Source organism: Diplotaxodon limnothrissa, linkage group LG11 (genome assembly GCF_057381915.1).
Source record: "Diplotaxodon limnothrissa isolate DT_005_m linkage group LG11, D_limnothrissa_male_GT1.1, whole genome shotgun sequence".
Taxonomy (NCBI): Eukaryota; Metazoa; Chordata; class Actinopteri; order Cichliformes; family Cichlidae; genus Diplotaxodon; species Diplotaxodon limnothrissa.
Window position 1 is genome coordinate 33,812,323 of NC_140606.1, and position 71,673 is coordinate 33,883,995.

General features: G+C 40.5%; 5 protein-coding genes and 1 pseudogene across 5 annotated transcripts in view; 3 read left to right on the forward strand and 3 right to left on the reverse strand.

Moving 5' to 3' along the window:
* The window catches only part of tbx20 (T-box transcription factor 20), a 10,262-nt gene extending 7,068 nt beyond the window's left edge, over nt 1-3,194 (forward strand). Inside the window, exons 7-8 of the mRNA XM_085365870.1 lie at nt 1,835-1,947; nt 2,850-3,194. Of these exons, the coding sequence (XP_085221996.1) occupies nt 1,835-1,947; nt 2,850-3,178 (442 nt within the window). The 3' untranslated portion in view covers nt 3,179-3,194. The remainder of the gene's footprint in view (nt 1-1,834; nt 1,948-2,849) is intronic.
* A 16,241-nt stretch (nt 3,195-19,435) lies between these two features.
* On the reverse strand, nt 19,436-28,867 carry herpud2 (HERPUD family member 2). The gene is made up of 9 exons (XM_085365871.1): nt 28,795-28,867; nt 27,417-27,787; nt 25,708-25,785; nt 23,838-23,939; nt 23,356-23,519; nt 22,197-22,322; nt 21,691-22,020; nt 21,389-21,494; nt 19,436-20,290 (listed from the first exon to the last, which is right to left on the reverse strand). The coding sequence occupies exons 2-9, from the start codon at nt 27,561-27,563 to the stop codon at nt 20,105-20,107; spliced, it is 1,239 nt and encodes a 412-aa protein (XP_085221997.1). The 5' UTR covers nt 27,564-27,787; nt 28,795-28,867; the 3' UTR covers nt 19,436-20,104.
* A 1,899-nt stretch (nt 28,868-30,766) lies between these two features.
* Nucleotides 30,767-33,594, reverse strand: pkdc (protein kinase-like domain containing). Its single transcript, XM_085365872.1, has 3 exons — nt 33,544-33,594; nt 33,075-33,459; nt 30,767-31,358 (listed from the first exon to the last, which is right to left on the reverse strand). The coding sequence occupies exons 2-3, from the start codon at nt 33,443-33,445 to the stop codon at nt 30,767-30,769; spliced, it is 963 nt and encodes a 320-aa protein (XP_085221998.1). The 5' UTR covers nt 33,446-33,459; nt 33,544-33,594.
* Nucleotides 33,595-44,287: 10,693 nt separating this feature from the next.
* On the forward strand, nt 44,288-49,953 carry LOC146623318 (lymphocyte antigen 75-like). The gene is made up of 5 exons (XM_085364942.1): nt 44,288-44,321; nt 47,868-48,239; nt 49,098-49,442; nt 49,602-49,699; nt 49,858-49,953. The coding sequence occupies exons 1-5, from the start codon at nt 44,288-44,290 to the stop codon at nt 49,951-49,953; spliced, it is 945 nt and encodes a 314-aa protein (XP_085221068.1).
* Nucleotides 49,954-59,458: 9,505 nt separating this feature from the next.
* Nucleotides 59,459-64,002, forward strand: LOC146623319 (lymphocyte antigen 75-like). The gene is made up of 5 exons (XM_085364943.1): nt 59,459-59,630; nt 60,809-61,180; nt 63,141-63,485; nt 63,645-63,742; nt 63,907-64,002. Exons 1-5 carry the CDS (start codon nt 59,459-59,461, stop codon nt 64,000-64,002), a joined length of 1,083 nt encoding a protein of 360 aa, XP_085221069.1.
* Nucleotides 64,003-69,497: 5,495 nt separating this feature from the next.
* On the reverse strand, nt 69,498-70,316 carry LOC146623320 (uncharacterized; annotated as a pseudogene).
* Nucleotides 70,317-71,673: the final 1,357 nt, after the last annotated feature.

Sequence of the window (71,673 nt, forward strand, 5' to 3'; positions counted from 1 at the left end):
TATATATTTCTCCCCAGTTTTGTCTTTTTTCTTTTACTTGGTCTCTGTACTTTTCTTTATTTTCCCTTTTTTGATTCCCCTCAATCCTTTTTCATTGTCCCCTTTTCTTTAAAATTTTCATTTTACTTTTTCTTTTCCAGTTTTTTTTCTAGTCTGTGTATTAGTTGTATCCTTCTTCTTCCTCGTCTCTATTTTTATTTATTAGTTCACATTCTCTTTGCTTACCTTCTTGATCATCCTTCCCTTGTATTTCTTTTTTCTTTCAGTCTTCCCTTTCTGTCCTCCCTCTTTAGCTTCTTTGTTCTTCATTTCTGTCTGTCTTATCTTAAACAAATTTTAAACACTGAAACTCCCAGCTATCATCCTCGTTTCTTTCCCCCATCACTTGTGCCCCCCCCCCCCCCCCCCCCCCCCCCACAGTCCTTTTATCTTGCTTTTCCTTTTGTTATATGTTCTATTTTCATTTCTCTATATTCTGCATGAACAAGAATAGTTTGTCTGTCCTTTATATATATATACATACACACACACACACACACACACACACACACACACACACACACACACACACACACACACACGTAGAGTTATAAATCACCCCTCCAAAGGATTTTTTTTATGAACGCTGCCAAAACACACACTTCTCGTAATTCCCGATTCCGGCACTACGGCCAAAATCAGCTGACAAAATCAGACCATCTGCCCATTTCCTTCAATCAAATATCCCAAACAGAGACTGTCGAAAAACAGCCAGACAAACACTCCTCCCTCCTTCTTCTCCTCTGTCTTTCTCTTTTTTGAGGGCTGTGAATTAGACCAGATCAATTGATCTTAGGGAGCTGCAGAAATCACATTAGTCTGGAGTCGGCCACTGCACTAAAACACACTGTAATTCAATTGGCTGCAATGACTGATTGAAACCGCCTCTTCCCCTCCTTGTTTGCCTCCCGCCTGATGCTGCGTATTGTGGGAGTTCACGGTGGCCCCTCTGCCGGAGGGGCCCGACGCTGATAAAAACACACACATTTGTACTCCTCTGCTGACAGATATTGCACTTTCCTAACCTAATTGGAGGCAAAGGGGCTGCAAGGAGGGGGGCTGCTAATGTGAACGCATGGCTCTCGTGATGCAGACCACTTGCCTGTCCACCCAGCCATGCACACGCACTCGTGAACACTCACTACCCCCGCCCCCCCCGCAACAATTTGTGTCACTGTGTTTGAGAAGTGCTGTCTGACAAGACTCAAATGAGCTAATGCACTTTGTTGGATAGTAAACACACACAGAAGACGCACACACAAACCAAAATCTACATGCACAGTCAACACAAACGTTAAAATACACAAAAGGGAAATTCACACTTAGACATGCTGCCAAAAAAACATCACGTAAAGAGGAAAGATCCTGTTACTGCACAGAAACAAAGAATGGACCAAAAGGCAGATACTAGAAAATTGCACTGGTATTAAAAATAAATCTGTGACCTGTCAGTTTCAGTGTCACTAACCCCTGAACATTATCACATTAGATTATAGGTGAAAAACCCAACTCATTTTAAAAAATTTTTATTCTGCTCTTGATGTTGTATCTGTTTTATGTTGTCAGACATTAATGGATAATTGAAGTTTCTATCAAAACGATTCAACAAAACTATTCTGCAACTATTTTATTAAGCTCCTAATCAAATATTCTAGAAATTATGTTTTACAAAAAAAAGTGACATAGTTTCTTTTTTGTTAAGTCTGCATCTCATCAAATAAAAAATGTCTTTTAAAATATTTAAAATGACAAAAAGAGATTTATTTTGGGGCTCTCTCTTCGGCTTTTGCTGTAGGGAAAGTGTTGAGAATCTGATCCACAAGCACTCATACGCCCGGTCGCCAATCCGAACCTACGCGGGTGACGAGGAGAACCTGAGCGAGGATGGACACGCCTCACACACCAGAGGTAAACACTCATAAATGCAGACACCACAGATCCTGAGAAAGCATTATATTTAGTAGATTTCTTTCATTTCCTTTTTTTCCATCTTCCATATAAAATAGAAACTCATCATTCTCTTCATCATTTTCTGCAGTTACAATTTAAGTTAAGGAAGTTTACCATTTAAAAAAATATAGGTGTACTAATATTTGAGGGATAATTACAGTGCCACTGATAACCGAACATGACCTGGTGAGTGTATGTGGGAAGAAAACACTTTAACAGCTACTAATGAACAAATACTTGGAAAGTATATTAGCAACTAAGAACTACAAAATGCATAATAAAAATAATATAGAGGCTATTTGTCATATACACAATATATGACAAATATGATATTTTGATATAGTATTGAGATGAAGACCAATATCTGAGTTTTCTACTAAATGTAAACCTGTTTGTTTGGGGGGGGGGTGTTTGGAGCTTTATAACGTCATAGAGTCAGGAGAGAGGACTTCATTTTAGCTGATGCAACATCCAAAAATAACTGAAAAGAATAAGACTGCAATGTCTACACAAAGCAGGAATCCAAAAAACAAGCAGCTAAGTAACAAAAAAGGCAGAAAATAAAACTAGAACAAGAAACTCACCTTTAAAACAAAGCAGGAAGTATCACAGTATAAATAACTAATACTGAGACATGAAGACAAACACTTTACATAATGAAAGATGCAGGAGAATAAAGTAGATCAGGGAAACTAGAAAGATGGCAAAACAAACTAATACAGCAGATGTAGTACAAAAATCCCAGAGACCATGACAGGAATTTAAAGTTGGTTTAAATCCAGTTTTATTACATTTATGTGAGCCTTTTTCTGAAATCTATTTGTATCCCAACTGAACTGACATTCATCTGTCTCTTGTAGGCTCAGCGTTCACCGCCTCAGATAACCTCTCCCTGAGTTCCTGGGTCACCACGACTTCAGGTTTCTCAGGTTTTCAACACCCACAGTCCCTATCGGCCATGGGCACCGGCACCGCTTCCCTGCCCCACCCCATCCAGGGCTCCCTGCCCCCTTACAGCCGACTGGGCATGCCGCTGACACCCACCGCTCTGGCTGGAACCATGCAGGGCAGCGGCCCCTCTTTCCCCTCCTTCCACATGCCACGCTACCACCACTACTTCCAGCAGGGCCCCTATGCTGCCATCCAGGGACTCCGCCATTCCTCCACTGTGATGACACCATTTGTATGACTCTATCTTGGGGAGGAGATGGATGAACCTCGCTCTGACACTCACCCGTGTTTCGGAGCATCAAGCTCTTTCCTCACTCCTCATCCAGTTTGTATCTTTCCCTTCGGTCTTTGTAAATAGTTCACCTACAGTAAGTGAGGTGACGGTCATGACATAAAGAGGATGAGGTGTACTGACAGCCAATCAAAAAAGGACTGTGGCGCCATCCTTTGGACCTGCGGAAACACCAGCAGATCCTGTGGTTTCTACGAATGCTTAAAAGACACTGTACAAACACTTGTGACCTCAATACAAACTAAAAAAATCTAATGCAAGGTGATAACAGGAGTATGTTTGATCTTGGCCCTTCTTGAACAGAAAGTGGATCTTTGACTTATTTAAAGAAACAAGTAGAAAACCCTGTCTTCCCTTAAACAGGCACTAATGGTAGCAGGGGCTCGACCGGCTCTAAAGATGGCAGGCAATTCTGTGGTTCTCCAAAATGACTCACAACTCCACCGGATGGACACCGAGGCTCAGTCTGTGAACATTTCAGCATGTCATCAAGCCGGAGCAGCCATCTCAGGTTTCCTCTGTTTTGGAGAAAACCAGCCATATGTACAGTTGAAAGTTAGAACTTAACACTGTTTCTCCCACAGTGTTTCGAAAATAATGTCAAAAAACATGTTAAAATGCATTGTACAAAGGCAAACGTGCTACATTTACTCATAGGAAAATTGTCACTGTGGAGTTAAAAAAATAATAGGACGCATGCTGACCGCAGTAGACATACACACTTTATATGGAAAAATATGAGCCAAAAAAAAAAAATGAAAAGGTGCTTTTTGCTTTGTTTAAAGGACCAGTTAATGGAAGCAGCAAAGTTGCTCAAACCACAGATGTATCGAAAGAGCTGGATACCATGCTACTACTGCTGATTTTTTTTTCTTTCTTGGTGCCCGTTTAAATCTCTATAGACACCTGAAACTCAAGGTTAATATGATTGCTGTTTGTTTAAATAGTGTTTAATCAGTGATCTAGAGGTGATTTGGTAAGGTTCCTAGCAAGAAGATATTTTTGGCATTTTTAGGCAATTTTCCTCATATTTTAGTATTCCTAAAAAAAATGGCACTCAAGTGTCATTCAGAGGAGTCACTTTTAATTATGTGTAACTTCAAGACAAAGTACAGTCTAAATTGTTGAGTTACATAACAGTTCACTTGCACCACAGTTGTCATGAAAGGGGAAATTAGCTACAGAGGCCAAAACCAGTTTTTGTCACAGGCTGTAAACCTGTTTAATTCTCCTGTAAAGTTGGGCATTTTAACCTGGGTCAGCACTGACTCACTTTAGCAACAAGCCTCAAGTGGCCATTTAGGGAACTGCAGTTTTTGGCACTTCAATTTATTCCAGTTCTTATAACACGTCCATGGTAAACACATGCAGACCTTTAATCTAAGATTCATCTTTGAATTTAACACAAGTCCCACCACGGACCAACAGCAAACTTTCTAGACAGAGGTGTAGATAACCCAAAGCTATCATGGCCTCGTAATCACCACGTTTATCTGTGATAGAAGTGTCATAACGTCGAGTTCTTCAGCATTTAATTTTTTAAATACCTGATCAACTTTACTTCAGCATACAGTGTAGCTCAGTAACTTGTCCTTGACATCTGAAACCAACGATCCAACATGCCGCTTGCTCATCTCTGTGGAGTTGAGAAAGTACGCTTGGTTTGACGAAAGTCGTTCGGTTTAAGAATGATTTCACACAGACTGATGAATTTCACTATCTTTGTATAGTGACTGGACTCTAACTAAAATCACTTCAATGACACCTTTTTTATATAGCTGTATATTAATTTGCTTAGGTTAGTGAAAGTGGTTGAGTGGCCCTTATAAATCTACTCTGACTGGCCTCTAATGGGCTGAATTACGACTCATTCACTGTAGTCTGTTTTATATCAAAAGGCACATAAAACAGCGTGAAATGTACAGTAGAAATATAAACCCCGACTCCTCCTTGCTTTCAGCCTTTTGGTGGTCTGTCTTCATTGGGTGTTACAGAGGCTGAATGTGTGTATGTGGTGACAAGACACAGCTGGAAATATTGGCTCTTGGGTCTCATTTAAAGCATGCAGAAATGAGGAAGTTGGCTCACACACTCGGTTACAGTCATTTATTTTAAAAGCTCTGATGACACACAACAAAGTCATTTTAGCCAGTATCTGTGGTCTATAACTGAGTCCTAAAAACTGCAGTTGATGATAAATCATCCAGGCCAATATGCAGACTGACATCAATGTAATCTGAGCCTTTATGCCAGAAAAATCAAATTAGTTTGTACTCAAAAAGTGAAACGATTTACCTTAACAGTTCGATTAGTTTAACCTGTGCTGTGGTACAGACTTTCATTTTAAAGATGAACTCAAAAAATAAAAAGAATAATCCCATCACTACTGATAAAATGTGCGGTATGGATGGAGTTTTTTTGTTTGGTTTATTTTGTGTATTTTGATTAAAGGTGTCCCTTTAACACTTCTCTGCAGTTGCACAGCGATCAGCACAGAGAAAAGATTGAAATTAAGCTGAAAGAGCAACATGAGTTGGTTAAACAAACACTGTAAATGTCCCAGTTTGACTCATACCATATATTAACATCACATGTAGCCTAACGCAGCAGAACATGGGTGTAAGAGTTGGCAGTACTTGATTTTATCTCAGCTGTGTAGTGAGCAAGACGGGGAAATGTACGTGTTGTGGAAATCAAAGTCCTTTTCTGTTGTTTACTGAATGGTGATTTCCATGTTGATGTAAATGTTTAACACCTCTGAATCGCAATTCACCACTGAAAATGATTTGTTTTTGAAATTGTTTTGTTTTTAATGCCATAATCCAAATACACCCAGTGAGATTGTGTTTTGATGATTTTTAAGTGCAATATATTTATTTTATTCTGCTGTATGGAAATAATGTGTAATGTACTATGCCGCATCTAAAAAAAAAACTAAAAAAAAAGTTATTTGTAAACCATGAGAAATATATATATATCACCACCCAGACACTGAGCGCCTTTTATTGATGTTTTTTCATTTACATCTGCTTGATCAAAATCACAGATACTCAGTAATGGAATGAAATATTTATGTTTTGTCTTTTCTTGAAAAAATAGATTATAATCAGGTATTTAGAAAGGTTTGTGTAATGCTGAAATAGAGTAAATATAAAAGCAAAAACAAAAGTTCAGTATAAAAAAACAAAACAAATGAAGCATCATCAGGATTTAAGCTGCTTCAGCACATCCTGCATCACCACCTAGTGGTCAGTCTGCATCCAAGCCTCACTTAATGCTGATGGTATTTTTTTTGCTCTCTGAAACTTTGAAGCTTCATGCACTTTGACAGCTGCACTAATCAAGAACACCACAAGTCCAGATAATACCAAAGAGCTTTGTGGTTTTGGTTATGCAAATGATGAGAATTTTAACATTTTCAAACTAAGGCTGTGAGTTACAACACAGCATTTAACTGCATTCTATTAGTGTTGTGGTTTATCTCTAAATACTGGAAAGGTAATCAATTTCAGTTCAATACAGAACTCTTTACTTTACTGTGACACTGGGCAAACTAATACCAAACTATAAGCCATTAGGTTGATTTTAGGTTTATAAATTGTGTTCATTGTAAAATGAAACCATACCTATGTTACAGTTTGGAGCATGGAGCGGTTCACAGGTGATAGCAGGAACTGATGCCACAGGTTAACCGGAGTGAATCTGAAGCAGCTACATGAAACTCAGCTGCCATTTATTCAAGTCTTTACATCTGTGCTTCTTCAACTGACCTCCACAAAATTGCAGTGGAAGGGAAGTCGATATTTACAATGGGGGCGGGATTTTTTAATTCAGTGGTGTAACATCAGGCCACTGCTGCCCTGCTCCGACTGCAGAGTATAGAAAAAAATGTGTGATGTAAATGATCTAAGCAGGAGCTAAAAAAAAAAAAATCACACTATATCATCTCTTTAAAAAAGAAAAGTGTAATTTATTTCGAATAATTCAGTATGTTTATTTATTTATATATATATATATATTGATTACTAGGAAACAAATGAAAGTGGTCACTGCACTGGTATACATATCTCAGCTATGTTTAAAAACTACCGTATTTCCTGCTTTTCATAAGCATGGCAATGAAACCCTGATAAAAACCAGGACATAGCAGTACATAAAAACTTTATCTGGGTGCAGAGGGTAAGAAAAAACATGGAGCACAATTAAGATGATACAAACTATAATCAGGACCAGTGTTGGTCAAGTTACTTGAAAACAGTTACTAATTACTGATTACTTCTCCAAGAAAGTAATCCAGTTACTTCACTGATTACTTATTTTCAAAAGTAATTAGTTACAGCAATAGACCTTTCAGCCCAATTTCTGCACAATCCATCATATAAAATTGAATCAAATTATTTTCAAAAGTAATTAGTTACTTTATTACTTCTATTTATTATGCATAATACAATTGAATCAAATGCTTTAAAAATTGCTTTATGAGTTTTAATCTTTTAACTTTATGCACATTGCATCAAGCAAAAATTAAATTATATGTTACTGTCTTTGTCTTGAAGAAATGTATTTAACATTTAAACCTATTTTCTGCTTATTCCACCATATAAAATAAAATAATGGTTTGTTTGCATTCACTCTTTCAAATAGATGCAAGTAAAACACAGAAAAAAGTAAATAAAATCAAAGACTCAGCGTCAGTAAGTCCTGTCTCTCCTAAACCTACTGTCACCTGTTTAGCAGGAGTGGGGCCGGTGGAGGTTTGCCCGGTGCTGCAGTGGTCATGTCAGTGGGGCGATCTGGGGGTTTCTCTGTGAAGTTCACATTCCTTTGGCAGCGTGCTAGGTGCTTGCTCAGATTTTAAGTTTAATTTTTCGCTGTAGAAAGAAGTTTTCTTCCCATGCAGGGTGTACAGCGGACGCTAATGTTTTTCTCACTTTTTAAGGAATCAAACTCAAAGGAATGTCAGTACGTCCACGCTTTAGATGCTGGATGGTCGTACTCTCTCCCGCACTCCATATTATCCATTGTTAATCTGCACGTCTGTTGCTGCCACAGACTTTGCACGCTCCTACGTCATTGTCATGAGACACAAACAAAATTACGGTTTTGAAACGCAGTAATGCAGTGTGCTTACGGGAAAGTTACAGTAATCTAATTACTTTTTTGGCAGTAGTAATCCCTTACTTTACTCATTACTGAAAAAAGTAATCGAATTAGCGTTGCTGCCCATCTCTAATTTAGTACGAACTTAAAATCCTTCAGACTGCCTGCAGCAGAGTTTATTCCTACTTGTGATGTTTTACTTCCATGAAATTAGCCTTTTAAATTCATAATAAATACAAACAACAAACATAAAAAGAAAAAGCATCAAAATGTGTGCTTTATGCCATTCTGGAGCTTCTTTCACTGCATTTGGACTTGATTGGACTTTCAACAAGTGTCCAAGGCGACTATGACAGTTAGCCATCATGAACAAAACAAGGAAATTACTACCATTGTTAAATAAATGTCCACGTGTCCTTTTCCTGATAAGACACACTGAAAACTGACATAAGGGTGGAATTTTTGTTTCCATTATTGTTAATAGAAATATTATGCAGGAATTGGGTAACCATGTATTTAAAATATCTTGAGAAAATGATTTAAGGTTTTACCAAAACTGTGACCTAATTAACAGCTGATCTAAAGATAATACGTTGCAACGGATGTTCATACTTATTCTAAACGTTAAAATAAATGATGCAGATACCTGAAGCCAAGAAATTTTAGTTTTTAAATTTGAATTATTATCTATTAAAACATCTAAATGCTTTAAAATATATATATCTTCTTCATCACACTATGTTTAAACACTTCACCACTAGCAACGAAGAAATATCTGATGTAAATATCAGCCAACAAAGCCGATATTGGTACCAACATCAATATCAAATTTCATTTTAAACAGTTAAGAGGAGGTTAAGGTTGCCACAGACAAGAACACAATCATCCACTCAAGAAGTCGTTCAATTAGCTTATTGTAGTGAATCGACTTTTGCAACACCTGTGAGGTGATGTGCTTTGAAGGTCAGTTTAAATCAAAGAATTGCAACTTCATGCATTTATGTTTTTTTAAGGAGACAATCTTTATGGCAGTGCTTGAGGTAAATGCCTGAATGTGTAAAAAAAAGTCATTTCTAGAATACATTAAAATAAACAAGTGAGAAATGAAATAATCTCAAAATCGACATCTTTTAATGCAATCTAGAACATTAAAAAAAAGAAAACAATGTGTGCACTGATGACTCTGTTGCACACTCGCACATAAAAACACAAGCAGAAAAAGTCTTCTATCACCAGACGCATCACCCGCCACCGCAGACGAACTGACAGATCGATGGCTGGACGTTAGTCACTGTTTCACCAGGAAGAAGGCCCTACTTCTGCCTTGATAAGAATCGGTTACATCCTTTGAAAATAAATAAATAAACAAATAAATAACATCCAGCGTGGCTTTGATTGGATTAAAGGGAGAAGGGAAGGGCAAGACAAGCCACCATGAGGTATGGCCCAACAAATTGGAGCTAACAGTCGGGCCAGAGAGTCCATTTTGGGGCATAATTTACACAGTGAGGAGCATGAGCTGAATCTAATGTCATTTCCATCAATTTTGCATTTTGGACCCCTTTTTTGCCTCCCTCGGGCTTTTAGCGGTCATTTGAATCATCTGGCAGAGGACAGTCGGCGAGCATTACAATGTCGGAGACGACATTTAGCGGCAGAGTGAGAGGTGGTTCTTTATGGTGTGGTGACTGGCTGCAGCACAGCAGCGCGTATCCACGGCTGCACCATCTCACAAATGGCTAACAATATGCTAATAGGTTAAGAGTACTGAATTGCTCCAGACAAGACACTTAATGGATGCTTTATCTGCAGGTCAGGAGTCTCATCAGCTGCAATCTCTCCTGCCAAGACGTGCCAAGTCAAATTTAGCGATAAAGTGCTTTTAACAAACAGGCCGCAAAGTGCTTCAGGCAGGACAAAGGACACAAACACACGGGAGAGTTTGTGGTGAAATGTGAAACCTGTTGGCAAACAATGGAAAATTGTTTTAGAGGAAATACACCTTGAAAGCAAAGTTGTCCGAGGACAGACAGATACGACAGGAATTCCTGACAAAGTACAGTCTAATTTCACTTCCTGCCCACAAACGCTTGGATTTCTACTCAAGAGCAGATGATTTTGCCAAAAGGTTTCCCAAATGTAGTCTGACATTGACGCTGCTGCAGTGGTTTCCAGATTTCTTCTGATATATTAGTTTTAGTAATGCCATTACGAGATGAGAAAAGTAAGTACAGTACCTGACTTCTTCCGTATGCTTCGCCACATTTCAGAGGGATTTTATACCATTACATTACCCCGACAGCTATGTTTACATGGGCGATTGTGACTTTGAAGCGTAGCATTGCTTTGAATATGATTTGACTATATAAAGAACAATAAAAAGACCTACTTCTTATAGATAGGTCATTTTATTGTTCTTCACTAGAGGGTAAAAAAGAATATATAAAAAAATGATTTTAGTTATCATTTAGACATCCATTAGTAGAATTATTAACTGTTATGCGCATAAGTCATAATTGCCCCCATTTTAGCTCTGTTTTGGTCTCCACCAGCTTCTTTTCAGTGAAGGAGGTGCTTTCCCTGAAAGCAGATTCAAATTATTTTGGAACACGAACTGAGAAAACGAAAAGCATCAACAGTAAAGAGCAGAGCAGTGATAATTCCCACTTGTTACCAGAGATGGGCAGTAACATGTTATAGTAACACGTTACTGTAATCCAATTACTTTTTTCAGATAACTAGTAAAGTAAGGGATTACTATTGCAAAAAAAATAATTAGATTACTGTTACTTTCCCGTAAGCACGCTGCATTACTGTGTTATTAAACCATGATTTTTCTTGTGAGAGTGTCTCATGACAATGACGTACGAGCGTATAATGTCTATGGCAGCAACAGACGTAACAACCTAGCACGCTGCCAAAGGAATGTGAAATTCACAGAGAAACTCCCAGATCCCCCCACTGACATGACCACTGCAGCACCAGGCAAACCTCCACCGGCCCCACTCCTGCTAAACAGGTGACAGTAGATTTAAGAGAGACAGGACTTACTGACGCTGAGTCTTTGATTTTATTTACTTTTTGCTGTGTTTTACTTGCATCTATTTGAAAGAGTGAATTCAAACAAACCATTATTTTATTTTATATGGTGGAATAAACAGAAAATAGGTTTAAATGTTAAATACATTTCTTCAAGACAAAGACAGTAACATATAATTTAATTTTTGCTTGATGCAATGTGCATAAAGTTAAAAGATTAAAACTCATAAAGCAATTTTTAAAGAGAGACTTTTTCATTTGATTCAATTGTGTTATGCATAATAAATAGAAGTAATAAAGTAGTTAATTACTTTTGAAAATAAGTAATCAGTGAAATAACAGGATTACTTTCTTGGAGAAGTAATCAGTAATTAGTAACTAATTACTATTTTTCAAGTAACTTGACCAGCACTGCTTGTTACTACATGCAACACGGTAATGTCACAAGCAGCCATTTCATCTTTTGCTAATACAGCACCCCCTGTTGTGTAGATTTGGCATTCGTGAAATACGTGGCTCACCAACCCAAACCAAGTTCTGTATCATAAAATGCAGCTCTCAAAATGACAGTCAGCTTATAACTTACTCCCTTTTAACTGTTTTAACCTGACCCAGCACTGGGCAGTGTGATGGCGGTGCACTTTATTTACAGTCTGCTTTACTTACGGTGCTTTTCAGCTCCTCACCGCCAGCTCAGCGTTGCTTGCCTGCAGCTGTTGCTGCTACTCCTTCTCTTCCTCGGGCCCCAGCATGCTACTAAAATAGGAGAGACATGATGGAATTGAAGAAGGTCAGCTGTGACATCCAGCCTCCCCTAGCACTGCCCCTGAACCCCCTGCTCCACCCTTCGTCTGCAGCTCAGCCACAAACAACACCCCACCACACAACTGTTCACATTTACATCAAAATGATACACGATAGCCAGAAATTGGGTGAACTTGAAAGAAAAACACAAACAAGTACAAATAAATTGGATTAGAAAAAAATATATATATATAAATTATTTATATAAAATTTATATTAAAAATGTATGTATTGAAACTCATTAGTGTTGTGCAATACTGCAAACTTCAGTATTGATCTGATACCAAGTAAATACAGGGGCAGTATTGCCTGTACTTCTCACTTATAAAGGCAGCTTATGAAGAGAGCAGTCTGTTTTGCCTTTTGAGATTAATTCTCATCAATTTGCACATTTGGAACATGTTTGAGGTACTTTTTTCATTTCTAAACAAAGCTAATAATGGATCCAAAAAATTCACTGGGCTATATACTGAACTTAGAGGATAGTTTTGATCCTATTATTACGGTGGCCCTGAGAGGCCAAACGGACTGCAACTTAAGAAAACACCAGCAAGAAAAATGATACAAAAGCACACAAAACACAACGGAAATAGGAAAAAACAGATTTCCAAAAGCACAAGGGAAGTGTTTCTGGGGAGACAATACCGACGGACCAGTTGCAGGAACCAAAATATGCTAAGAATTGCGCAGGGAGACACTTAACAGAAGTGGAGGATCTATCAGTTTTGTGAGAAAACAAAAGATGAGAGGTAAGTGTGTTAGCCTAACTATTAGTCTAAAACTCTGTCATCAGTATTATATGAATCATGATAAAACACACCTACCATTTTTTCAGTTCCTGCAACTGGTCCGTCGGGTTATTGTCTCCCCAGAAACACTTCTTTTGTTGTTTTTTCCTATTTCCGTTGCAGTCCGTTTGGTCTCTCAGGGCCACCGTATATTATGCTAGTACCGTCCAATATCAATATCAGCGTTGGTATCGATACTGTCGATATCTGGCTCAATCCATCCACCTCTATCTCACATTTACACAAAGAATGTTAACCTTGTGCAAATAAATCCATGAGAAGAGACTGATGGCTCTAAACTGACTGCTGACTGTAGGTGTGAATGTGAGAGGATGTGGTTGCCTGTGTACATCTCCAGGGTGTACAATGACTAGTGATGTGCGGATCGATCCTGAAATATCGATTCCTCCGATACCAATCATTTATGTTCTAGAATCGATTCTCACATTAAAATATCGATATTTTAGTAATTTAGAGTAAATTTGTAGTTTATCATTAACAGGAACACAGTGGAAAGAAACTATAACATTCGGATTGCCTACATTCAAAGGAACTACTTCCTCTTCCGCCTTTCATAGTCATGTGCGAAATACGGCTGTATAAATGTCTCGCAGCCCCTTGGCGTGCGCACTCACAACAATGGCTGAGCGTAATTGTGCGGATGTATTTTACCTCCACAAACAGCTGAGCCGTGGTTTGCAATAAATGTGGCAAAAAAAGTGAGGTGTTGTGGCCATACTTGCCAACCTTGAGACCTCAGAATTAGGGAGACATTCAAAAGGGCTGTTTGGGCGGATAAATATATTTTACAGGGTTTATTTATCGGATAAAATACGTTAAATGTCACCGTTATTATTGGCCGGCCCGGAAACAGCGGGGGTGTCCAAATTCAGAGGCTGCTTCCACCTGAGGACCGGCCTTCGCGGTCTAAAGAAAGCCGGGTAGTACGTCACGAGCTCCCTCGGTGGAGTGAAACTCTGCCGTCTGCTCCTTGCTGTCTAAAATATAACCGGACACTGACGTAAACTCTTCTGTTTAATCAGTTTTCTGTTTGACGTTTATTCAGCTGTGTGAAAACCCCGGAGGAACCCTCCCGAGGGAATAATAAAGTTTAATTTAATTTAATCTAATCTAATAACTTTAATCTCAGCCAAACCGATTTACTCACGAACAAATAAAACACTGAAAAAGCCAAACAAGAACATTTTTAAGTTATCAAAGTGACTTGTACATCATGTTTAACCCGAGTGGTGAAAGACCGCGGGGGTTTGAAGACGATGTGTCGGTCGGCTCAGATATTTGAAGTTTACACAGCTACATTCTCACCTGAAAATATGTTAAAAGTTTTTTTGCGACCCAGAAAGAGAAATAAGAGTGATATTAAAACTAAGTCGCTGCCGTCATTGTTGGAAACTGGAATTGGCTGGCCGCGCTATGAATTCTGCGATATGGTTTTTCAACTTTGTTGTCCGGGTGGAAAATCTGGAGAAAGGTGGGATTCTCCCGGAAAAATCGGGAGGGTTGGCGTGTATGGTTGTGGCAACATCACTAACCTTGTCAAACACCTCAGAGTAAATCATATCACAAAATATGACGAGCGTATGTTGAGGCGAACTGAAGAGGAGGAGAGGGACAGGTGCTGCTAGGGTGAGAGTCTCTCACGGAGTCCTTTAGTCCTCCAGGCAGGCAAGGTGTTCAAATAGCACACAACTTCAGTTTTTTTATTTCTATATGATGAACTCTGCATTATTAAGTGATAAGAAGAAGGTATTCTGATGTCCTGTAATCATTATGACGCTATAATTTGAGATACAATAAATAAAATCCGTTTTGTACAAAGTATCGGTATCGGATCAGTATCGTCGATACCACCCTGAATATTACTTGGTATCGGATCGGAAAGGAAATCAGTGGTATCGCACATCACTAACAATGACTTTAGCCCTGTGTGATCTGGGATAGGCTCCATCACCCCAAAACTCGGTTAAGAAAACAGATATGTGGAATTCAGCATTAAACCAAGGAATTTAAAATCAGGCAGAAGTAAAGACAAAATGGGAGACAAAATATCTCAAAGTCTCAAAAAAAGGGATAGATATTAAGCTAATAAGTCATCTCGCTTCCCTATTCCTTGGGGAGCTTCCCATTGCCTGCGCCTCCTGAACAGAAGTTCTGAACAGCAGGTGGGCGGGGCTTCTGTTCTCACATTCAGAGCTGTGTACCCAAGATGACCATATAAGAGATCCCTGGTCTCCTTTACAAAACCAATAGTAGAAAAAACTTTACTTATTACTCCACTAAACTCATTACTTAACATAATCATGTTTTCTTTGAACATCAACCCCTGCAACAGAAAAATATTTAAAAAAAATTTCTGTCATATATGGTCAATCTATTGTAAAGTTGCCGAATTGTAATAATGACTTTGTCCTGTGTTCTTGGTTGGGTCTGTCTTGAAAAAGGTTTTAATCTCAGGCAGACTTCTATTTGGTTAAATTAAAGGAAAATTGAATTATACTCAGTATGGGACACTCCTTGATCAGTACAGTGAAACTCAGAGTAAATATCAAATTTGAGCTCTAAGCATATGCAAAAACAAAGGGATTTTTTCCTGATGTAGATGCACTTATGTTGGGAACCAATTGAATCACAAGATAATCACGTAAATCACAACATATCCTGTATGCACAGTGCTTCTGACAGTCGACAGCAGCACAATTACACTGGCCAAAAGACACAAACAGAAGTTTTACTTGCATTAATGGACACACCCAAAGAAATCCACTTAACATGTAATATAATTACAATGAAACCCATATATGCTAGCCTACCACACATATACTGTATATTAGTATCGACAGATATGCTTTACATGAAATGTAGAAAAAAAAACAATTTTAGTGGTCTTACAAGCACAGCAGGCAACATTAGCTAAAGGCAGGGCGGCATCAAGAAGTGTCTGACCATAAACTAGCGAAACGTTCATAAATAATGACTGTATAATTTTTTATTTATTTTTGTATAATGATGGCTGATATGGCATAAGTATTGGTGTAATATTGATTGGCTCTAAATATAAAGTTACCTCTGTCAACTGCCTGAGGCTAAAGTCTGAAGTTTCAAATGTAATATATACTCACCAGATGCTTTATTAGGTACGATTGCTGTTACAGGGTTGGAACCCCTTTTTCCTTTAGAGTTGCCTTAATGTCTTTGTGGCAAGATTCAACATGCTGCTTAAAAAATTCATGAGAGATTCTTTTGATAGATGTTGACATGATAACATCAAACAGTTACTACACTTCCATGATGTGAATCTCCCTTTCCACCACATCTCAAAGGTGCTCTATTGGACTGAGATCTGGAGACTGTGGAGGCCATTTGAGTAGAGTGACCTTACTGTCATGTTCATGATGATCTGAGCCTTGTGACATTATCCTGTTAGAAGCATCCACCAGAGGTCTAGAGGAACACTGCCATAAAAGGATGAACGTCATCAGCAACAACACTCAGATGCTGTGGTGTAAATCGTGTTCATTGGTTCTGAGAAACCCAAAATACCCCACACACCATGACACCATCATAAGGTAGGTTGGATTCATGCTTCCATGTTGTTTATGTCAAATTCTGACCTTACTATCCAAATTGAATAAGAGAAATTGAAATTGAGACGATGTGATAAAATACTGTAAAATGCACCCACAGTTCCTCTTAAAAACTAGCTTAAGATATTCAGTTTATGGAGTAAAGCTAAAAAATCCCACTGTTGTTGGGCTAGGTTTGCTGTGAAACTGACAGAAACACTATATGAAGTTAAAACTATAAATATGACTAAACTAGATCAGTTTTGTCATATTTACATCTTGTCCATTTTTTAAATCAACTTGCACAACCTGTTTTTTATATATTGTTAATCCACCTTCCATAACTGGAAAGCATTTTGAGTCAAGCTTTGTTGTTTTTTGGATGTGTTTGCAACAGCCTACAAAAACGTGTGACTTAACTTGAGGATAAATTTACAGAGAATTCACAGCAATTAGTTATTTACGGTCTCTGTTACTGGAGCAGCAAAGCAAACGTAGGTGTTTTTCACTGTGTGACATATATGGATACATCCAAAGTAACACCTGGCCTAAACACACTGTACCACGTTTACAGCATGTGCTCAGTCAAGGCACTTTTACTGAAAGCACTGCATCCCCATATCATCCTCACAGGTGTCACACTCCATCTCTCCGCTCCATCTCCTCCGTGTTCACCTAATGAACTCAGTCTATCTCTTCTCCCCCCGCTGTGGCAGGTGTCCAGCCCAACTGCTGCCTCTCCGAAGACAACGAGGCCTGATAGCAGGGAAACAGGAGTGAGCCGGCTGCATAACAAGGACTTATTATGATGATGAAATGTCCTACAAGGCCCCAAACACCCTCTTAAAGAAATCTCTCCCACTGATAAGGGGAGTCTCAGCCTCACCCCGGAGCTGTGTGGAGGTAGAGGAGAAAGTGTGTGTGTGGTGGTGCGTCCTAACCTGATTGGATCGGCGGCTCAGAGGGGGCGCACGTTACAAAATCAAATGGCCGTCAAGCCGCTGTCATGCATAATTAATTGGACCTTCCACTCCCAACGACACAAAAATCCATGGTCATTCGATTAGGGGTTTTTGGAGGACTCTCTGAAGTGCATCGCTGTCTGAGCTGCTTCCCAGCTCACCACTCTATCAGTGAGGATTGTGTCAGCCTGCACATGTTCAGCCAGGTAAATTTTAAACTTTCAAGCCCCTAATTCATTGTTAGGCTGTTTGTTGTAAGGACCAGCTTTTTACACAGCTCGGCAATCGAAACATTTGCTGATAGTCATTAAAATTTGTAGATGCAGAAAGCCTGCAGGTCTCAGCAGGTAAAGTTGGGGAAAAAGCCATGCTCTGTGCTGAAGGCTCAGTTTGTAGTGCAAGCAGTCAGAAGCAAGCTAACCCTGTATTCAAATCTTCCATTTTCTTTTTACTTTTAGTATATAGTCTTCTGAAGCTGCCTTTGCCTACTGTAGGGGTTTTATTTTATTTATTGCTTGTTTCTGTACAGTTATGTTTCTGGGTCAGAAAAAAGCATGTAGTAAAATGTGACCAGATGGAGCATTCAGGTTCACTGGAAGCAAACAGGAAGCACTGTTAACAGGACAAATGTACTCTGTAAATGTATCATTATGATTAACTTGCTGAATCAGGATTGGACTGCCAAACTGTGAGATTATTGGTGCCGCCATTAATGACCATCAGCATCTGTATGAAAAGAGAGCGTTCTCAAAAGGCAGAGACCACCACTGTGGACCCAGACTGCGAATGCAACAGTATATCAGCTGATCTACTGTCACATCCATCATCACACAGGCTTTGTATTAGAAAGGTTAAAGACCCGCTAATATTTTCATTCTCACATGCACTCCTGTTGGGATAACATTTAGGAAAGTTCAGGCAGCAAAATATGCGTGAAAAAGATTCAAGTGTTTGTACTTGTTTACATTTCCCACTTCAAGCAGAGATAGGGAGCCCAATATATTTTATTTTCAGCACAATCAGTGGAAGCTTTCTACTGACCTTTTAAGTTGGAGAGGTTTGTAATGGCCAGGCATCTTAATTTTCCTCTCTGTCTTGTACTGTCTTTACCTCGTGTTTTAATCTGACCCCCTTTTGCTTTTTGCTGTGAAGAATTTTGCACAACAGTTCAGAAACAGAAATCACACACTGATTAAGTGCCCGAACAAAATTTGTGTAAGATGGGACATAATACATAAGGAAACAGAAGAAAAATCAGAACTGACTTCCTGCAGACATCGAGCTTAGGACGCCATCTTTGAAAGACATCTCAAATCTTAAAATGCATCTGGAGAACAAAGTGATGAGAAGAGCTACAATCAAGGATGCATCCTCTGTGGAAGTGTGGAAAAGAGATGAGATGCACAGCTGTAAAGGCCAGCACAAAACCTGGCCAGAAAAGGCTTTCAGAGACAGAACCTTTATATTCTTATTTTTTTTGTCATTTATTATTGAAATGTTCAGTCAAACTCTCTACCCTTCAACTTTTTTATCTGTATATTCTTTAATATTAAGCTACACTGTAAATTTAATTAAAAATAGATTTAAATATATAAGCACATCTGACATCTGAGGTCATATGATACATTGGTATACTTATATTTTACTGAAATCACTTTAAAATGACGGCCTCAAAGCACAAGGGCGTCTTATTTTGTTGCCTCCTTATGTCTTTTCCTCAACTCCTGCTGCTCCCATATCTCTGATGGATGGAATAAGAGTGAGGAAAGAAGGAAAGGAAGAAAGGAACTGCAAAAGTATAATCTGGGAAACGAGAAGAGGAGGATACAATATCTGCGTGTGAATGCCGCCCCCTGCTGGACATCAGTGGAACTACATCAACTGCGCACTAGAGAAAGTACACCACAGCAGGCAAATTAAACTGCAGCAAGATTTTTTATTCAAAAAAAGCATATATTCAGGAATTAAAGATGCATATACTTACATGTGTAAATAGATATTTAAAATACACAAAGTGGGAAAACAATGTGCTTCAGTAGCTGCAATGTCTATATGCACACTGTGTGCATACATGAAAATGTCTTTGAGGATGTGTTTTCCATGGTTTGTTAAGGAAACGTTTCCCTATTATTTTAGAGAAATTCCTTACTTTGTTTTTCTTTTTATTTCTGGGTCACATCCATTATTTAAAAAAATAATGAAATAAAATATTCACAAGCATAACCATATCACAGCTCAAAATGGAAGACAACTCCCTTTAGCGTCTCTCGTCATCGCCAAGTCTTAATGAATTCACAAGCGATGAAACAAAAACAAAAACTTTCACTGCTGAAGCTTTTACTCCATTAACACAGCACAGACATGACTTTACCAAAGGTTCCATTACTGCAGCAACACACTGCAACTGCTCTTACACTTCATTCATTGGTTGAGGACAGGAGGCTAGGCGGGCACTTCGGTCAAGGAGTATTTGACCACATGGGATTGTGTGAAGATGCGTTTGGGTTATTTATGGCCAGTAAAGGTTTGGTGGGGGTGGGGGGTGGGGGTCCTGTAGCAGGAAGAGGAAGTATTTTTAGAAGCAAGGGGGTCTACCTAGTTGTCTGGGTGGGGTCGTCCCTCGGGGATCAGTGAGGTGAAGAAGGTGCTGATGAAGGACCACGCGACTGTAATGAAACTCGGCTCGGCAGCAGCAGCCGCCGCCCGGCCCTGATCCTCCGCTCTTCCACCTCCATCCTCGCCACTGTCATCGTCCTCCATTCCTTCGTCCATCAGTCGTTCCTTTGCCACAAACAAACAGAGACAAAAAAGATTAAAGACGTTCTCTTTCAGACATATTCTGGACTGATTGCTTTAAACTCCACCTTAAAATGACAATAAGACCATTTATATTTTGAAAGCGCTTCCTGTGAGTTGGCAGGATATTATGTTGCATAATGCGCTGCAAGTTTATGTTTACTTGACACATCATCATGTACACAAATGAAACACTAAAAACCAAACGCAAACGAGTGAAGCTTAAAGATGAAGTCAGTGTTAAGAAACAGAGAATAAAAGCACTCTGAAATGCCAAGTTCCTTAAACCATTTTCCCTTTGCAAACAACCCTACAGCAGAAACCTTCCTGCTTTCATTTCTGTTTTTATCAGCACATCTCTCTGCTGTACTCTCATGTTAAGACTCAGAAAAGACCTGAAATTATTTGAAAAGATATGAGTGAATAAGAAGTTGCCTATTAAAAACAACTGTCTTTATTTTTTCCAACAAAAAAAATAGGCCTTGTTAGAATAAACAACTCTCTTGAACAATTGGTTTTATATTAGAGATTAAACTGCTACATGCTTAAACAAAAGACATTCATTTGGCCAAACTCCAAGATATTTATAATATCTAGTGACATCTACAGTCTTGTTTTGAGTTGTCACATTATCAGCAATCTGAAATTCTTTTTTTAACAAAGGATTTTTCTGTTTACAGGTAAAGGATCATCCTAGGACTGCTGTTGATCAGCTGTAAAAGCTATAATCTATTCTATAATTTAATACCAAAAATTATGATTTTCACATTGTATGTATCCACTTCAGACATCAAGGTAGCAAAGAAATGCACAGAGATCAGCAGGCCAAGACAAGAAACTCAAAGTACAGTGCAAAGTATTCTGCAGTCTCTGCACATATTTCAAGTGGGGCAAGTGCTGATTTTTGGCACATCATCATTGACTTCCAAAGATGGGAAACAGTCCAGAGTGTACTTGGTGTGATGCAGCCAAACTTCATCAGGTCGTCTGTCAGTCTGAGAAATTTTAATTGATATTTGTCTTTGAAAACAACAAACTAGAAAAGTAAGGCAGAAAAACAGTGACAGACAGTGCCCAGCTCACCATTTCCTGCATGTCCTGGTGTCTCTCTGCTTCCTCCTGTGGAACTCTTCCTCCTCCTCTGAGGTTTTGCTGCTCTGGCCTGAAGGGAAACCAGCCAGCCTGGTGCCTGAACCATAGACACACACTTGACTTTAAAGTTGTTTTTAACAGATATATCTAAAATGACTGAAATGATTGGTGAAAATAAAGTTGCAGTAAAAACACATTCAGTACACTGTCATGAACACAGATGTGAAAATGTCAAAATTAAAAGTACAAATTATACGTTTTTTGTTTTTACAACTTCTGCAGAATTAACTCACAGGTAGACGAGCAACATGGCTCCGACCACCATGACGAAGCGGCTAAAAGAAGAGTAGAAGTAGACGATGCTGAGCAGGACGCCCACGCGAGACAATGTGTAAAGCCAGTCCAGCCAATCGCGGTTCATCTCGTCGTCATTTAGGACGGCTCCGCCCTGAGCGTTCATCTGGATGGGGTTGGGCGGCTGGTTCTCTGGCAAGGCGTTGGGGGCCGCGTTAGGTCCCAGTGGTGGCTGCACAGCATTGGGTTGGGCAGGCTGATGGGGTGAGGGGGTGGGGGAGGAGGGAGGGGAGGTGCTGGGAGGCTGCGAGGCAGCTACTGCTGCTTGACTGAGAAAGAAAATGGAGATAAAAAGAAGGAGAATAGGGAGAGAGAATGGAAACAAAATAGACAAACAAACAAATCAGCACGCGAAGTAATCATAGTAAATAAATGTAGTCTAACAAATATGTCACTGGGCAAACTGTCACTGGCATGATGATAGCAGGACAGTTTTTGCACTTACTATTGCATGTAGTAGTGACGAGCGTACATCTGTTGCCACCACAGCATCTGCATTGGCATGTACATGGGGTGGGGGGGCATGTTGGCAGGTAGGCCCCCATGAAAGGGAACCTGAGCAGCATCGGGCCTGTGGAGGGAGGAAAGCGTCATATTTGTTATTAAAGGCATTAACACAAAGCTGCACAACTGATACACATTCATAAACTGATGTTCCATCTTCAGGGTCGTCCCATTAGCTTCTCAGAACCACAGACCTGCTTTCAACCTGATGTCAAACAGAATATCTCACTAAACTTTAGTGAGTACTTATGTCATTAGCACCTGGCTGGCAATCTATTGCAAGACCTATTTATACAGTGGTGATTCCTTTGATTTAAATCATATTATTTTATTTTATATTTTAGCACAAATTTATATTTTCTATAATTTAAAGAGGCATAGATTAGTTTGGGGGTAAATGCTCAGATGTGACTCTGTCAGAACTTTTTCCCATTAATATATAATAACAGATAGCAGACATTATAGCTCTTTGCTCTGTAAACCTGTTAACTTGTCTTTTTATTGTTTATTAAACAAACAAAAAACAATTCAAAAAATCAAAAAATAATTATCATCTTTCAGGAACCATCTGAATTTTCTCTCTAGCCCAAAATTGTTTAGATTAGATTAGATTAGATAGAACTTTATTAATCCCTCGGGTGGGTTCCTCTGGGAAATTCGATTTCCAAAAAAGCACAGCACCGACAGAAGTTACAGAGTTACAGAATATTATATATATATATATATATATACACACACACACACACACACACACACACACACACACATATATAAATACAGAGACAATATAAATAAAATATACGAAGGGGATAAATAGAATAAATAGGAATAAAAAATAAAAATACAAGTGAATTGCACATTTCAAGTATATTGTTGAGGAGTAATGTGAAGTGCATGTGGTAAAATTTAGGCAAAGCTGATTTTTCTGTGTGTGTTCAGACAGCAGTACCTTGTGAATGCTTTGTGCTACCCTGATACACGGCACTTAAAAAGTGCTTGTAAAATTGCCCCTCTCCTGTATAGTGATACCATAAAAACCCACAAACGCTCATTTAGAGCTAAAAAAAGCCCAGTCTCGTGTCTTGGTGTTGTTTGCTTACCACTGAGGGATACCAGCGGTGCTCTGAGGATATTGGGCGAAGCCGCCGCGGTACCTCAGCCCATCAAAACTCGCTGGATCAGAAGAGGAGGAGGATGAAGAGGCTGACTGACTTTCCTGATTTGGTGTGGTGGCAGGAGATATGGAGCCAGCACTCTCTGAACTCTGTGTGAACACCAATAACAAACCAATAATTAAATCAAGCACACACAGAAAAGATCAAGTTTGCCCTGAGAGAAGATGAGAGGAGCATGGAGGCTGCAGCCTAATCAAACAGCTTTCATAGTTTTTACAGGAAATCACAGAAACACATCCAGTTAAAGTTGATTGCAACTTAATCAGAATAAGTCTCTAACTGTTTTAATTATGACAGGTCAGTTTAATAAAATGTTTTTAAAAACATTTGCTTACCAGAGCTTTTAAAACTGTAAAAATACATTAAAAGCACGAATAAATTGTGTTAGTAAGTGTTGATCTACTCACGCTGGAATCAGAAGCAGTCGTGCTGGAGGGACTCCGAGGCATAGGTGAGCCGGGGGGACTGTGAGAGGTACATACGAGATGCATCATGTGGTATTCATCGTGCTGTGGGTCGACAAGGCCAGGGAGCGATCCAGATGTGTGGGAGGAAGAAAAAGGTGGTGGTGGAGAAGGCACCAGCAGATCACAGAGACAAAGCAAGAAAGAGAGAGAAAGAAAGGATTAGAGTGGAAATGGCCAGAATTCAGACAATGCTCATCGTTTGTTGGTGACACACATCACATCGGCTATTGTTTCCCAGACTGCCCGTTTCACTTCCCCCACAGATGGAAATGTCTACGAGCAACAGCTAAACTACTACTGAGGATGTGAACAACTGACTACACATGCCTCCTGCACGGCCATCAGTCCCTCACACAATTTGTAGCTACTTAAATACCAACAGTTACAAAATTGCTTACACATAATTTCCCTATGGATTAATAAAGTATGTTGTTCTGACTTAATGCGCTACAACTACTCTACTGTAATTGTGTGAGACAGCTCACTCACAAACATCACTAATAAATTAGTTTCAGTGTTTTGTTTTCTAAAGCAAAGTACTTCTAGAAGCAAGGCAGACAGCCAAACACCTCAGAGGATGTATTTGGCAATTATATCAAAGAATCATCTAAACCACCTTTGTTTCAACACATTTAAATTCATGAATCTTTGAGAGCCGTGTTGGCTTCTTAAATTTCCCTGAAGAAGGAAAACAAAGATTAGTTTATCTCAGTTTTCATCTTTTGTTTCACATTTGGTTCAAACAAAGGCTACAAGTGGGACTGCAACAATACTAGAACACATTTCTTTCAATGCTTAAGTAACATTATTTTGAAGATTTAGACTGATATAAAATATAAATAAAACTGTATCAGCTAAATTGTATTAATATTTAAAAATATAAAAGTTTTTTTTCTTCCTTCTTATTTGCAGGCCAGTAAAACTCAGAGGCCACTGATCTGCGTCTGCTATGCTGGACACTGAATTATAATAAACATTAATTATTAACATCTACACTATCAGGACATCTGTTTTCTGCAACAGGAAACATTTCTTTGAATCTGAGGTCAAGCCTGAGCTCTGAGAATGTTGATATGCTCGTTTTTCTTCATTGCTGACACCACATAGTCCTTTAAAGGCTTAAAGACACACACCTGCTCACTCACTAGCACAAAAACAAAAACAAATCTACCTCTTTCTTTTTTGCTTACAGTTTCATAAAAAAGTCTTACAAGAAGACAAAGCAAAGCCTATTTTATTTTATGAACTGGCTCCGTTGCATGTATAACTTCTTTTGCTTGAGATTATTGTACTTGTGATTAGTTATCTTTGAATTTAAGAAAATGTTTTGGTTTTTTAGGAAGATGTTTTATGTACGTTGTAGGTGATTTAATATTTTTATTGTTCATTAATAAGACAAACATATTTCTTACCCGGTTACTCAATGGATTAATAGAATAGTCAAATACTAAAGTAACTGACAGCTGTGGCACTAATTACAAGCCAGTGCGCTCAACAAGAGTAAAGACACATCACGGTTTTGAACTTTGGAACAACTTTTGAAAATTTAAATTCAAACTCTGAACACACACGAGGTCAGACAAGAAAGGTAAGTTATTTCATGAAAGGCAATGCAGTGAACTTTATTTTATGCTTTGTTTTGTTAATGTTTATACTGTAAAACAAGGTGTGCTGTGTGCTACCTGGCTTGAAATTTAAAGAAATCTATATGATCCCTTATAGGATAAATCCAGATCCAATATTTTCTCACCAAGGAATTCCCAGGAACTTAACATCCCCTCCCAAAAACTCATCGATACGTGGCTCTCACCTTTCTAAGCACATCTCTGAGCTGCAGGTGGTCTTGAAGGAGCATTCCTGAGTACACCAGCCGTTGGTCTTTGGACAGCTGAAACACAAACATCACACAATGAGACAAAGAAGTGATACACACACACACACACACACACACACACACACAGTGAGGGTAATTTTTTTTCTTTCTTTCTTTTTTTAAATTATGCTTTTAAATATTCTGAAAATGACAGGCATTCAGGTCACTGTCTGACACAATCACACCAGTCTCCTCTATATAGTGTAACCTGATGCAGGATGATAAAACTGCTGGGCTTCTTCTTGAGACACCAAGCAGAGCTTGAACTGAGCGTCTGAGCAAACACAGCCCTCACAGTAAACTTAAACCCAAACATCCACAAACATGTTTTTATGGAAACACTGCCAGCTACTACTCTGTCACAACCAGCTCCCTTTAACCTTCATAGCTAACTCGGTGCAGCAACATCAACATGTTTTTGTTTCCAGTTGAGAAAAGCCTTTTGGTAGCTGATAGCAAAGTATGAGACATCAAACCTGTCATGTTTGTAAAGTGATTAGGTGCCTTGGGGTTAAATGAGAGTACTGGGCTGGATTAGATTTCAAAGCCTACTGAAAGCCTGTGATGTGTACAATCAAATATTCAGTTCTTCACAAGACTTTCGCTTCTCCTTATCCGTTTTATGAGAGCAACTTGACCGAGAAGGAATACAGACAATTCATTTTCACTGAAGAATCAAAGCAAAGTTGTCTTTGAATCACTGTGTTTCCACTTTTTCAGGAACATCACATCAGTGGTCAAATGATAATGTCTGCATGGGAGTAGTATTACATACTGGTGCATTAGGATCATCTGTAATACTAGAGAAGTACTCCAGTCTTAAAGTGGGGCACACCTCTGGGTGAAACACGAGTCTACAAATATAACCCCATTTTAGCACAGTGCTTGCTGCTGTGCTCTTTACCCTGCTGAAATATGAAGACCTCCAAGAAAACTTCATCCTGTCTTTAATTTTAAATCCATGTATTCTTTTAATAAACTGACCCCCCCCCCCCCTCCACACACACACACACACACACAAAAACTCGCCCCACAGAAAATCTGATTATTCTGTATCAAACATAATATGAGGTTGGGCTCAGCAATCACTTGGATTCAATGAAGATGTTGTCTGTCAACAATTAATGAATTAAATAAAATAATCTCAAAAACAAATACTTTGCTCTTTGTACTAATTTTTTCTATACATCTCTTATTTTTGTTGTATTTATATATCAAGCACATCCGTTTCCTTTACAAAGCGCATTTTTGTTTGTTCCTAAAAGTGAAACTTAATGGTGCTGTAGTTCAGCTTTGAACAACAGAACAGAAACAATCTTTGGTCACTAAGCTCTATCTAGAGGAAGTTAAAGTTGGACCAAGATTTGAACCACTGGACCTGTGGAAAGACTCTATTATGCATTTTGCAAGCTGCTAGGGACCAGCAGCCCAGGCCTTTCTTCCTATTGGACAACATGGTGTACATCATCTCATTTACATCTATTTTTTTTTTAAACTTATATCTGTAAACTGATGATAAATGCCTTTAATAAATGTCAAGCAGCCTACTGAAAAAATGAATTACTGTTTCAAATTATATATAATATGATTATTAATCAAAATAATCATGATTCTGGTTTCTTTCAGACGGACAAAACGCTACTCACCGGCTTGCTGGGGTACACACTGGAGATGTGACTTTTCAGCTTCTCCACAGTCCAGTTAAGGAAACAGTTAATGGTCTGGTCTTCATACTTCTGGTTGGGGGCCTTAATGACCAAGGTCACAGGACTATCAACTGCCCCAGAGTCCATGGCTCATATTACTAGAAAGTGGGCTCTGAGGAACCTTCACTGACACAACTCAGGACTGTCCTGAGGAGTAAGCTACCTCAAATTCTCTCCATTCTGGTACTTGTATAACACCAAAAACAGTCAATGCTGCAGGTAAGGGGCTGGTGGGTCCCCTTTTACAATATCTGCTTCATCTCTAGATCTTTTATGAGTTGGAATTCTTCTGGTAGCAGGTTGTTGGATTTCTGTTTTTAAAAAAGAGAGAGAGTAGCATATATAGATTACACATTATCCTAAAACATTTTGTTTTGATTTATACAAAGTATTTTTCTAATATCTATAATTTTATTTTTTGAAATTTAAATTTTAAGCACACATGCAACATGGAAATCTGTGTGGTCATCCTTCAGGTAAACTTCAAAGAAGTATTAAAGGGATAACTACTGCAGCTGTCCCTGTCCATGTCTGTGACAGAGTTAAATCCCTCCCCAAGTGTGCCAAAAAAACCTCTTAAAATATAGGATAAATAAACTAACTTACAAGCTATAAATGATTAATAAAGATAAACTCCAGCTTAACCATTCAGGGTTACGAGGCTGGAGCTGGTGTAGACCCTTGGCAGGTCACCAGTCTATAATTGTTCATCTGTCCTACCTGTCTGACACTCTGCCCCAAACTTCCTGCAACTGAGGAAACTGATCAACAAAAAGCTCACTTTTGCATACTGTAATAAGCAATGCACCAGCTCACTGCAACAACAATTCACAGCTGGCTCACAACGAAAAGCAATGTATCTACAAAATGTAGCACACGCAAGCGAAAATAACCGCAGGTGAGGCGGAGGGGTCGGGAGTTTCGGTTAAACTTCCTGATACCTGCCATGTTGGCTCATCTTTACAGTAAACAATTAAAGCAACTTTAACTATAAATCACACCGAGTCGGGTTAAACCTGACGGTTTAGAGTTAGGTGAGCTATTAACGCTGCTTATCTGTACAATCCTCAGGCGAACACACTAACACACATAGCAAACTAGCCTCACTGGGCCGGTCACTCCGATCAACTCGGCTTTTATTTTGACCCTTGGTTATGAAGCCAGGGTAACGCCGTTAGCTTCTTGGCTAATGCTAGCGTCGCTGTGGTTTGGTAATAATTCGGTGGGACTAGCTAGCCTCTCCCAAGGTGACAGCACATTTAAAGGTCTAACGATAATAAATGAGAACACGTTGCATCAGAGGGCTTTCTGTTTGTACCTGTTTACTCTGCAGTCAGTCAGTCAGCGTCGACTCCCCGTCCCAGCTCGGCTCGCCTGCCTTGTTGTTGTAATGTCGGGTGTGAGAGCGGAAACACGTCATTCTCTTTGCAACAGCTGATCAAAAAAACAAAGAAAAAACAAAACCCAAAACCTTGCACCGCAGTAATAAATACGCATTAAAGTTAGTATAGTTTCGTGTTTTTGATTTCACTTTGAAATTTAGAATTGAAAATCTACAGTTCTGGTTTAGTATAGTGGTTTCAATCTATTAGTTTATAGTCTTGTGATATAAAGGTGTTTTAGAAGTTGACCATATACATTGTAATTTCAAAGCAGACAACAGTAACACGCAGACTATAAGAACCAATATTTCGTTCCTGGTCATTTTATTAGGTATGCCTTTTCAGTAAGTCATTAATGCAAGTATATAATGACAATGATTCAATACATTTAGGCATATAGACGTGGTCAAGACGAACTCAAGTTTAAACCTAACGTCAAAATGGACAAGCAAGTTGATTTAACTGACTTTGATGATTGCATGGTTGTTGGTGCTGATCTGGATTTTCTACACAACCAAAAAAAGAGAAAACAGCCATTCAGCAGCAGTTCCCTGGGCCAATTTTAAAAAAGCCCCGTTGATGCCAGACCGCACCAGATGCCACTCTTGTCAACTTAGAACTGGACACTGAGGATAAAATCTGCACCAATCACCAAAACTGGACATGTGGAGACTGGACATATATTGTTTGGTCTGATGAGTGTCAGGAAAAATACTACATAATCATCCAGCAAAGAATGACTCACGCAGGGTTGGAGCTTTATTTTTTTTTCTTCAGCAATGTCATTTAATTCCCCAAACATAAATATGAATAATGACTTCATGCCCCCAGTCAGCAGGTTTTGGCTTTATATATAGCCATGTTATTTCAAAGTGGAGTGCAATAAACTCTAAAAAGAGCCTAGTTTAAATTATTTATAGCTATAGAAAATGTAGATGGCAGCATATTTGCGTGTGCATACAATTCACAACACTGGTGCTGCACTTCGCTGATGATATGATGCAATATCGTAATTTATTCACCACATTTGGTACTCAGTCTGGTAAATTTTAAGCAAATTTAGGTCCTCTGTGACATGATGTTCTTACACAGTATAGTTTTGTATTGCTTTACCATTTGGTTACTAAAAGTGGAAAAACATGTAATACAATTAAGAAAACTATTTTTGAGACTTACATTTCATTATTCATCATTGACATTTTAGATACATTTTTTTTAAAAAGTCTATTTGTTTTATTTGTAAGATTTTCAATCTTTCCACGCCTACTTCAAATGAACCTCTTAAACAAAGGACTGATCGTTGGAATGGCACTCCACCACCAGAGGGCAGTGTAAGTTGCCTAACAGGCAAACTACATTTGGAGAAAATGTTATGCTTTTGTCCAACCACACAGCCAGACTTTAAGTCTCAGCGCTAAAGTATTTAGCACCTCCTCAAGTGCCGCAAAATTATTGAGTTTTTCCTTTCTCAAAATATTCGCACAGATTGTAGAAGTTATTATTTTAGGATTGTTTATACCCCACATTCTACAATAATAATGCTATTAGTTGCCTTTATTTTTTATCGGTGTTTCATAAATATTGCACATGCGGAATAATTTCCACTGAATACATCTTTGCATGTACTAGAATAAAATCCAGAAATGTTTTCAGCCATATTTCTTGCTTTTTGTAATGTGCGGCATTGATTTTAAAGTGCTGATATTAATTCACATCTGGGCAGCGAATTTGCAGTAGGCCATATGGAAAAGTAAAACTGCCTTAGCAGTTCAACAACTCTTATTTTCCCACAAATGACGTGATAAGCATGCTTCATTAAATGACACAGGAATGAATATGGGTGTGTACAGATTTCCTGGGTGCTTTGTGTGTTTATCCCAGGAAGACTTGCTGCATGGAAACTACTGATTACTGTTTCAGCTTGCGCAGAACCTCCTTTGTCAGCTGTTTACTGTATCGGTTGATCTTCCAGTGTCCCGGCCTCCATCCCAGCAGAAAACGATGAAAGTCTGTCCAAGCAAATGCAAACATTTCCCTCCACTCTTTCTCAAGGGCATGAAACTCTACGTCTTTTTTTAACGATAGCTTTAGTTCTGAAAAATAGTAGTCCAGTAGTCCTGGTACCCTCTTTTCACACTCCCTCTCCTCCATACAGCTTCCTAGAAAATATACAACATCTTTCATCCCGCAGCCCCCACCCACATACTGAAAGTCCACAGCTGCCACATCCTTCCCACTCTGGGAAAAACAGAAATTAGCTAATTTGGCATCTCCATGAACGATGGTCTTGAAGCGGCACTCACTGAGTATCCTGTCAATGTCGCCTGCTGCTGCTTTGAGCTCAGCATCATCCATGGCTTCCAACTCGTCTGGCCGGGTTTCCAGGTGCCAGTAGGTACCGACAGGCCACAGACCCTCTGGTGCCACACCCAAGAAGAGAGCGTGAAAGTGAGCAAGCCAGCTCAGGCAAGCCTTTATCTCCCTGTCTGTAACGCTCGTCCTAAAAAGAATAAAATATATTTTTTAACCACCATAAATTATGTTTGTTTCACTATTTGGCATGTCTTTATCATGGCTTTAAGGATATACCTATCCAGGCTAATAAAGGCTCTGATCTGAACTACTCCCTTTCAGAACTACTTTGAAAGTGCTCAGACACATCAAACGACCCCCAGAAGAGCTTCTGCCTATTTCAGCAGTTAATTTGGAAATGAGGCACCTGAAACTGAACAGTGTTTAAGTTACATTAAACAGAAATAAAATTAAAAATAACTAAACATCAAAAAAAGCGCCTTCAGACCTAAAATTACAAATGAATATTACAATAAGATGCCCTTAGAAAGTTAAATTATCTCTTCCCTCACCTAAAACACAATTTATGAACATTTTTGATGTCTACAAGAGAATCCAGTGTTTACTGCATTAATGCCAAGCCATAGTTTATATGCAGGCCTCCTGTTTTACTGCACGCTCTCACAGCAGTGGCAGAAAAATGGAAAAACATAATGCAAGTACAAAACACTTCATTACAGTTCTTAAGTAGAATTTTCAGGTATCTGTACTTGTTACGGCCCTAGCAGGGCCTCTCTCTCTCTCTCTCCTGAGGGTGCCTGTGTGGGCGTGTCCCACTACCTCCTGCCTGAGGTGCCACCTTTCCCTCCTGTACAGCTGACTCCCATCAGCAATTAAGGGTATTTAAGCCCAGAGCAGGGTGAGCTCTGGGCTAGAGTGCCAGTAGAGTGGTTTCCAGCTAGTGAGCTGAGTGTCTTGTGGTGTTTCCAGCTAGTGAGCTGTGCTTTCCTTTTGACTTTTTGCTTTATTTGACCAACGCCTGAGTTTTGTTTGTGTTTTGTTGGTGTTTTATGGTGATAACGGCTTGTCCGTCTCTTTTAGTTGAACTACTTCAATAAAACTGTTTTATTTAACTGTTTCGCCTCCTTGACTCCTTTTTCTGACCCGGTCACTTTTGTTACTTCCCCCTCACCGCCTAGACCCCCCCCCCCCCCCAGGGGAACGTAACAGTACTACACTTGAGTATTTATTTTTCTAATGAAGTTTAACCTTTACTCTCTACATTTCAGCACAACAGTATGTCCTTTTTTGCTCCTTACACTTTCAAAACAGGTTCATTACTTTAGGTTTGTAGGGACTTATTTCCTGTCACTGTTTTCCTTCGCAACAATAACCGATTGTGGAAAGAAACAGTAACACATAAAATACAATCCTATTGGTGTAGCCATCACCAGTGCTCACAGGAGGAGATAAAAAAAAAAGGGCAAACAAATATGTAGATATAATCTGGCCCAATAATCAGGGGTTAAAGTTTGCATAAAAATACTAGACAGTATAGTGCAGATTGGGAAGGTTAGTTTGTCTGGTTAGTTTGCAGTACTGTTTAGTCTACAGTAATGTACTGGATTGGTGCAGGGTAGCTGTGGTTTTCATGGTCAGAATCAGACTTCAGTGCCAATTTAAGCTGATGATTCACTCACCAAATTCCACGTTTATACTAGCTTTATGCTGTCTATGGGTGGGAAATCAGCCATGACTGCTTAGGTATACAAACCATATACTTTATAAACATACACAAATATACACAAGTCACGGAGGAGGGGTGGGGGTTAGTATATCTGAATAACATGAACACTTCATAGACTTTTATGGATTTTATGCAACATGCTTTTTGAAGCTTTTTTCAGAGTTTCTAAGCTTATACCTCCTCTGATCGTAACCGGCCACGTCCAGATCCTCCAGCACGATCAGCATCTCATCGCCATAGGAACAGGCAGCTAGGCAGGCAGGGATGCGACAGCTCTGATTGGTGGAATAGTTTTGGTACCAATGTGTCTCCACCTGGTAGGATTTCACTTTACGTGTGTGGGATCGATCTGTGTTCCAACCCCCGGGGTGCTCGGCTTCCTCTGGAAATTTAACGTGTTTTACAACCACGGAGGGCCGGTTACAGCCCTCCAGGTGCAGCCGGACTATCTCCCCATAACCACTCCACAGGGTCTGGATCTTAGCACCGACTCGCAGAGATGAAGCATCACATGCCTGCAGGATGAGGTCCTGGTACTCCTGTTTCATTTCCACAGCTACGGCTGAATGAAAGAGGAGAGTTAGCAACATTTAAAAAGCGTCCTTGTATGCGCTGCTGGAGGTCTCTGTTGAAGTGTCGCACTCACCTGATTTTTAAAAGTTTTTGCAGCAGAACACCAAAGGTTTCGTTTCACCCACACGATTCACTGAATACTGAATAAGTATAATATCGATTTTCTCGCAAATGTGTCAGGACACCGACACGGTTTAAATCATCCTACGGTTCAGGAAGTATTCGGCATTTAAGGAAACCCGCGCGAAAAGTGTGCAACGCTGCCACCTACTGGACTGGAGTGCACACAAAGAATCCAATAAAAAAATGTCATCGCTCATGGACAATGAAATTGGATGCAATCTTAGCAACCCAGAGAAGCCATTATACGTCTGTGATTGCATAAAGTAGTTCTTATTATAGGTTTGTGAGCAGTCCAGATTTCAAGCACTCTAATGTAACATCAAATATTATTTTTTTGATTATATAAACAAAATAAATAAACTTTATAACAGCATAATGTCATCTCTTTTCTCTCAGCAATGTGTGAGTGTATTCTTAATGAAATTTAATAAAGAGTAAGATTAGCAATACAATAATCAATACAATTTAATTTAAATAATATTAAATGGTTGCTATGGTAAAAAAACGTATTGAAAACATTAGTAACTGTCTAAGTAAATATATTTCTAAAGGTCTTTTTGACATGAAATTCTCACCAGATGTCAGTAACAACTGATCCACACATGCAAAGAAATCAAACCACAGATGTCTATAAATTAAATTATGTGTAATAATGTGAAATGACACATGGAAAAAGTTTTGAAGACGCTGAAATTTTTCAACAACTGTGAAATTTATTTAATATTTTGTACAGAAGCCATTGTTGATGATCACAGCTTTAAGATGCCTCCTGTTTGACGAAACTAGTCGCATGCCTTGCCCAGTCGTGGTTTTGGCACATCCTTCCACACAAACAGTCTTTAAATCCTGAAGGTTCAGTGGGCCCCTTACAAGAACTCTTAGCTTTAGTTCTTTCCATAGATTTTTAATTGGATTCAGGCAAGGTGATTGTCTGGGCCATGCTAGCAGCTTGATTTTTTTTTCTCTGAACACAACTGAGACTTTCCTTGTCTGTGTGTCCGGAATCATTGTCGATTACCCTCATTTTATCTCCATAATCTTTAAATGGCGGCAGATTTTTTTTAAATGTTTTTTTATTTTTTTAAAGTCAAGAATGTCTCACTACTACTACCTCCAAACTTCAATAGTGTTTCTGGGGTCATATACAGTGCCTCTTGACCACCAAACATGGTGTATATTATGGGACCCAAAGAGTTCAGTTTTGGTCTCATCTGATCAGGGTATATTTCACAGGCTTTTCTAAATGTTGTCCAGGAACCTTTAAATATGCTTCAACATGCTGTTTTTCAGCAATGGAGTCTTGTGTGGTGATTATACAGAAGGGCCATGGTGGTTGAGAGCAGAAATTCTTCTGTAACCAATGTGATCAGTATTTTTGCAGCAATATTGTTGCACAGGTCTTGTGAGAACTCATTGATTTTACCCATAATAAGATGTCTCTCGTGTGACACCTTGGTAATGAGACACCTTTTTATAGGTCATCAGCTGGGACTGAACCAGCTGATTTCAGATTTCAGCTGGTGTCATGACTTTCCCTGCCTTTTTGCACCTCCCTTTCGCCACGTGTTCAATACTTTTTATCCCCTGGGTTATTTCTCATTATTACACATAACACAATGTATGGACATCTATTGTGTGATTTTTTTTCCCCTTTGTGCATTGCATAGATTGTTACCAACATCTGGTGAGGATTTCATGTCAAAAGCACATTTAGAAATACATTTATTTAAATTTAACTTAGAAATTTATGACATGTTCAATAAATACCATACCATACCACCTTTATTTATAAAGCACTTTAACATAAAACCAGAGTTCACAAAGTGCTGTACATGCTAATAGCATAAGTAAAGAAAATTAAAATGAGATAAGATAAAATAAATAACTAAAAAAACTAAAATAAAATATTTTACCCGCTGCAAATACAAATCCCACCCACTTTGAATTGATAAAATAGAGTACAAAATAAGAAGAAAAGATGCATAAAAAAGAGCAGAAATGTTTTCAGGATCAATGGCTGGGCATCTGGATTGTTTCAGTAGGCCAGAGCAAAATAACTGTTCTTCCTAAACAGGGCAAGTACCTTAAAAAGTGACCTAGTTTTGAGACAGCTTGAGTAATTTTGAGACTGGTAAACATTTTCCAAACATTTTGGCCTGTAATGTTTCAAAGTCATTTAGATTCATAATTTATTACCCATTTTACTGTATGTAAATGCTCTGTGGTTCTAGATAATGGCCAAAAAGCATGCATGCTGAGATCTGTGCAGGGGGAATTATTTGTCTAGATATTTTCATCACAAACTGGAGATGTTGTTGCTTTGCAGCCAGTTTTTAACAGCAGGAACTATTTTAGAGAGGATCAAAAAGACCTGCAACCAAAGAAGAATTTTGTCTTTAGCTTATGTCCACACAGTCAAAGATGCATCACAGCTTCATTTTTGGCTTTGTCGGCTTCATTTTATGAGAAAGAAAACAAATATGCTCAAATTCTAAGTTTTCAAAATTTATAATCAAACAGTTAGAATTTCAAATCAGTTTTACATGGCATCATTGAGACAAAGGCTCCCACACCGAGGCAGTAAACACTTTTATTGTGTGTGGTAAAAACAGAATGTTAACATGATTGGTCAGAAGTTGGAGGAAATTTTTAGGTCCGACATCCGGCTCACGTTTCATCTCCTGCACCTTTTGGACATCTCCCTAATAAAGAGATGACACTTCTCACATCACCATGGCAACCATCCAATGTTGCTTTCTGGCCTGTAGAGTTAGAGAAAGGGGAGGAATTGGGGAGAGAGAAAACTTTCAAACACCAGAATTTATAGACATGTTTTGGTCTAGCAGAGTCAGCCTTTAAGTTTTGTACCTTGTGGTGCCAACACTAGTCCAGGGCTCCAGGCAGACTATCCCCATCAAATTCCTCAGTGAAGGGGCTTTACCCTGTTCGTATCTGTTAGTGTTTGAGTGTAACAGTCTAAATCTAAAACTATTCTACAATACACATCCAAATGCAAATGTTGAGGTTATTGTGTAATATCGAATAATGGGGGTACATAAGTATGAGTATATGAGCCTTAAAGATAAAAAATAAATTGTAACAGCTTCACAAACTAAACAATTCTTATTTTTAGAATACAATAATCCTTTCAGTCGGTTAGTATTCTGAAAGCAACTAAAATTCTAAAGGTCTCTTTGTAAATAAGGAATTTCTTTTGGTTAAAATGAACACAAAAAGGTTCCTGCAGAGGCAGAGAACAGTTATAACAGTATTAAGACTGAGGGTATGGAAATTGACTATGATGTGTGAAAATGAGCATTGGTTAAGTGGATATACTAACCAATTATCCTAACTATATACGTGAAGACCACACCTGCTGACATCATGAGGTCACCGGACTACGACAGGGTGAACACAGAGAATCTAACCCAGAGAAATAACAACACACATTCTCATTTTCCAGCTGTAGATAATTGAGAATCACAAATTAACCAAACATAAATGTCTTTGAGAGGAAATCCACAGAAGCACAGTCTGTGGCCTTTCTAAGTGAACGCGACAGCTGGGCAGCAGATTCAAATTCAGAACTTCTTTAGTTTATATTTCCAGTAGCTTATCCACAGTGCTATATGTATACAGGCATAGCTCACTTGCAATATGAAGTGGAGGCTTAAGGGTAAAATTTTACAATGGAAGAGCTTCCCAGGGTTTGCATTTGTAATCCTTGTTTGCGTGTGTTTTGCATACAATATACAAAATGCATTTGCATGAACACTGAGTCTACACAAAGAAAATTAACCACAAAACCTCCACGCTGTGTAACCCTAAATAAGTGCAACAAACAAAACAAAAGATTCTGGGTTACTTTCTATAACAGCATACAATGCACTGTAACAATACAATGCACTGTAACAATTCAAGTCATATATCAAATGTTATAATGCATTATAAAATTACTTAATACATATATATAAATACATCTAAAATAATAAAATAAATATACAGATACATACATATAAAAACGTAAATACAGTCTATTTGCACATTTATATACAAAATAATGGAGGTGCAGAACATGGTCCATTTGGATTCAACATCTTCAGCCTGTCTCGAAATGCTGTCGAAGTTCTACCGGAGGTGGGAGTTAAATATCGGACCCTGCAACCTGCAATTATGGACATCCTTATCTTTGAACATGGTGTGTTCATTATGGATAAACTGTCGTGTGTTGACACAAGGTCAATAACAGAACAGACAGGGCAACAATTAGTTTGACTATAAAAACTTTACTAAGGCTTACAAATGACACTGATCAGATCAGGCTGAAACATCTGTGAAAAAAAATGAAAATCTTTCACTTTATTAAGTTATTACCACACAAATGGAAAATCATCCTCACCGGGGGAGTATTAAAGATGAATGCACTACCAGTAGAACACAAAGCAAATCTAGTGCTTCTGATCATGTGTTTGTATTGCAGACATGAACACCGACAGCTGGAGACTTAAGAGCTGGGTAATGTTTCCTGTATACTTTTTTTCCAGTCTGGTACCTGTCGCACATGTATAGCTCGTGTGCTGTAATGTAATTTTTTTTTTGCAGACAAGTTGGCACAGTCATAAAAATCATGTACAGTACATTAAAAGACACATATATAACAACATTCAAATGTTTGACACAGCAAAAGACAAGTCAGGAAAAAACTTGTCCTGACTTGTCCCATAATTGTCATTTAACAATATAAACCTGAAGCTACAGTCTCACACACCAACACAAATCCCTATCGTAATGAAGACACACACACACACACACACACACACACACACACACACACACACACACACACATATATAGTCAGGTCCATAAATATTGGGACATCGACACAATTCTAACATTTCTGGCTCCATACACCACCACAATGGATTCCAAATGAAACGAACAAGATGTGCTTTAACTGCAGACTGTTGGCTTTTATTTGAGGGCATTTACATTGGGAAGATGGCCCCAACTGACCGAGTGCTCAGTGAATACCTCAGGCAGCAGAAACCCAAGAAAGAGGAGGTAGACGAGGAACCATCATGGAAGGACAGGGCCCTGCACGGTATGTACCACCGGCAGATAGAGGAGGTGGCTGATATCCAGAAATCCTACCAGTGGCTGGACAAAGCTGGACTGAAAGACAGCACAGAGGCACTAATCATGGCAGCACAAGAACAAGCTCTGAGTACAAGATCCATAGAGGCTGGGGTCTATCACACCAGGCAAGATCCCAGGTGCAGGCTGTGTAAAGATGCCCCAGAGACAATCCAGCACATAACAGCAGGGTGCAAGATGCTAGCAGGCAAGGCATACATGGAACGCCATAACCAAGTGGCCGGCATAGTGTACAGGAACATCTGTGCCGAGTATAACCTGGAAGTCCCGAGGTCAAAATGGGAGATGCCCCCAAGGGTGGTGGAGAATGACCGAGCTAAGATCCTGTGGGACTTCCAGATACAGACGGACAAAATGGTGGTGGCTAACCAACCGGACATAGTGGTGGTAGACAAACAGAAGAAGACGGCCGTAGTGATCGATGTAGCGGTTCCGAATGACAGCAATATCAGGAAGAAGGAACACGAGAAGCTGGAGAAATACCAAGGGCTCAGAGAAGAGCTCGAGAGGATGTGGAGGGTGAAGGTAACGGTGGTCCCCGTGGTAATCAGAGCACTAGGTGCGGTGACTCCCAAGCTAGGCGAGTGGCTCCAGCAGATCCCGGGAATAACATCGGAGATCTCCGTCCAGAAGAGCGCAGTCCTGGGAACAGCTAAGATACTGCGCAGGACCCTCAAGCTCCCAGGCCTCTGGTAGAGGACCCGAGCTTGAAGGATAAACCGCCCGCAGGGGCGTGCTGGGTGTTTTTGGTTTTTTTATATATATATACACACACATATTGTATGTAGGAAGTAAGACAAAGCACAAAGCAAAAATGAAAACCAGCTCAAAGAGTTTTCAAAGTTATCTCCACTTTATAAACATTAACAGGGTTGTATTATTGTACATTAAGGGTCTTTACCTTACCATATAAAGCACTTTGAGACAGCTGTTGTTGTGATTTGGTGCTATATAAAAATATAAATAATATTACAAAAAAACAGGTAGAAACAGGGCTGCAGCCTGACTGCTCAGCCGCTTGTTACCTAATGAAGTCCAGTGGCAGCTGGCTTCACTGCAGCTCACAAATGATGGCCTAATTTGACTGCAGTTCTGGGCTGGGATCTGCATTCATTCAGCTTCAATGTCACTCTGGGTTCTTGGATAATGGAGCAGGTGATGCAAAGAACTGAAATTGTGTTAGCAGCACAACGCAGCTCTTTCTGTCATAAATGCAGTTTGCACTTCCCCATTGAACTCTTGTTTTTGTGCAATATAAATAAAAAAACTAAAATTAGCTAATTGAAGTGCAAGTGCAAGAAGCAGGATCGATAGGCAAGCAGACTAACAATTTCAAGGAATTCTCGAATTCTACACAGATGAGTGTATACCGATCTTTCTTATTGGCACATAAGCTTCATTATATATAGGCAGATGACAGTTAAACTTCAATGTCACCAGTAGAATTCACTTTTTAGTTGATTTGCCAGAGTTGAGTCACACACTTGCATTTTTTGTTTCAAATTTGTTGTAATATGCCTGGCCGGTCGACTGGATATTACAGTGAAGGGATGTAAAAATAAAAAACAATAAGTAAAACTTGATGAAAGGTGAATTGTATCTGTGTATCTGACTAGATAAATACAAATAAAATATTTTTGTTTTCTGATGTCTACCCCTTAGTCAAAGCCATGCTGTATATATAAATGGCTGTTTTTAAAATAGAACTGGTGTCACGAGTTATCAAGAGTTTAACATAAGACTTGCATATCATAAGAGTTGCTTTAAAACAGACCTTCCCAAAGTGTGGGGGGGGCATGAAAAGGGGGAAAAAAACAAAACAATGCTTGGACACTGCTAGCACAGGGCGCCCACACAAACGCAAAGCAGGAGATGAAGCATCTCTGTATATGTTTCCAAACCAACTTCATTCTAAGCCAAAGACTAGAAAATACGGTGAAGCATATCTTCCCTTTGGTTTCACCTGCACAAGTGCCGAGGTAGGTCTCCCCTGCTTAATTGGTTTTCCCTTTGTCGGGAGCAGCGCTGGGCTCTCCAAATCACGGACAAACAGTATCCCACATTCTTGATTTTTAGTTCACAAACTAAATATTTTTCTTGTAAAACAAAGGGGGGCCCAGCAAAAAAAGTTTGGGAACCACTGCTTTAAGCAGTCTTTATCTAGGCTAGTTTAAGTTTCACATTGTTACATATTGTTTCATTGTTACTATGTTTAATGTTATTGAAAAGAAAAGTTAAAAGGGGGAAAAGTCGCACTGGTCACATTTTGCAAAAAATGTCCTTAATATATCCTTGAAAATTATGTCCTGAGCAGAGACATGACACTGATTTGGATTTGGCTAAAGAAACAAATGTCTTTAGTTCCTGAAAGATTTGAATTAATGAGATATGAAAAGGAGAGCAAGCGAGAGCCATTAGAAAAGTAATGATCCTTGAGAGATCATTTTCAAAACACATTAGGTAAATCTGTCACAGTACTAATTCCTTCTTGTTGAAGAGCTGAAATTGTTGGGTAGGGCATCACCCCATATCTCACTTAAAAAGAAAATAGTTTAATATTTGAAGATTTCTTTCTCTTTTCCTTTCCTTTTTTTTTTTTTTACTATTTTAATTATTTATGCTAATTTGATTATAATTGTTTAATTTGCTATTTTGTATTCATTATACATAAAATAAATATCTCAGGCCTTTTCTGGCTTTGAATTATTTGATTTACAAATAGTTCGTTTTTAATGGTATGGACTAATTCTGTCTGAAATAAATAAAGTGATAAATCTTTTTTTAGTACATTTGTAAATAATTAAACAGTCATAATCTGCATAGTGTGATCACAACAGGCTAAAGACTGAAAAGAAGCCAGCATCACTAAGAGAACAAGCTTTTCGGCCTAAGTGCCCAGGTCCCCTGGGTGTGCAGCTGCTCTGAGCGGAGGTTTTCCCCTCATAGCGGAAAGATTTCTTTGAAAAGGACCCAAGGCAAAATAGTCAGTGACGAGTGGGATCTGGAAGTGTTATTATTAATAACACTCAATTGTAGGTGAAATCTTAAGCGTGTGGGGTGAAGGTACAGACGACACAGGAGCTCTAGCTTTTTTCTCCGACTTTATTCACCACCAGACATGAACCCAACATCGTCATTGAACACGCGTCAGTGGTCAATGCGTACTCGGCTGACGGAAATGGGTGGGCCAGCAGGGCAGCATTGGCCAGCACCTACTTCGCCACGGTCCCATTCCTCAATGAACGTAACAGTTCCGCAACAACAAGGAGAACCAAAACTCTCTCATTCCTCCTTTCATTTAACCTCACTCTCTGCTGCTCTTCAACCAAGCCAACCCATCTCATCTTGTTCCGCAACATCAAAAACATTGATATGGGCATTCTCACTATCAGATTGGATAATAGTCAGATTCCAGACTTCTATTCTCCTCCTGATGATTTAGTATTATATTATAATAATTGTCTACTCTATTTCCTAGATTCTCTGGCTCCTGTATAAACCCACTGTTTCCTTCGCTCGTTCTGCTCCATGGTGTACCTCTGATCTCCCAGCATTGAGGGCAAAAGCTTGGCAACTAGAGCGTAAATATAAATGCAGAAATCTATAAATGTCATGTTCTACAGTATAAAGATCCCATCAATTAGGCCAAACAAAACTTTTACTCAGGTATTTTCGGTTTTTATGAGGGTAACACCAGGATCCTGTTTTTGCCTCTCAACAAACTTCTTCAACCCTTTGACACTTTACCACCACACTAATCACAGTACAGAAAATTCTTTAGTGTAGGTCACAAATAATGGCTTATTATAATAATAGATTAATTATGGCCTCTGGCAGTGGACTCATCTCTTTGCTTGTTGTTTTAGACCTAGGACTTCCAGATACAGACTGGTAATGGCTACCAGACATAGTAGTGGTGGAGAAGCAGAGGAAGACGGCGATAGTGATAGAAGTGGCTATACCGAGTGATAGGAAGAAGGACCACGAGAAGCTTGAGAAGTACCAGCTTGAGAAGGATGCTGTCTCATGGTGATGATGAAAAACTAGTTCAATTTATTAAATCTAGACTGGACTACTACAATATATTCACACAATATCTCCGTTCGTTAAGTTGACAAACTGAAGCCTATATTATAGCCTATATTTTGTCTGCTTTGGCTTCAAATTGCACTGTAAATAAAGTTATTTTGGCTGTATTACTAATTTGAGTTGGTTAGTTTGTATCAGCCTTAATAAACTGCTTGCTTATGTTAACTAGTCCCTGCCCTCCTGCGTCCTTTGCATTTGGGTCCTCTTTCTGCTTCAAGTTATCTGCGGTCTGCAAATGCTGACACTTTTCAAATGACTAAAGTTATTAATTGATGTCATTATGCATCCAGAAATTAAGTGTGTACCTGGTTTTATAGTATGCCATTCTGCCAGACAAACACCATCTAGGAATCATACTTTTGTACTGACAATGTAAAATTATTTACTAAATTAACATATTTCCACATAGTATGTTATTAGTATTATCATTTAATATAGTAGTATATAGTCTTCATAAAATTCTCCAGTGAGGGAAGGAAATTAGATGAATGCTAAACGATAATTTTTTGTGAACTGGTAGCATCAGTGACAAAAGCTCCGCCCTTTGTCACTGATGGGGACACTGCAATTACCTTGACATAAACAAAGAAAACAAGGTTGTTTTACATTCTGTATGAGTAACATTTACATGATCAGGATCTGGAAAGCAAAAGCGCGTAACTAATATAGTATCTAGTGCAGAGAAAATGACAGAAACCTCAGCAGAATACTTTTCAGGAGAATGGCAACTATGGCAACTCCTCCATCTAATGTACACAGTGCAATAGTTAGACCCTTCTGCACATGCTCTACAGTGCAAATAACAAAGTTTCATAGTTTACAGTTTAGAGTAAAATGCACCATATATATCTCTGTAATATTCAATTATACTTTATAATTGAGTTGTTTATATATATTAGAGCAATTTCTTATATTTTGTAAACTTTGTATTATGTTGTATTATTTAATTAAACTCAGTCTGTTACTATTTCTATTGTCTTGAAGCAACTATAACCACATAATTTCCTTAGGGAAGAATAAATTATCCTTATTCTGATTTTGTAGTATGAACCTATGTACTATAAGTCCTGCTGCATTAACACCATCTGGGAATCCTAGTTATGTACTGAAAATTAAAAAGTTTAATGAATTAGCATGTTAGCATGTAATACAGTATTAGTATAGTAATGTATGGTATTTAAATAAAATCCTCCAATGAGAGAAAGAAAAATATATTCTTGGTGAACTAGGAGCATTGCCATCAGTAACAAAGTCTCCACCCTGTATAATGCTGTAATTACCTTGACATTAAATTAACCAAAGAACAGGGTTGTTTTGCATTCTAGATGAGAAACATTTACATGATCAGGATCAGAAATGCAAACCAGCACAAAGAATGTAGTATCTGGTGGAAACATATATATACATATAACAGGAACCTTCAGCAGAACTTTGTCAGAAGAATAGCAACTATGGCGGGGATCATGCATCTTCTGCTGCTGTCAGGTTAGTGTTGTAAAATAATGTTAAAAGTTTTGTCAACCTTTCAAACATCTTTAGCTTAGTGTATAGTGCATTTCAGTAAAAGTAGCTTTTTTTTTTTTTTTTTTTAGCATTTTCTATTAAAGCTCAGTAATGAAGTGGTAATAGTAGGGTAACACGGCAGAAACAAGACCGTACAAACAAACGTACCACGTAATAACCTGTTAATATCCAAGAAATATCATGGTAGCAGCAGTGGTTACACTGTGAAGAGGTTGCTGTGAAACTGACAGGAGCTACTTGTAACGTAGTGCCAGTAACGTAATGTAAATACAAATTTCAGTAATCTTACTGTATATTTTATTTACAGTATTGTTTTACTTTCCTTTACAGTATCTTCACTGTTTTTCCATTTACAGCATTACTGTAGTTCCTTTTACAGTAGTTCTACTGTGATCTCATTCACTTAATTTTTACTGGAATGTCTTGCGCCGCACTTTTTCTGTATTATCCATTTACAGTATTACTGTAACATCCTTTGTGGTATTTCTACTGTTATTGTTTATGGTACTTAGATTGTAGTCTTGCTTAAAGTGCTTTTGTTGTATATTCATTTACAGTACAGTATTTTCATTAAATACTGTAAAACTGTGACACACTGTGAACAGTACTGTAAACCTACAACGTAACTGTAAAAGTGAGATACTCAATTAAGTTTGGCCTTTAAAAATGCCTTAAATTGATTGTAGAACATTAAAATGAAAACTTTTTTGGAAATTCAGTCTTCAACTTGTGGGTCTCAATAGTCTATTATATTAAAGCACTTTAAAAAGAAAACTATTACAAATTTTATAATATACCAAACTGACTCTGGAAATCACAACATCTGACATTAACCTCTGTGAAAATCTTGCCTTGTGAAAGCTAAAAAAACCTGGGCATCAAGAAAAATAAAAATACAATTTTGGCAAAAATATAATTTAATATTTAATAAATATAATTAAATATAATTAATTCAGCCTGCTGGTCTTCCTCTGGACCCTCTTTACAGACTTTTGGCTGATCTGTGACTTTGACGGGCATTTGGTTCCATCAGTATTCGTATGATTTGTAGAAGATACAGACAGAATGATAGAATGAACCTGCTATCATCTCTCTTCTTCTCCCCCCTTCCTCTCCTGTTGCTACTTCAATCATGAAACTGATCAATGATCAGCTGATCGGCTTTTCTCTCTTGTTTGTTTATCAGCGGATGTCGCGCTAAACAACAGCAGCACGTTTAAGCTTGATCAGCTGTTGTTAGAATTTATTTAATATTAATTTCTAGTATCAGCTGATGTTTGCTGGAGCCACAGCCGTAAAAGCTGCTGGTCATGATATCGGTTTGGATATGTTGTGAGAGGGAAACATGCAGATGAAACCAGGAGATGTCCTTACTGGATCATCAGAGCTGAACAGGTGATGGAGAAACAGGTTTACCTTTTAGGTGACATGAATGAATTGAAGGGAAGTTATCAACTGTTTCTGAGAGACAAATAACACCAGGATCCTTTTCTAAGTAGCTGACAGCTGGTAACAAAGTTTTGCCAGGGGGGCAGGTAGGGCATTAACAGGGAAAGGGGGGCACAAGGAAATACCTTTCTTTCTTATTCTCATTTAAAATATTTAGCTTTTATTAAATAACTTTCTGAATCTTGCGAACAAAGTTTTTATCTGACGTAAAATGAATAGAAATCATACATATACCAAAAAGACAGTGTACATCACTGTCACAACAGCGTTTGTTTTCATTCAAAGGCTTTATGGCTTTAATACCTGGTGGGCCGGTCTGTAGTCAAAATGCCCAATTTTTTGTCCCAGTCCAGCCCTGCAGGTTAATACTGGCAGTGTCACCATGCCAGCTGACTGTATTTCATCATCAGCCAGTGTTGTTCTTTATACATCAATATTACCAAAGTTTATCATAACGCAGCATAGAAAGTATTTACTTGCTTTCAGGTTTCATTCAAATGACTTTTTTCCTGTTTCAAAATTAAAAAACGGTTTGTAAGAAGATTATCTTCTTTTTTAACAGGCAGATAAAGTTTTGCATTGGCATTGGCTAATTTGCCAATTGTATGTTAAAAATGTTCGTATTTTAATATTCAAAAATGTTTTTGCCCAAAACATATGTGCACTATATGTCAGTAAAAATACTATGCAAATATTGATGTCCTCGAATGCTGAATAAACATTGACAAGCACTGATTGTATCTCTTGTACTTTATCAACACAGTATCTAAATACTTTGCACCGTAGTGGTTAAAACCTCATTCTAATAAGAGTTAAAAGCGTTTTCGGTTATTAGGTTTATAGGATTATTGAATTATGGTTAACAGTTGGTAGAATTTTTTTCTTTTTAACATTATCTGCCAATTACATCTGCCACCCTTCTCCAAATCTGTGCCCCTACCTGGCCCCCCAACAAAAATTTTCTAGACCCGCCACTGCATCTGTGAGGCGTGAGCGGTGTTTGTTTTTAACATAGTTCACGGAGGAGAATAGCTGCTGACATAATGTGGATCCGAAAATCCCTAATTGGCCTACCTGGGGTTGAAAGTCTCGATAAATGCACGGCATTTCGGCGGGTACATCGGCTTCCGCGAGTGTGACGCTTATTCTGTGCAATGAAAAATAATAAAATATAATTTTATTTTTGTATTTCAATATCACAATAATCTTCCAATTTAGAACTACAAGTTAAAAATAAAAGAACTAAACACAAATAAAATACACTTCAGCTAAATACTTCTAATTTATTTTCCCAAACCACCTGGAGCTGCAGTATAAGTAAAAAGAGCCGCATGCGGCTCCGGAGCTGCAGGTTGCCGACCCCTGCCCTAGGCCATCTGACCTCAGGAAATCACATGATAGGGTGGGGCTAGGTTTCACAATGAGCTCACCCAAAACTCTTTGGGGGGAATGCTCCTACAGGGTCTTTCAGTCAGTAGTTCCCCTATTCACTCCCATTCCACTGCTGTGAAAAAAAAGAAGCACACCATTTATTTAGGTTTAATATGGATTTAGATGAAATTAAAAATAGTTAGGACAATTGTAATATGTTTTTCCTACACTTGTGGAAAACATAGTGTGCATTACTTTAAATTGTCCCCTTTAACACAAGGCACTGCTGGAAAGAGCCAACTGCCACAATTGATATTACCTGGATAATAACATAATATCTAATGATGTAAATATATTGCGACTATCTGACAAATTCTGATAATTAAGCTCATGGTTTTTCTATTGTTTTTAGGTTTAACATATTGTTTGAATCTTCTACCTTAAAGTGTTTGTTAAGCAGATCTGCAGTGTTCATAAACCCACTTTATTTTTGTTCTAGACTTAATTTTCAGTGGTACACATGTTGCTGAAATGTTGACAAATTTTACAGTAAACATCTTTAATTACATTCTAAGTAAAGTTTTGAAATATCAGTTTTTGTGTGTGATTTTTAAAGATCTGACTACTGACAGTAGTGGGTTTTATAATGGCTTGTCATTAAGTATTTCATATATTTCTGTTCCACAGGCCTGTCTTTTCAATTTTCACATGGCCTCCAGCCCCAGTTTGTCTTCTTTCAAACACCAAAGACCTGGTCTGAAGCTCAGAGCATCTGTAGGGAGCAATGTTTCGACCTGGCCACCATTAATGACATGAGAGAGATGGAAATTGTACTTGAAGCTGTCAAAGATAAATATGCTGATGCTGTGTGGACTGGCCTTTCAAAAGGCACGACCTTCAGGTGGCACTGGTCTCTGGCAGACGACGACTTCTACAAAGAGGGAGAAAGAAACTACTTGTTGTGGAGCTCAGTAACGAATAACAACTGTGCAGTTTCCAGCAACGGGAAACTGAATATTTTGTCCTGTACCAACCAAAAATATTCAGTTTGCTTTGATGGTGAGTCATTTTAAATAGTTGTTTTTGCCATACTCTCATCATGTGTGCATTATGTTCTGTTTTGCTTCCTCTGTCTCTTTGTCCTCTTGTTATCGTGTGTGTGTGTGTGTGTGTGTGTGTGTGTGTGTGTGCGTGCGTGCGTGTGTGTGTGTGTGTATTTAAGTCCTCAGTTTTCCCTTTTCCTTGTCACATCGTTGTTGTTTACCTGACTGTGTGTGCGCTCTTCTAGAGTCTTAGTGTTGCCTAGTGTTTCCTGGTCGCTGAGTATCAGAAATAAAGCGACTGTTTCAGTTGAGCCTCATATATGAGTCCTGCATTTGTGTCCTTCCCTTGCCTGCAACCCAGCAAATCCTGGCAAATTCATGGTTACCTGTTAGAATGTGTCTCTGATATTTAATGGAAATCCATCAAATAGGTAAATTTTCAGAGGGAGGAAGGAGACAAGACAAGACAAAAGACAGGCTGTGGAAAAGAGTTAGTGTTTAATAATAAGTAATAATTAAATGAAAAGTGGTGTATACAGTGATTGCATCAAGCTCGTGCCAAACACTCAAACTGGTTTTCACTAAATGTAATGGCACTTTTTTATTTTCAAATCTTATTTATCCTTCTTTGATTAGTACTGTAATATTTGTAAATAGGTTTAAAGTTAAATTTAAAAAAAACCTGTCTCTTTATTTTGATCAGTAGTTTGTCAGTACATAAAAACTGTCTTGCTTTGATTCTCTGGAATACTACAGAACACACTGCACACTCTCTTGGCTGAAACCTGAGGACCATTGCTACATAGTAAATGTTTTAACTGTGAATTTTGTGGAAATGAAAAGTCAGTGAAGCTCATTTTATTTTACTTTGCAGCAACAAAACAAGGTGCAGATCAATACATCCTTAACACACAAAACATGGTTTGGACTGCTGCTCGGGATTATTGCAGAACACACTACACAGACCTGACCAGTCTAAGGAATGATGCTGAGTACCAGATAGTCCAGCAAGTAGCCAATGGCAGTGAAGTGTATGTTGGCCTTTTCAGAGACCCCTGGGAGTGGTCAGACCAGACTGACTCCTCATTTAGATACTGGAACCCAGACATGCTTGTCCGGACTGATAGCACTCAAACCTGTGTTGCTATGTTGAAGGTAAACTCTGGTAAATGGGGAGACAGGGCATGCACAGAAACACATCCATTCGTTTGTAACTGCAGTGAGTAAAACTCTTTACTAACACATTTAGTTTTACTTTTTTTTTTTCAAATAGCAAAAACTATTGTTATCTTCATTTTTCTCAGTGACAGAAATGTGTAAAATGAAGGAGAGTGTTGCAAATACGATTCAGACTAACTCTGTTCACATCTGTTTATAGTAGTCAAAAAACTGAGTTTCATTAAACTGAGGATCAGCCCACAGGACTCAATGCTGGATCTAAGTAATCCTTCGGTGCAAGCAGACATCCTGGAGCAAGTAAGTGATGCAGATCTTTGTTAATGATGAGCAGTTAAATTTGAGTATATCATATATATGTTTATTTAGATTGCGACATGAAATAACTACTTCATCGCATTAGGACCTTCATGGTTTTGCTATAGTAAATGGAAACATGAATATTCTCTGTTTAATAGATGAACCAGAAGCTAAGGAGTTATAACACGACTGCTGTTTTTCATCTAACGTGGAGAAAACAATCTGATGGAAGAGTTTTTACCAAGGAGCCTTGAAGAAGTGGCTGACGAGAGAAAAATCAGGGGAAGTGATTAATATGGATGATAAATGTACTTTAACAGACTAGCACAGAGCAATGTGAACATAGAATAGACACAGTTTTACAGATTAGAATATTTTGGCGCGTAACAGCAAAGCCAGATTACAGACATTTGCCAACGAAACTATGTGTAAGAAAAAGTACACTATGATAATGAAAAGTTATACACCGTCTCTCTCTCTCTCTCTCTCTCTCTACATATATATATATTTGTGTATCTTTTTTCTGTCCTTACGTGTGCATTTATGACTGTTTTGCATTGGAAAGTTTTTAAATTTGTTTTTGAGAAAACAACATCTAGCACTTGCTTGGATTAACTCGTTGCAATTCAAGGCAGTACGACTCGGCTCAACAATTTTTCAGTCGAGTTCCACCTAAGGCTGTTTTTATGCTCGCCACGTGGCTTGTGTCATGGGTGTCTCACGTATCACATAACATCCTGTGTTATGCGACACAGTTTTTATTGTGTGTTGCCCAGTCATGCACCTCTTGATTTTTTTTTAACTTGTGTCAGATCATGCCTGTTTATACCTCCATCACTGAAACTCAGGGACATACAGACACACAGAGTGAGATGTTGCAACTGTTGTGGAAAGAAAGGATGCAAAAAAAAAAAGCTTCCAGTTGTGACTTCTTCTTGTTCATATCAGCGAGTATGACATGCATTTCATTGCCTTGTACATATGGCGTGTGCAATGACAATAAAGATGAATTCTATTCTATTCTATTCTATTCTTCTATATTGTCTTAGTAGTGACACCTATTTTTTTGGTGAATACTGCAACAGCTTCTTACGTCTTAACAGCAGGTATGAATGGTTGGATCTGTGTGATGATGGCATGGCAGTGAGTAAAATATGATCACCCTATGTTTGCTGAATGATAGGTACCACAGGCCTTCAAGCTTGCAGTATTTAAACCGTTATTTACAAAGCCATCACTTGACAAAGCTGTCTTAGGTGGGTCCTCTGTAGAGGAATGATTTCAGTCGGGCTTCAGAGTTAATCACATCACAAATACAGCTTTAGTGAAGGTTATAAATGATCTTCTTATGGCCTCTGACAGAGGACTAATCACTGTTCTTGTCCTGTTAGTGCAGGTACTGGTCAATACTACTGAAAATAACATTTTGTTACAGTGATTAGAGCTTGCTGTAGGTATTATAGGTACAGCACTACTGGAGTTTGAATAATATCAATCTAATAGACTCAAATGAGTTCATGTAAATGAAGAGTACTCTTTACACTAAGGTTAATTATGGAGGTCCACAGGGTTCCATAAGACCCTGTGGACCTCCATAAATGTAGACCTTATAAATGTAGAAACTTAAAATAATCTGCAAAGCTCTCTCAAAGAGACTAGAGAAAATAACCCCCCTCTTAATTCATCCTGACCAAACTAGTTTCATAAAAGGTAGGCACTCATCAACAAATACATGTAGATTACTTAATTTGATAGACTACTCATACAGTAAAAACCTTGAAACTCCAATATTTTCTTTAGATGCAGAAAAAGCATTTGACAGAGTTAACTGGAAATTTCTATTTGCAACTTTACACAAATTTGGTTTTGGATCCTCTTTCATTAACTGGGTAAAAATATTATACAATTCCCCAACAGCTTGTGTCAAACCATATGACCAAACATCCTCCAGCTTCTGTCTCTTGAGGGGCACCAGGCAGGGATGCCCACTCTCCCCTTCACTGTTTGTCATTTTTATTGAACCACTAGCAGCAGCAATTAGACAGAATTAAGTAATTAAGGGCATAAAATGCAAGAACGTGGAACATAAAATCAGCCTTTATGCGGATGATGTGTTACTTTTTCTCCAAAACTCACAAACCAATATCTCTGGGGTGATTGAATTGATAAACTCTTTTGCAAGAATATCAGATTACTCAATTAACTGGTCAAAATCTACAGTCCTCCTGATTAATGGCTCCTTCCATAATTCTTCTACACAACTGCAATCGGGAAATATAAAATATTTAGGTATTAATGTTTCTACCAAGCTTGCAGATCTAACTAAATTAAACCATATCCCACTTTTAAAGAAAGTAGAAGGTGATCTGGCTACATGGAAATGTCTACCCATATCACTCATGGGAAGGGTTGCCGCTATAAAAATGATGGTCTTACCAAAAATAAATTATTTATTCTCAATGATCCCAACTAAACCGCCACAAGATTGGTTCAGATCTCTAGATTCATGTATGTCCAAATTCCTTTGGAAAAATAAACCCCCACGTATAAGCTTAAAAACACTACAAAAGACCAAGGATAAAGGAGGACTAGAACTGCCTAACTTTCAGCACTACTTCTTAGCCAACAGGCTTCAGTTTATCTCAGGATGGCTAAAACATACCCTCTTAGATGAACCTTGGCTAGATGTAGAACAAGCACTTTGCAATAATCTATAGATTTCAGACCTACCATTTATCAGCTCAAACATCCAACGATATGAATGCTTCAAAAGCGTCCCACCATGCTGCTCTTCTCTGACAGCATGGTGGGAGTTTCTAAAATTGACGGCGTCTTCATTAATCCCATGCAAACGTACACCTATCTGGAACAACCCTGACATATTACAAAACAATAATATGATAAACTTTCCAGGTTGGAGTGGTAAAGGAATCAAATATTTAGAACATATATTAGAAGGAACAGAATTTATTTCATTTGACAGACTAGTTACACAATATGGGATCAACAAGAAAAGATTTTTAGAATATCGACAAATTAAATCCATAGTAAAAAAAAGAAATTTAAACCGGGTCAAGTTGAACTACAAACACCACCAAGTGTGGTACAATTTCTTACTCTTAAAACCCCAAAATTACTTTCCAAAATATACAGAATGCTTTCTAAAACAGATGAATCAATATCACTTCCTATTGCAAAATGGGAAGCGGACTTATCAGTTAACTTAGACCAAAACTTCTGGTCTCAGATTTGCTTAAAAACCTTTCATCTAATTAGAAATCCCAGTCTTCAATTAATTCAATACAAAATACTACATAGAGTGCACTATACCTGTCATTGGATGTTCAAGATGGGCTTTACGTCTACCAACAACTGCTCACACTGCCAAACCAATACACCGGACAATTATATCCACGCTCTTTGGTTCTGTCCACCAGTTCAGAAGTTTTGGCGCGAGATATGTGAAGACTTATCAAAGTGTCTGAAATTTAACATTCCAACTTCCCCCTTAGTGTGTTTGTTGGGCAGCTTAGATAATGTCACTACAGAAAAGAATATAGCCCATATGATTTTCACTGCCCTATGCATAGCCAAGAAAACAGTCCTCATGAACTGGAAAAATAAAAATAATCTTAATTCTAACCAATATAGAAATTATCTATTAGATTACATTAGTCTTGATACAGCCTCTGCCACCACATCAGATCAATTGCTCTGGGCTCCTTTGATCAGCTCCATCACCTAGTGGAGGAGGGGGGGGGGGTCATAGTTTGGTCCCACCTTCGCTGTTGTGATTGGTGTAGGGGTAGGGACAGGCTTGGGGCGTCGGGGGATTCCCCAGGAGCATCTTCCTTGGAGGGCTCCTTCTCTGGGCTGGAGCCTTGGCTGGGCCTTGGGGGCTTGGGTCCTGGTTGTTGTGTCGCTGGGGTTGCAGGCGGGTGGGTGTATGGGGGCCCAGCCCTGGCGCAGGGTACCGCCAGTGCATCGAGCCATCTGGGGGGCTCTTCAACTGGTGGGGGAGGCTGTTACATCTTGCAAGAGGTCTCCTCTCTTCAGGAACTCACTCTGCAGAAGGGAGAGATATAGGAGAGGTGGAGGAAGATCTCAGCCTGGGCGTCTATTGTCTTGTGTAGTCTGGAAGATGAGTGGATGACAGGGTGGGTGCAGTTTTCTCTGTGAGCTGTCCCAGGCTCTGTGGGGCCGGGCACGGGCACGTCACTGCAACTCCCCCTGGCTTCTGCTCCGCGGCTGCTGAGTGACCCCTCATCTGGGGCTCTCCTCAGCTCTTTCTGGAATAGTGGCGCAGCTGCCCCTCTGTTGGTCTTCCTTGGTCTCTTGTGTGCTGAGGGCCTCTGGATGTCTGGAGTCTTGATCTCCTCCATACCTGCTTCAAGCCCTGGAGGACGGGGCTGTGGCTCCCCACATCCTCTAGCAGATCATTACATGAAGGAACCTTTTAAATACAAGCGCGTTCATGCTCACAGGTGTACACACGGGTGCTCACACACACAAACTACACCCTTTTTGGCTTCTACCTCAAAGCACACTGTGCGCTGTCGATCTTACGTGCTGCACAATAATGTTTAATATTTACTGTTATATTCCCATAGATCATCGTAATGATGTTGTTTATTATATTTGCTCTTTTTTTCTGCTTGTTTTCTCTTTTTTCTTTCTCAACAGGTGATCCAGGTGACCGATATATGTATTCTCTGTCTGCTTATTTTGTTGGTTTTTGGTTTTTTGCCCTTTATCACCATTCCTCTTCCCCGCTGTTTTTCTTTCCCTCTTTCTTTCTCCCCTTTCTTTTCCCCAGTCAAGTCTGTCCCATATTTAGCAGGTTAAAATAAAATAAACAATAAAATTGGTCTTAGGTCGTGTCTCTTGTTTAGTATAGGTTCAGTTTAGTGCCTGGTCTATGCCTGTTTCTTGTTTTATTGTGAAATGTTGTGCCTCATGTCAGTGTGTCTAACTTTGCTCCCCATGTCTCGTTAGCCCAAACCCTCCCCGTTGTGTCTCCCTCCTATTTTCCATTCCCTGATTACTCCCCTGTGTAAGCCCTGTGTTTTCCTCTGTTCCCTGTCGCGTCGTATCTTCAACTTGCTGTGTGTTCGTGATTTCCAGTCCTCCAGCACCTCAGTTTGCATCGAGCCCGGGAGGCAATACAAGTTCGGGACCGAGCCGGCTTCGCCGCTGCTGTATCGCAGTGGCCTCGGCTCATTCTAAGACATGTAGTGACAATATTGTCGAGGCTGAGAAATCATTAACTCAACCACAAGTTGCAACTTCACCACAAACGTTGTTGTAGCCAGCCACTCCGGCTCTTTTTCAATCACCCACTCAGCCCTTAGCTGCACCCCTTTTAGCTGCCCAGCCAGAGGCCCGTTTAGCTGCTCATTCACTCAATCATCAACTCCACCTTCACCACAACTGCCACTACAAACTGCAGCTCAGGCATCAGCTCTCCCACCAGTTCATACTTCAGTACAACATCCAGTAGCTCAGCTCCCAGTGTCCCCTGTAGCTCAGCTCCCGGTGTCACCTGTAGCGATTTAGTCCCCTAGTCAGCTGGTACTCTACACACTCACTCACCTGGTCATCTACACATTCAGCCAGGGGTCCCTATACCCTCTGGCTCTACATCAGCTCCTGCTGGAAGCTCGGATGAGTCCATCCAGCCCTCCGCGGCTCCCACCCCGCCACCTGCCTCATCCGCTGGGGTTTCTGGAGAGCCCGGCCAGCACATCCTCATCTCCGCTGGAGGGTCCGAGGGGCCGCTTCAGCCTCCTGTATCCGCTGGAATGCCTGAGGAGCCCGTCCAGTCTCTTGCCTCATCAGCTGGGGATCCGGGAGGACCCAGCCAGCACGTCCTCATGTCTGCTGACGGTTCTGGCGAGACCGTTCAGCCACCACCGGCTCCACCACCTGCAACCTACACTCCACCACCTGCGACCTCCACACCACCACCTGCAGCAGCAGCTTCATCCACGCCGCCTGCAGCAGCAGCAGCTTCATCCACGCCTGGTCCAACCTCCGCTTCAGCTTCTGCCTCGCCTGGTCCAGCTTCTGTGTCTTCGTCAGCCTCGCCAGTGACTGCCACTTCACCGCTGTCCGACCCAGCTTGGCCTGAAATACCTCGCCTTTGCCGGCCACTTTACAGGCCTTTGGTTGGACGTCTTCGCCGTTGAGGGCGGCCCCGAGACCGAGGTCGTTGCCGCCGCTGGCTTCGCGGCCGGCCTCCAGACCTGCTTTATTGCCGCCACTGCCTTCCGCGTGGCCGGCCTCCTGATGTGTCTCGTCTGCGTTGCCACCGTTGCCGTCTGCGCGGTCGGCCCCCTGAACTGTTCCCACGTCGCTGCCGCTGCCTTTCATGCGGCCGGCCCCCTGAGTACCTTGTGTTTGACTTTTGTGCTGTCAGCCTCCGGGTTGGCTTCCTGAACTTTTTGCTTAGTGGACTCATGGTTGACCCAGTGGGATTTGTTTTGAGTTATTCCGGTATCTCGGTTCTTGGGCTCCTTATGTTTTGTTTTGTTTGTGACAAGAAACGGGGAGATGGAGGACTTAAATACACAGGCAGGATGACAAAAGGATGGGGAACAGGTGGACACACAGCTGCAACTAATCAGACATAACAAGCCAAAGGGGAAGCCAAACTGAAAACGCTCAACACAGGACATGAGACAATCAAAGTAAAACAGAAAACCAGAGACATTAACAAAGACGCGGACCTGACACTGAGACATAAAGACATGACTGACTTAGGAACCGAGACAGGGGAAGACTAAGAAAAATACAAAGGAAGGAAAAACTAAAATCACTAAGCACAAAGGAAAGATAGCCAAAACCAGAAATAACAATAGCCAAAGTATATGAAATCAAGATCTGAAACATAAATACTGGGTTGCAGACCCAGTACCGTAACACTATGTTTGTGCTCTGTCTGTTTTGCATGTCTTTGTTAATTTGCTCAAGCGCCTGGTTAGTTTAGGTTCTGTGGATTCTTGCAAAGTTCTGTAATAAAGTTGCTTTGCGTTCAAACCTGCTTCTGAGTTCTGCATTTTATGTCCCAAAACCCCCAGGAAATCAAAAAGGGCCACAGTCCAACACAAAACGCGGCCTGACCGCAATTCAAACAGCAACAGCAAAACAGTTCTGGAGGCCAACTTGGTGGGCGGTGACAAAGGCAGGACCACTCAGCTGACCAACCTCGGGTAAAGCAGAGGCAAAGAAACAGTTTGGGCGGCCTGCCACGGGTCCGGCGTCGGCAGGGAAATGGTTCTGGTGGCCGACCCGGCGGTGGCGACAAAATAGCTTAAGTGGATGGCGACACAGCACAGCAGGCGATCTGGGACGTGCTGGACATGGACGTGCAGGCCATACTAGATGTGCTGGACACGGACGTGCCAGAAAACTCACAGGAAGCTTGGCAGACAGCCGGCGTGCAAGGTCAGACAAAGCAGGACAAGGTGGCGCGACGACCTCAAGGGCAGGTGTGGCAGGTCCAGGCGGCTCACAGACCCTTGGTGCGGACTGAGCGGGTCCCCCAGGCATGCTGACGTCTGGCATGGGTAGAGTGAGTCCAAATGGTACAGGGACCTCTGGCTCGGGTAGGACAGTGGTTGGGCCTGCTGGTGATGTAAAAGGTAGTGCAGATGGTAGAGCTGAGGGCGGCGTACCTGCCACAGACGATGGTGATTGTGGAGAAGGTGGTAGCGTGGCAGCTGTGAGCTGTTGAGCAAGTGTGGAGACAACTAGCAGAGGCAAAGCAGGTCCAGCCGATGTGATGACCTCTGGCTTAGATGAGGCTAACTGTAGCTGCGCAGGGCAAACAGCCGGCTCAGAATGCAGCGGCTGGGGCTGCACAGTGCAGTCAGTCTGTTCAGGCAGTGCCCGCGAAATAAGGTCCATAAATGGCTGAGTGAACTCACCTGAGCACTCAGCCGATGACGGAGAAGGCTTTATCAACCTGAATAGGTGATAAAGTGATAGGTCTTTCAGCCCAATTCTACTTTTTCTACATAATCCATCATACAAAATGTAATCAAATGGAAAAGTCCCTTTTTAAAACTTGTTTTATTAGTTTTAATCTTTTAACTTTATGCATCATGCATTCTCTGACTGGAAGAAATTTGTTTAATATTTAAACCTATTTTCTGCACATTCCAGCACATAAAATAATTTTTTTTGTGTGTGTTTACACTCACTCTTTCAAATAGATGCAAGTAAAACACAGTAGAAAATAAATAAAGTCAAAGACTAGCGGTCCTGTTGCTCTATTTTCACCTGTAAAGCAGGAGTGCGGTAGGCGGAGGTTTACCCTGGTGAAGGTGTGCCGCAGCGGTCAGTGGAAGAATCCGCGAGTTTCTCTGTGAATTTCCCATTATGTCGTAGCACACTCGGTGCTTGCTCGGAAGTTTAGGGGGTTTTTTCGCTGTAAAAAGAAGTTTTCTTCCCACGCACAACGGACGCTAATGTTTTTGTCACTTTTTATGGAATCAAACTCAAAGTAAGGTCAGTACTTCCACGCTTTAAACGCTGCACGCTCATACTCTCTCCCGTACTCGATATATTATCCATTGTTGATCTGCACACAGCTGTTGTCACGAACGTCGCACTTGTTTACGTCACTGTCATTAGACATTCTCGCAAAAAAAATCACGGTTTTAGTAACGCAGTAACGCAGCGTTCCTACGGGAAAGTAAAGGTAATCTAATTACCGTTTTTGCAATAGTAATCCCTTACTTTACTCGTTACTTGAAAAAAGTAATCGGATTACCCATCTCTGGCAACATCACAACTAATCTTGATCTAAAAAGATCAGACCAACTTTCAGAGAGGTGAGAACATGACCAGAGGGGACCACACCGTTTCTGCAAGATTGCTTTGAATGCACAGACTGGGATATGTTAGAGAAGCTGCTACAGTACACAACCTTAGTGACCAACTACATCAGAAAAAGAATTGAGGATGTCACTGTCTCCAAGACCATCATCACCTATGCAAACCATAAACCCTGGTTCTCTGCAAAGCTATGAAAATCACAGACTCTGAATTTAATTCCAACAATAGAGAAGCTTACACTACAGCCAGAGCAGACCTGTCACAGGCCATTAGAGGCAAAGTGGGAGTATGCAGAAAAGATCAATACACACTTCACAAGTTCAAAGGACAGATGGTGCATGTGGCAGGGCAAACAATCACAGGCTACAATACAACACCTCTGGCATGCAGCAGTGATCCCTCCCTGCCTGACAAACTAAAGGACTTATTTGCACATTTTGAGGCAGAGAGCCAGCAAGAAAATGCCCCCCCTCCCCCACAGACCAAGTACTCTGCCTGTCCACAGCAGATGTTAGGATAACAATTCGCAGAGCAAACCCATGAAGGGCTGCAGGACCTGACAACATATCTGGCCAGGTGCTTCGGGAGTGTGCTGACCAGCTCGCAGGCATCTTCTCGGACATCTTAAATACACCACTTAGCTCAGCTGTGGTACCTGCATGTCTCAAACCCACAAAAATCATCCCTGTGCCAAAGTCCACTGTGTCCTGCCTCAATGACTACTGGCTGGTGGCACTTACGCCCATCATCACAAAGTGCTTTGAGAGGCTGGTGTTGAGGCACATAATAACTCAGCTTCCACAGAATCTGGACCCGTTACAGTTTGCTTACTGCTCAAACTGCTCCACAAATGATGCCATCTTGTCTGCTCTTCACCTTTCTCTCTCCCATCTCGACAAAAAGGACACTTATGTCAGAATGCGGTTTATTGACTTCAGCTCAGCATTCAACACAGTCATTCCCCAGAAGCTGGTGAAGAAGTTGGACCTACTAGGAATAAACACCACTCTCTGCAATTGGATCTTTGACTTCCTAACTGACAGACCCCAGGTCTTTCTTCATAGGAAATACCACCTCCAAAGTCCTCAGAGTGAGTACAGGATCGTGGCAGGGCTGTGTGCTTGGTCCACTGCTGTTCACCCTGCTAACATGTGACTGTACTGCAGAGTACAGCTCAGCAGTCGGGACTCAGCACTCAGGAGCTGTGGGAGGCACCTTGGCAGCAGAAAATGATGGAACTCTGCAAATATGAAATAATTTTGTCTGTAATGTTTGGAAATATAATTACAAGGGTAAAGGATTACAACGTGATCATTTTAAAAAAGAATTACTATAAAGTGTTTTCCTTATAATGCTGTGACTAACTCCAGTAAACACGGACTAATGCTGTTTTGCATTCTGAGTGGGAAGCATTTGCATGACCGGCATATGGGAATCACAGTTCATATTTTAAAAAAAAGTAGAAAGGAGCAAGTGATATCACTCTGGCACATCCATCCTAGACAGACACTGAGGGCTCTCCAGCTCTCCCATATTTGCCACAAATTGACAAGTACAGCAAGGATCATGCATCTAATTCTGCTCCTGTCAGGTCAGTGTTGCTAACTGTCAAAACAGTGATCCTTTTTTACTCTTTAGCTGGGCATACCTGTGCATTTTAAAAGACAAAAACAAAATAATAAATAAATAAATAAAACTTTAATAATACTGTTTGCTTAAAGAAAGCCTAAAGGTTAGGGTTTAGGGTTTATATTTAAATGATGCTTTCTCTGTGTGGTTAATGAATGGTGAAATAATATAGGCTTTTATAACTCAACAAGTGCAAAAAAAAAAAAAGATGTTTGGTCGCCCTATCTAAAAAAGCCTGAGCTTTAAAGCTCATAAGTTGTCCTATTTTGTCCCTTTGTTTGTATATTTTTAAAATATTATTTTGAACCTTGTACTTCGTTTTGCAAATTAATTATTTATATTTCAGCTGTTTTTTCTTATTCGTAATAGTTGTTTCAATGACCTTAAATTGTTTGTTAGGCAACCCTGCTGTGCTAAACTGTTTTATACAAATGAACTCACTTTATTTTTGTCCTAGATTTCTTTTTGACTGGTACATATGCTGCTAAAATTTCAACAAATCTAACAGTGAACACTTTTAATTAAATTTTAAGTAAAATATTAACACATCATTTTTTGGTTATCAAAGACTTACTTACAGATTGCAGATCTTACAATGGCGATTGACTATTTAATTTGTGGATTATATTTATTCCACAGGCTTGTCTTTTCAATTTTCACATGGTCTCCAGCCACAGTTTGTCTTCTTTCAAACACCAAAGACCTGGTCTGAAGCCCAGAACATCTGCAGGGAGCAATGTTTTGACCTGGCCACCACTCATGACATGAGAGAGATGGAAACTCTCCTTGAAGTTGTCAAAGATAAATATGATGATGCTGTGTGGATTGGCCTTTCAAAAGGCAAGACACGCAGGTGGCGCTGGTCTCTGGCAGATGATGATTTCTACAAAGAGGGAGAAAGAAGTTATTTGTTGTGGCGCTCAATAACTGATGACAACTGTGCAGTTTTCAGCAACGGGAAACTGAATATGTATTCCTGTGAGACCAATAAATATTCGGTTTGCTTTGATGGTGAGTCTTTCTTTTACATACTGTATGACCAGTGTTGGGAAGGTTACTTTTAAAATGTATTCCGTTACAGAATACAGAATACATGCCCCAAAATGTATTCTGTAACTTATTCCGTTACGTTACTCAATGAGAGTAACGTATTCTGAATACTTTGGATTACTTAATATATTATCGTGCTTTTTACAACAACGTGAATGTACTATTGCTGTGTGATTTATTACTATTACTGAAGGTCCGCGACTCCGAACTGTAGTAAAGGGACCTCTGACTAATACGGCGGGGTCCCTGTCGGCTCATAGCCGAAAAATAGCTTTACTTTGTTGTGTGGGTCAATTTTTCTTGCGAGAGACAGAGAGAGGCGTTGAAAGACTGCTCCAACGGAACTTATTGTTTTCGGAGGAAAACACGAACACGGTGTACAGTCGAGTCTTAATAGCTTACTTACAACTGGGCTCGTCAGGCACTCTTCTTGGCCCCAGTGGTTATTATTATATTTACATGCTTCCAGCTCCCGTTTTTCCTCGACGGCAACTCGTACCTTTCCACTCGCCTTTTTCTCCCTCCTCGCGCTCACAGACACATAACGTGTATGGCAGTGCATTCTCCCTGCAACACGGACTATACTGCCCATGATGCTACATTCTTTAGAGCTATGCTTGTAGCATTCTGCCTGTTAGCTTAGCACAACAACGAAAAGGCGCTCTCTCACCCAGGAAACACACAGTCGCAGAGAGAGAGAGAGCGTCGCCCTGTAACCATGGCAACCGTAACGCTGCCGCCTGGAACGAAAGAACGTAGCTGTCAAACAAAACCCAAACAGTCCTGACCCGCGACAAAATGAAACAGGAAAGTACCGCAGTGTAATCCATTTATTTCAACAAAGTAACTGTATTCTGAATACCACCTTTTTAAACGGTAACTGTAACGGAATACAGTTACTCATATTTTGTATTCTAAATACGTAACGGCGGTACATGTATTCCGTTACTCCCCAACACTGTGTATGACACAAGCATACTAATACTCATTAGACAAATTGGATGTGTTATGTCGTGAGGCATTCATTCAGAAAGTTTATTCTGTTCATTAGTGATGTGCGGATCGATCCTAAAATATCGATTCCTTCGATACCAGTCATTTATGTTCTAGAATCGATCCAAGTTACATGGTTTATTAAAATAATCAAATTACAGCATTTACATTTATGTTAGACTACTTTTAATTAACTGCTTGTTAACACAATGTTACAGTGTCTATCAAATAGACACTGTAACATTTCGGACTCGAACATAGTCAACTTTGAACTGTTCACCACTCTTCTAACAATTCAGTTTAAATGAATTGAATTCAATTTCATTCAGCACCAGATCACACCAACAGTCATCTTGAGGTGCTTTATATTGTATGGTAAAGATCCTACTAATCTACAGAGAAAACCTAACAAACAGATGATGCCCTGTAAGCAAGAACTTTATGATGAATTGAAGGAAAAACTCTCTTTAAACAAGAGGAAACCTCCAGCAGAACCAGGTTCATGGAGGAGCCGCCCTCTACTGCAACCACATGAAGGTGAAAGAAAGGAAATAAGACAAAAGTCAATGTTTAATAATAAAATGTAAAGTGGTGTTTACAGTGACTGTATCAAGCTCATGTCAAACAAATTAGTCTTTTAGTAAATGTAATGCTACTAAAATTCTCAAATCTTGATTATCCTTCTTTGTTTTGTACTGTAATCTCTCTGAAATTTTTTAAAATTGTCTCTTTATTTTGAGAATAAAAGATGCAGATCAGTAGTTTGCCAATACATAAAAAATGTCTTACTTGGATTCTCAGGAATACTACAGCAGCAGTCCTCAACCTTTTTTGCACCACGGACCGGTTTATGTCTGACAATATTTAAAAAACTGTAAATTTTGTGGAAATGAAAATTCAGTGAAGCTAATTTTACTTTACTTTGCAGCAACAAAACAAGGTGCAGATCAATACATCCTTAACACACAACGCATGGTTTGGACTGCTGCTCGGGATTTCTGCAGAGCACACTACACAGACCTGACCAGTCTAAGGAATGATGCTGAGTACCAGATAGTCCAGCAAGTAGCCAATGGCAGTGAAGTGTATGTTGGCCTTTTCAGAGACCCCTGGGAGTGGTCAGACCAGACTGACTCCTCATTTAGATACTGGAACCCAGACATGCTTGTCCGGACTGATAGCACTCAAACCTGTGTTGCTATGTTGAAGGTAAACTCTGGTAAATGGGGAGACAGGGCATGCACAGAAACACATCCATTCGTTTGTAACTGCAGTGAGTAAAACTCTTTACTAACACATTTAGTTTTACTTTTTTTTTTTCAAATAGCAAAAACTATTGTTATCTTCATTTTTCTCAGTGACAGAAATGTGTAAAATGAAGGAGAGTGTTGCAAATACGATTCAGACTAACTCTGTTCACATCTGTTTATAGTAGTCAAAAAACTGAGTTTCATTAAACTGAGGATCAGCCCACAGGACTCAATGCTGGATCTAAGTAATCCTTCGGTGCAAGCAGACATCCTGGAGCAAGTAAGTGATGCAGATCTTTGTTAATGATGAGCAGTTAAATTTGAGTATATTATATATATATATATGTTAATTTAGATTGTGACATGAAATAAGTATTTAATCACATTAGGACCTTCATGGTTTTGCAATGGTAAATGGAAACATGGGTATTTTCTGTCTAATAGATGAGCCAGAAGCTACGGAGTTATAACAAGACTGCTGGTTTCCATCTAAAGTGGAGAAAACAATCTGATGGAAGAGTTTTTACCAAGGAGCCTTGAAGAAGTGGCTGAAGAGAAAAGAATCAGCGGAACAAGTTAATATGGATGATAAATGTACTTTAACAGAGTAGCATAGAGCAATGTGAACATAGTATAGACACAGTGTGTGTGTATCAGCCTTAACCTTTGTATATATTTCCCCAGCCCAAGTGTACTCGTGTAGTGTTCGTGCGTAGTTAACATAACCACAGTTTTCACTTAGCCACTACTGCACCCCACCTGTATATAGCCACTAAACTCCACTGTGTATTCACATTTTGCCACTTGCTGTAATAAATTCTTGTCACGTTCATACGGTGTCTGTGTTGAATCTGTCCAATCCGCCCTATATGACCCACGCCGTGACAGTTACATGCTTAAATATAAAGTTGAAAAAATGTAAGTGCAACCAGGCTATGGATCAAGTAATTGCGATTAATTACAGAAAACTGTGAGATGAATAGGTTAATTTTTTTAAAATCTATTCACAGCACTAATCTCTCTCTCTCTCTCTCTCTCTCTCTCTCTCTCTATATATATATATATATATATATATATATATATATATATATATATATATATATATATAGATCTCACTGAACCCCCTCAGTGAGATCATTAACAAGACTGGCTACGGATACCGACTACGGAACGGAGCAGTTGTCAGCCACCTCCTGTACATGGATGACATCAAGCTGTATGCCAAGAGTGAACGAGACATCGATTCACTGATCCACACTACCAGGCTATACAGCAATGACATTGGAATGTCGTTCGGACTGGAGAAGTGTAGTCGGATGGTAACAAAGAGAGGGAAGGTAGTCAGAACTGAGGGGATTGAACTACCAGAAGGCAACATTGCAGACATAGAGGACAGTTACAAGTACCTGGGGATCCCGCAGGCAAATGGGAACCATGAAGAGGCCGCTAGAAAGGCTGCAACCACCAAGTACCTGCAGAGGGTCAGGCAAGTCCTGAGGAGTCAGCTGAATGGTAAGAACAAGATCCGGGCCATCAACACATACGCCCTGCCCGTGATCAGGTACCCTGCTGGGGTAATAGGCTGGCCAAAGGAGGAGATAGAAGCCACTGACATAAAGACAAGAAAGCTCCTGACCATGCATGGAGGGTTTCACCCCAAGTCCAGCACCCTGAGGCTGTACGCTAAGCGGAAGGAAGGGGGCCGGGGACTGGTGAGTGTCAGCACCACAGTCCAGGATGAGACAAGGAACATCCAAGAATACATTGGGAAGATGGCCCCAACTGACCGAGTGCTCAGTGAATACCTCAGGCAGCAGAAACCCAAGAAAGAGGAGGGAGACGAGGAACCATCATGGAAGGACAGGCCCCTGCACGGTATGTACCACCGGCAGATAGAGGAGGTGGCTGATATCCAGAAATCCTACCAGTGGCTGGACAAAGCTGGACTGAAAGACAGCACAGAGGCACTAATCATGGCAGCACAAGAACAAGCTCTGAGTACAAGATCCATAGAGGCTGGGGTCTATCACACCAGGCAAGACCCCAGGTGCAGGCTGTGTAAAGATGCCCCAGAGACAATCCAGCACATAACAGCAGGGTGCAAGATGCTAGCAGGCAAGGCATACATGGAACGCCATAACCAAGTGGCCGGCATAGTGTACAGGAACATCTGTGCCGAGTATAACCTAGAAGTCCCGAGGTCAAAATGGGAGATGCCCCCAAGGGTGGTGGAGAATGACCGAGCTAAGATCCTGTGGGACTTCCAGATACAGACGGACAAAATGGTGGTGGCTAACCAACCGGACATAGTGGTGGTAGACAAACAGAAGAAGACGGCCGTAGTGATCGATGTAGCGGTTCCGAATGACAGCAATATCAGGAAGAAGGAACACGAGAAGCTGGAGAAATACCAAGGGCTCAGAGAAGAGCTCGAGAGGATGTGGAGGGTGAAGGTAACGGTGGTCCCCGTGGTAATCGGAGCACTAGGTGCGGTGACTCCCAAGCTAGGCGAGTGGCTCCAGCAGATCCCGGGAACAACATCGGAGATCTCTGTCCAGAAGAGCGCAGTCCTGGGAACAGCTAAGATACTGCGCAGGACCCTCAAGCTCCCAGGCCTCTGGTAGAGGACCCGAGCTTGAAGGATAAAACCGCCCGCAGGGGCGTGCTGGGTGTTTTTTTTTTTTTTAAACACCCAGCACGCCCCTGCGGGCGGTTTATCCTTCAAGCTCGGGTCCTCTACCAGAGGCCTGGGAGCTTGAGGGTCCTGCGCAGTATCTTAGCTGTTCCCAGGACTGCGCTCTTCTGGACAGAGATCTCCGATGTTATTCCCGGGATCTGCTGGAGCCACTCGCCTAGCTTGGAAGTCACCGCACCTAGTGCTCCGATTACCACGGGGACCACCCTTACCTTCACCCTCCACATCCTCTCGAGCTCTTGTCTGAGCCCTTGGTATTTCTCCAGCTTCTCGTGTTCCTTCTTCCTGATATTGCTGTCATTCGGAACCGCTACATCGATCACTACGGCCGTCTTCTTCTGTTTGTCTACCACCACTATGTCCGGTTGGTTAGCCACCACCATTTTGTCCGTCTGTATCTGGAAGTCCCACAGGATCTTAGCTCGGTCATTCTCCACCACCCTTGGGGGCATCTCCCATTTTGACCTCGGGACTTCCAGGTTATACTCGGCACAGATGTTCCTGTACACTATGCCGGCCACTTGGTTATGGCGTTCCATGTATGCCTTGCCTGCTAGCATCTTGCACCCTGCTGTTATGTGCTGGATTGTCTCTGGGGCATCTTTACACAGCCTGCACCTGGGGTCTTGCCTGGTGTGATAGACCCCAGCCTCTATGGATCTTGTACTCAGAGCTTGTTCTTGTGCTGCCATGATTAGTGCCTCTGTGCTGTCTTTCAGTCCAGCTTTGTCCAGCCACTGGTAGGATTTCTGGATATCAGCCACCTCCTCTATCTGCCGGTGGTACATACCGTGCAGGGGCCTGTCCTTCCATGATGGTTCCTCGTCTCCCTCCTCTTTCTTGGGTTTCTGCTGCCTGAGGTATTCACTGAGCACTCGGTCAGTTGGGGCCATCTTCCCAATGTATTCTTGGATGTTCCTTATCTCATCCTGGACCGTGGTGCTGACACTCACCAGTCCCCGGCCCCCTTCCTTCCGCTTAGCGTACAGCCTCAGGGTGCTGGACTTGGGGTGAAACCCTCCATGCATGGTAAGGAGCTTTCTTGTCTTTATGTCAGTGGCTTCTATCTCCTCCTTTGGCCAGCCTATTACCCCAGCAGGGTACCTGATCACGGGCAGGGCGTACGTGTTGATGGCCCGGATCTTGTTCTTTCCATTCAACTGACTCCTCAGGACTTGCGTGACCCTCTGCAGGTACTTGGTGGTTGCAGCCTTTCTAGCGGCCTCTTCATGGTTCCCATTTGCCTGCGGGATCCCCAGGTACTTGTAACTGTCCTCTATGTCTGCAATGTTGCCTTCTGGTAGTTCAATCCCCTCAGTTCTGACTACCTTCCCTCTCTTTGATACCATCCGACTACACTTCTCCAGTCCGAACGACATTCCAATGTCATTGCTGTATAGCCTGGTAGTGTGGATCAGTGAATCGATGTCTCGTTCACTCTTGGCATACAGCTTGATGTCATCCATGTACAGGAGGTGGCTGACAACTGCTCCGTTCCGTAGTCGGTATCCGTAGCCAGTCTTGTTAATGATCTCACTGAGGGGGTTCAGGCCTATGCAGAACAGCAGTGGGGACAGAGCATCTCCTTGGTAGATCCCGCACTTGATGGTGACTTGTGCTATGGGCTTGGAGTTGGCCTCTAGTGTTGTACGCCACATCCCCATTGAGTTCCTGATGAAGGCTCTTAGGGTCCCATTGATCTTGTACAATTCTAGGCATTCCAGTATCCAGCTGTGGGGCATTGGAGTCATAGGCCTTCTTGTAATCAATCCAGGCAGTGCACAGGTTGGTCAGTCTGGTCTTGCAGTCTCGGCTGATTGTTCTGTCTACCAGTAGCTGGTGTTTTGCGCCTCTGGTATTCTTGCCAATTCCTTTCTGTGTCCCGCTCATGTATTGACCCATGTGCCTGTTCATCTTAGCCGATATGATGCCTGACAGGAGCTTCCATGTAGTACTGAGGCAGGTTATTGGTCGGTAGTTGGAGGGGACCGGTCCCTTCTTGGGGTCCTTGGGGATCAGGACCGTCCGACCTTCGGTTAGCCATTCCGGGTGTCTCTCGTTAACTAGCAGCTGGTTCATTTGTGCTGCCAGACGCTCGTGGAGTGCAGTCAGCTTCTTCAGCCAGTAGGCGTGAACCATGTCGGGCCCTGGTGCTGTCCAACTCTTCATACTGGAGACCCTTTCTTGGATATCTGCCACTGTGATGGTTACTGGACCCTGTTCAGGGAGGTCGCTGTGGTCTGCCCTCAGATCCTCTAGCCACTGAGCATTGCCGTTATGGGTTGCATCCTTCTCCCATATGCTCTTCCAGTATTGCTCCGTCTCCAGCCTTGGTGGTGCTGTTCTCTTCCCTTGCCACTGAGAGTACACCTTTGCTGGTTCTGTGGAGAACAGCTGGTTTATTCTCCTGCCTTCTATCTCTCTGGTGTACCTCCTCAAGCGGCTGGCCAAGGCTGTGAGTCTTTGCTTGGCAGTTTCCAAGGCCTCAGGTATGGACAGCTTGCTGTATTTCTTAGGCACCTTATTTGTCGCACCTTGCTGCAACTCCGTTAGTTGGCTAACCTCCCTCCGTGCTACTTTGATCTTGCCCTCTAGCCTCCTTCTCCATGGAGGGTAGTGCCCCCTGTCGCTGTTCAACTTGTAGCCAAGCATCTCACTGATCACTGCTGCCGTATTGTAGATCAGCTTGTTAGTGTCGGTAATCGTGGTTGTAGGTATTGTCCGTAGTGCTGCATTAACATCATCTAGCAGACCTTCTGAGGGTACTTCACGTAATCTTGGTAACCGGCTACGGGGGATCCAGGTTTCAAGCTTGGCCATGATCCTATTTTTCAGGTCAGTTCCTCTCGCACTCAACGATCCTTCTCCTATCGCACTTGGGGCTATGTACCCAATCTCGGGTGGGGGTGATGATATCTCCCCCCTGACCTGGCGTCCTGACTCCTCCTTGCCGTAGCATTTGTGTTGTACCTCGTCAATCTCTAGCTGTGAGAGCAGTCCCTTCTTTCGAATGTTGGAACACTGAGCTACTAGTTGTTTCGCCGTCATTGTGGATGTTGGGTATCGAAGAATCCATAGGTCCCTCATCCTATTCATGTAGCCCCTTCCGCCGGGGTTACTTGCGTAGTAGCATTCCAACAACGCCCTGTTTTCGTCCCTTGCCCACCGATGCCTTCTTGTTCCAGTAGCCCACTTTTCGTCAGGGTGCCCTGGTTCCTCAACACCTGACGCAGACCTTGTTGATCCGGGCGACGTCCGAGCCGGCATGCCTTCATATTTATTTGTCTCGCTCATGTCTGCGGTAGGCTCGCTTAGCATAGGGGGTCTAGCCTTAGGACCCTTACTGGATACAGACGCCCCAGGCAGGAATCGAACTTGCGATCCTCTGTTCCAAAGGCGTGTAGTCATACCACTTAACCATGCAAATCTTTCCATCCGCAGTGGTAACTTGTGCTGAGGTCCAGCTTCGTTTCTTTTTCATTGTTTTGTCAGTTGGTCACTTCTGTACTGCTGCAGCGACCTGATTCTTCATAACTTTAGAATCTGCTTCTTCATCATGTGTTCCACACCTTGGGTGGACATAAAGAACCGATCACAGTAAACATTTGTATTAGGATGCAGTATTTGAGACAGACAATCTATGATCAAGCCTCCCAAAAACAGATCCCCTGGTTCTTTAACCTGCTCAAGGGGTGCAGCTGCCCCTTGATAAATGTTAAAGTCCAGCACAATACCATCTGCTGTTGCGTAAACACAGTTTTTTATGCCCACTGAGTTTGGCTTCATTGACAGATATTGTTGACATGGACAAGCCCCTGTCAAAGGAATCATCTGCTCATCAACTGAAACGCATTCTGGGCGAGCCTGAGATTTGAAGCCTTTCAGAATGCGTTTCAGAAAAGGCCTCACCTTCCAGAATTTATTACACTCTCTCAGGTCCTCTGGAACATTGTCAATGAGCACTTTGAGCGATTGCCTCAGTCTGAAGAATCTGTCAAGAGTTTTCAGTGATGGCAAGGAATCTCAAGGATTTGGACCAGTCCATCCTGATTGTAGGATATGGTATGCAAGACATCAAAATACAGGCACCGAAAAAAATTATCAATTTCATCAGTTGATGTGTTGAGTGGATTCCCACTTCTAGCCAGTGACGTAGCATTAGAACAATCTGGAATCATTTTTGTCAGAGCTTTATCAATATACTGCTCTATGTAGTCCAGTGGGGTCCAGCCCTCTCTGTCCTGCACAGTTTCTTGCTCAAAGTGGTCTTGATTTGGTGTTAGCGGAGAAGCTTTCCATCGCATCCCACGCCCTTTCTTAGACTGCTCTTGATGGCTTGGTCCTGGTGTTGTCTCTTCTTCCAAGAGTGACATCTGGGAGTGCGTGATCTGCCAATGTCACAATCTGAACGATATCCTTCATATTCATCACAGAGATGTTTACGTCCCCTGATAAGCTGAGTGGGCCGTGGAATGGGGTCTTCACACCCACTTCTGTCCTCCTCACTGCTGCTTAGCCCCTGTCGTGGGGGTTGATATTCAGCATCCCCCACGGGATCGTCAATGTCTAACAAGTTGTCCACCACAGTAACGCCATTGCTCTTGTGAGAGAATAACACTCTGGGAAAAAAAACTATGGAGATTTTATTTATAAAGCATGCTATATCTGCTTGAACTGTAGTAACCTGTTGTTTTCTACCTAAATCAACCAAAAATACAATTTCATTATCACATGTTGTTAGCAACATAACTCCCTCTGTCCACACAACAAAGCTAACAAGACTAAGTCCCTCTGTCCACATACGCGTACCACATGTTTAGCAACTTTAGTAACGTTTGTAAAATTTGACTTCCATAACACACATTAAACACTTTTGTACATATCTGAACAAGAATCAGCCAAGAAATGTGATTGGATTTTTTTACCTGGTTGAAGTGTGGCTCAGGAGTTGCCATCTGAACTTCTGGGTGTGTTGTTGGCCATCTTGAATCTAACGTGTAATGAGAAATACTCTTCTGCCATCACCAGGTGGCAGTATAATGTCCTCATAAGTGGATATCAGGCCCTTATAGAATAAAATTTAGTATTGTGGTCTAAACAACACAAAATGTGACGTCGGCATACGTGGACATCAGGTCCTAGAAGGTTAAAAAAGCATTTTCTAATAACTATAAACATCCCAAATATTGACAGGTCACAGCAAAGTCACGCTACAGACATTTGCCAACTACCTTGCATGACTTGGAATTAAAGCTTTTTAACTTTCGTCTTATTCAGCAGTATATTCTGTGGCTTACATTTGGTGTTTTGATTTTTTTGTTTTGGTGCTGGGTTTTTTGTCAGAAACTGTGTGTTAGAAAAAGTGCATTATGATGATGAAAGTTATACAACAGCTCTCTCTCATTATCTTTTTCTGTCCGTGTGTGCATTCACAAGTGTTTTACAATGAAAGGTTTTAAGAGTGTCAGAGATATAGGTGCACTTATTCTTTGTTGTGGTACTTTAGTGTTCCAATG

What these genes read in the sequence shown, in the direction of transcription:
- herpud2 (XM_085365871.1), bottom strand. Translation starts at nt 27,563, where the DNA reads ATGGACTCTGGGGCAGTTGATAGTCCTGTGACCTTGGTCATTAAGGCC. An exon ending in CGACTGCTTCTGATTCCAGC is followed by an intron (nt 23,520 to 23,837) that starts GTGAGTAGATCA and finishes GTGTTCACACAG; the next exon opens with AGTTCAGAGAGTGCTGGCTC. An exon ending in GCCATGTTGCTCGTCTACCT is followed by an intron (nt 21,495 to 21,690) that starts GTGAGTTAATTC and finishes TCTATGGTTCAG; the next exon opens with GCACCAGGCTGGCTGGTTTC.
- LOC146623319 (XM_085364943.1), top strand. Translation starts at nt 59,459, where the DNA reads ATGCGGTTTATTGACTTCAGCTCAGCATTCAACACAGTCATTCCCCAG. An exon ending in CCACCTCCAAAGTCCTCAGA is followed by an intron (nt 59,631 to 60,808) that starts GTGAGTACAGGA and finishes TTTATTCCACAG; the next exon opens with GCTTGTCTTTTCAATTTTCA. An exon ending in TCCATTCGTTTGTAACTGCA is followed by an intron (nt 63,486 to 63,644) that starts GTGAGTAAAACT and finishes ATCTGTTTATAG; the next exon opens with TAGTCAAAAAACTGAGTTTC.
- pkdc (XM_085365872.1), bottom strand. Translation starts at nt 33,445, where the DNA reads ATGAAACAGGAGTACCAGGACCTCATCCTGCAGGCATGTGATGCTTCA. An exon ending in GCCGGTTACGATCAGAGGAG is followed by an intron (nt 31,359 to 33,074) that starts GTATAAGCTTAG and finishes TATTCTTTTTAG; the next exon opens with GACGAGCGTTACAGACAGGG.
- LOC146623318 (XM_085364942.1), top strand. Translation starts at nt 44,288, where the DNA reads ATGGCGGGGATCATGCATCTTCTGCTGCTGTCAG. An exon ending in GCATCTTCTGCTGCTGTCAG is followed by an intron (nt 44,322 to 47,867) that starts GTTAGTGTTGTA and finishes TCTGTTCCACAG; the next exon opens with GCCTGTCTTTTCAATTTTCA. An exon ending in AAGCAGACATCCTGGAGCAA is followed by an intron (nt 49,700 to 49,857) that starts GTAAGTGATGCA and finishes TCTGTTTAATAG; the next exon opens with ATGAACCAGAAGCTAAGGAG.